Source organism: Triticum aestivum, chromosome 6D, assembly GCF_018294505.1.
Source record: "Triticum aestivum cultivar Chinese Spring chromosome 6D, IWGSC CS RefSeq v2.1, whole genome shotgun sequence".
NCBI lineage: Eukaryota > Viridiplantae > Streptophyta > Magnoliopsida > Poales > Poaceae > Triticum > Triticum aestivum.
Genome location: NC_057811.1, coordinates 108,565,375 through 108,637,463, shown reverse-complemented (window position 1 = coordinate 108,637,463; position 72,089 = coordinate 108,565,375). Strand labels below are relative to the sequence as shown.

Sequence of the window (72,089 nt, the reverse complement as noted above, 5' to 3'; positions counted from 1 at the left end):
TTCGTTCCATCTCTCAAGCCTCTAGAGAAGTTACCATATGAGATGACCGTGGAGGAAAACGCGAAGATCGTGGAAGCCGAAGTGAGGGACTTCTTTCAAGGGATGAAAGCAAAGAAACATCCACCTCCGGAGGAGAAGATAGATCTGGTGAAAGCAAAGCGCACTATCGATGCCCTGAAGAAACCACCACCGTCTCCACCGAAAAACAACGATGAGCGCATTACTGAAAAGGCATATATCGAAGCGGAGCGGTCGGGAAGTACTATCAGTGATCGAAGGTTAGCAGAACGGCGAGCTGGGAAAAAATTGCCTAGCTCGGTGAACAAGCGAACCAATCGTGCCGCCCGCTCAAGGTGTCTAATCATCCAGAGATTTTGCCCAATACCAATCTTGGAGATTACCTGCCCGACGATGTACATTATGATTTCTTGGAGGTGGACGAACACAAATACCATTACGGGAAGCCTCTCGCCAAAGATGAAAGATCTCTAACAACGATGATGCGAAGATTCCATGATTGGTACATGGAAACCTGCAGAGAGTCTAGGGGGACGAATACTTTGACGCTGAGAGTTAAAGAGGAGCATGACCTCGTTGGAATTGACCTGTTGTCTATTCCATGTGAGGAGTTCTTCCAGTTTTTCAATCAAAAGGCCCTCGATAAATTAACGGTCACTTGCTACTGTCTGTAAGTACTACTTCTGTCATTAAGTCTCTATATATTGCTCAGCTCTTTCATTGCATGTATTTATAATTATTCTCACTATATTATGCAGATTGAAGATCGTCGAATGCAGAAAAGCAGAAATGTATGATATTGGGTTTATTAACACAAATCTCATAGATGAATTTATGGTTAAATTTCAAGCCAAAGAAGCCGAGGCCAACTTGCTCAAATCGTTGGTAATAAATCAAAACAAAGATAAAATACTCTTTCCTTACAACTTCAAGTGAGTGTTACTGTCTTGTGCATATTCGGTTTCCCTTATTACTCGAGGTTATAGTAATGTAATTGATGAGTTATGCATGCGTGCGCAGCTTCCACTATATTCTCCTGGAGATTAAGCTTGAGCAGGGACTAGTAATCGTCTTAGACTCGAGACGAAAAGATCCCGAGACCTATGCGGACATGACTAAAATGCTCAACAAGTAAGTTCAATCGATCATTATCGCACCATATCGGCAACTTTTCGTTCATTTCCTGATATCAAGTAATTGTTTTCTTTGTCTCGCAGGGTTTGGAAAGTATTCACCGCACAAGCTCCAGGACTGCCGGGGGAGCTGCGATTTACATACCCGAAAGTAAGTACTACTAGCTAGCTAGTTCCGCGCATCTCCCGTTGATTCTAGCTACTTTCATCAATGCCATTTATAATGCTTCATTATCAGTTTGATTGACCTCTGTTTCTCGTAAAGTGCTTGTGGCAGGAACAAGGGAATGATTACTGTGGATACTACGTGTGCGAGTTCATCTACAACGCGACTTGCAAAAATAAGCGGGGCTACTCTAAAAGACAATATGATGTGCGTAAGCAATAATATTCACAATTTCATTTTATTACACCATCATTTTTGTTGAGTTTCATTCATATATATATATTAACCCCCTTCTTCAAATTAGACGTGGCAGATGTGGAATGAACTCCTACCACAAGATCGCATCAAAGCAATTCAAGAGGAATTGGTGGGATTGTTTCTTGACCACGTCATCAATAAAGCCGGAGAATACCATGTGGAAGCTGAGTTCATATATAATTAGGGGATTATATTGTAAGAGATCTTAATATTGTATATATGTAGCCAGTACCGTTGGATAGATATACGAAAACTTATTGTTCGACCAATCTCTCGGAGAAGGAGAGGTCGATCACTTCTCTCTGTATATATATATGTTCATGACGATCTTCTGTACTTAATGGTTCCCTTCATTTGCTTACTAGCTAGCGTGTCGAGTCCTCTCTATACGTATAGTACGTAGCGTCGACCAAGCACGGAGATAAGAGAGGACACTTTTCTCTATTAGCTAGCTAACACAATATATGAAACCCCAAAATTAACCCTACAAAACCCCCAACACCCCCCCCCTTCAAAAAAAACAAAAAACCCAGCCCCTGAAATGCTGACGCGTGGACGCTTATTGGTCCTGATTGGTGCTACCAACCGGGACAAGAGGGCCCCCTGCCTGGGCTTGCCGCAGCGGCCACGTGGAGGCCCATCTGTCCCGGTTGGTGTAAGAACCGGGACTAAAGGTATAGGGTTTTAGTACCGACCCTTTAGTCCCGGTTCCCTAACCGGGACAAATGGCCCCTACGAACCGGGATAAATGGCCCTTTTTCTACTAATGTAGTGTTGTATTGGTTTATAGATAATCTGACTGAGCTAATACATTGGATGGAAGAATCTGGGCAGCTAATTCCTATGCTATCTACAGATGGAAAGGTTTGTTTGTACCTAATCTGCATGAGCAAATAATTGCACGGTGGAATCTGGTGAGCAAATTCCTATGCTCTTGATGTTATCTACACATGGAAATAAATAGAAGGTGCATGCTCATCCAGTGTAACTAATTGAACATATAAAGACTGCTAGAGTACCCGCCCTCCCAGAGCCATCCCTATTTCGAACGATTCCTGTACGCTCAATCTGCCTCGCTGGCTCATTTTTACGGCGCCGTAAAAAATCCAGCCACTCGTTCATCTGCACGTTGTGCTCTCCTGCTTAAATGACTGGCAGCACGCATGGTGCACCAGGGGGTAGTCACGGCTTTGGGAGTTGCGCATCGAGCGACAACGACCACATCTGCCTCCATCACCAAGGTGAGCTTCAACCCCCCCTCCCCCCTCTCTCTCTCTCTCTCTCCGTGACGGATTTGTTGGTGAGGTGTTCCACGGTGAGGTATGAAGAGACGATGTCCCATCTTGTGCATAAAAATAGTTTTTTCTTTCTTCATGTGATTATTTTGGGATCTAGCTCTATGCAGCCACTTTTCTAGATTAACTTCAGAAAATGGTGGCAGCAATTGATTGAATGGTTGAAGCATTAGTCAAATTGGTTCATATGCTTTGAATAAAATTGTGTTCATAGATCATGTTATGCACTTTGAATGAAATTGTGTTCAATATACTACGCGTGCAACTGCAGCAAGCTGAAGATGCGACCCTCCATCTGTGGCAGCGACGAGCAGCAGTCAGCACGAGGTCGGGGTGGAGGGTCATGAGCACCAGCAGGCGCGTCGAGGGGCACCAGGAGGCACCATGGTCACTGTGGGAGCACCCCAAACCCGAAGGCCATCACCAGCCGCTGCTTAGGTGAGCAAATCCATTCTCCTATCATATTCAGATATCTTTGGGTAGTCAAGGTAAATCCTTTATGCTTGAGGGTACCATAAACAGGCTATTGATTGAATGAAACTTGTGGTTGGCTGCTATTGTGTTGTTTGATGTTTGGTTCAGAGGAAAAATTGCATTTATTTATATAAAAGGTACTTAGTAAAATTCAGTCTGATTTAATCATCACTCAGCTTCAGGGTTATGTATCTCTGTACGTATAGATTTTCATGTTTAGAGAAAAACCTGTATGTTAAAACAAGATGCCACGGTGAATTAATCTACATCAAGATAGCATCATGTTCTCATCAAAAAAAGGAGTTAAAGTTTCAGCCATGATTGAGACCTGTTTAAAATGAAGTAATGCTAAAAGGAATAATTAATTGGATATATATATGCAACACACTGCGAGATCGGCGGTCAAGGCCACTTTCACGGCTTCGGGGGACCACCCACGGTCACCAAGGTGGCGGCGTCCGTGTAGGAGAGAGAGAAGATGAGGAGAGAGAGAAGGAAGGAGAGGAGGGCCAAAGAGAGGTCAGTGGAGAGGGAGGTGCAGTGCCGTGAGAAGAATACAATGGGGCGCAGTCTTCTGGAGGTGCATCAGGTCCATGCCAAGGGCCTCTCGGGCAGTGATTTCCTCCGTGAGTATTCCACTGCACCCATGCCTTCCGTTGAATCTGGGGAAGAGAATTCATCACCACCACCATGCATGTTCTTGGCTTGGCTTGGGTTCGTCTGCTGATGGAGATAGATTTGATTTTACCTGTACTTGCAGGGAAGATAGACTCGTACGTGGTCGTGCAGTCCCGGAGCCAGGAGCGCAAGGGCAACACGGCCCGAGGTCAGTGCTTCCACAGCTCTCTGGTTTTTTATTTCGTTACTCATCTATGTTCAAAGTGACTGAAATGTATGCCTTGGTGTGCACTGTTCAGTTCTGCAGGCAATTTCTTGCATTGGCGCCATTATGGCCATTATTTCCTATGCAAGCAGAATAATATGCCATGGAAGCATGTATTTGCCCCTCTAATTAAGCATTGCAACGGTGAAACGTTAGCTATTGCTGATTATAAACTTGGAAATGCTATAAAAGAGAAGCTGGTTAGTTAGGTTCCTTAGTTGCGTTGTTCATGTAGAATTCTTGATGCATTTGAGACGGTGGAAATGAGAGAAGCTGGAGCGTAGCACTGACCGTGACTGTGATTGCTACAGGTAATATGTTAGGAGTTTCTCATGTTTATTCGCCACTTTTCAGTTTTCTAAATCTTTGTTTGTGCTGTCGGAGAGCTATTGTGTGTCAGACTATTGTCATTAACATGGGACAAGCTTATTATTTATTATGTTTGGGTCTAAAGTTCTATAAACAGATCGGATCGACGGGTGTACCAAATTCCTCTTAATCAAAGCACCACATTGAACTCAATGAACTAGGCAACAGTACGTCCCTGTGTTGCGGTCTCTGATGCAAGATGAACCATAGATTGTAGCCAAGGCATCAACCATGTCTACTGTGTTTGCTTTTCTCTAATACAATTTCACATTTGATTCGATGGTTTTACATCATGGTGCAGGCGTCCTTCCCAAATCATTACCATGTTTATCGACAATTTGTTATTTGCGTTATTTGTCTGAACCGGTAAAAAGCTAGAAATATCTTTCCATTACCATAAATGCATCCTTCCTTTTTATGTACTGGAGTTTTCTTTAGGCCATTGTACAAAATAGGCGCCAATGCAGTTATGGACAGTACACTCGCGATGATGATTCTATCTTCTTTAATATCTACTTGACGATTTTGAAAGTTCAATTAGATATGTTCTGTGCACTGATTTTTGTAGACTGTTTAGATATATACCAAAACACAACTTCTAGAATTCGAAGTTAATTGTATTTGCTCTGTTTTGGCAGATCTAAGCGATAGACGGAGGTCTCAACTGGCTGGGAAGATTTGACAAGAGATGTGGAGATGGGGCACGGGGAGGGGAGGGTGAGTCGGCCTGGAGGCCGCGGTTGTGGCGCAGCGCGACGAGGCAGGCGTGGGACTCGCGGTGGCGGGCGGCCTCGTGCTGGAGCTGGTCCTAGCGGGCGGCCTCGGCCTTGTCGACACGGACATCTCCTGGTTGTCGAACTGGTTGAGGTTGCAGCTCTTCTTCTCCGTATCAGTGTCACTGTCATTTTTTCTTTTGCATGCGTCGCTTCAGCCGGCTTTGCTTTCCATGTCCTCGTGCTCTTCGATTTTCTTGTTCTCACTTCTCTTTATCTTGTTGCTGCAGGGTCATCCAACTTCTTGTTTATCAGGCTACTGTTTGATAAAATGTAAGATATTTCTTGCTCGTCTACTGTTTGATAAAATGTCTCTGAGCTGAAATGTTTGTTTGTTGCTTCTTTCTCTTCCTGTCCAGGTTTCCTGACGTCCGGACCAGTCATACTTATGCAAGGTTAGATGTGTTCTTATTGATGCACTTCATTGCTTCTTGCTACATGCTCTGTTTGCTTTGTTTCATGGCCTACCACTTGTTCTTGTCTGGTGAGATTATGGTGCGCCTTGTCTTTTTCTAATGCTGTCAGCCTTTGTCTCCTTATTAGCCTGTTAAATTATGTATATGGGTTCAGTATAAGCAAGCTAAGTGGGTTATGCAGGCTACTGTGTAAAATGTGCATGCATAACCGCCTGTAAAGGGGTCCAATATATCATCCAAAGAGCAGCAGCAAATGCTTATTATATTCCATTAAAGCAAATTAGAAGATTGTTTAGTTTGGGTAATTTTATTAATTGCTTTTTTTCTCCTAACTGACCGAACTGGATTTATCCAAAAAAAAAACGAGCAGGCTTGATTAGCTTAGAGAAGATATTTTTTTAAACGATGTGGTTATAGAGTTGTGCTCGGTTTGCTTCTTTTGGTCATTCTTGATATAAGCAATTGGGTAGCTTTGTTGTTTACTCATATAAGGAATGGATTGCTGGGAATGAGTTTATCAGAGCCTACTGGAATGCACGCCCTATGTCCCGGTTTTCGTCTCTGTAGCTAAACTTGAGAATTATACACTTTGGTACATAAAGTTAGTTGCTGAGTTTACATGCAGTTATGAAAGTTAGAGCACATACATGCTTGATTTTACTTCCTTTAATACAGGGCATTCTATAATTACTAAGAACTGATTTGTTGAAGTGTGCCTCCCTATTTTGTCCAGATAACTACTTCAGGTTAGGCGGGAGAAATAAAAAGGGTAACCATAGATATATGGTCTAGCATCACGAGGTTCAGGTTCCTGCTGTTGATCAACCGTTGCTTCGGTCGAGGTGGCTTATGCTTGATTATGTTCTTCTTTGTATTTTTGTTCATGGCCTACATTGGTGTTACCATCTATTCTGTTACAAAAATTTCAATGGCTTAGTTTCATGTCCCAGTACCACTTGAAGTACAACTAAGTACCTTCGGACAGGACAATAATGTATGTATTTACCTATGGTTATTGTTTCCTATAAGAAACATGAGCATCTCACCTTGGTTTCCCATGTATCTGACTTGGGACAATTTTATGTGAGATTTGTTTTGCATTTTCTGTGTGTGTGGATGCTTAAGCTTAAGCTTTTGTTATTTGGTTCAGTTAGAGATTAAAAAAGACTGAAATTATGGGCTCGCAGCGAGGATTGCTGTGTCCAACCTGCACAAGAATGCCAAGAAGTCCTTCTTGGAGACGTAAGCCACAACACATGTTTCTGCGATGATTTCCTTCGGTCGGATTTCATGGATTTAGGTGTTGAAAAATTATGGGCAGTGGATGCAGGATTAAGGACATGTACCTGCACTACAACGAGAGATCTGGGCTGCTTCTTTGTGGCTTCCAAACTTGAAATGTTTGTTTGGAAGTTAGTTTAGTTTTTTATTATGGATTCACAGCTTCTCACATGTACCATCCTCTTAGACCTTTAGATTTCCAAAGAAACTAAATGAAGATATCGTGGTATGGTCTCAATAATACAACTTAAAGCTTTCCATGCTTTATATTTTCTGTGAAATTTGCTCTTGAAGAATCATGTATCTATGTTAGATCCTGTGAGAAAAGGCGGCTTCCAACAGAGGATGCGGGAGTGTTGGTCACATTTTCGACTTGAGTGTCTAAATATTCTCACCATACTTGGCTCCCTCTCGGCCTTTGCGCCATTGACACAACGAGTCATGTAGTTAAATTTAAAGATAGAAGCTTCCTCCAAACATCAAAAGTACTCCCTCCATTCCTAAATATAAGTCTTTTAAGAGATTTAAATATGGACTACATACGGATGTATATAGACATATTTTAGAGTATATATTTACTCATTTTACTCCATATGTAGTCCATATTGGAATCTCTGAAAAGACTTATATTTAGGAACGGAGGGACTAGAATAATAGAAGATGCATGTGCTCATCCAACTTCAATAAGATAACTAAGAGATGAAAGCTTGTTTACCATGGGAGTAGCAAGAAATCTGAAGAAACGAATCAATGAAGATAACTAAGAGATGAAAGTTTGTTTACCATGGGAGTAGCAAGAAATCTGAAGAAACGAATCAACGAAGATAACTAAGAGATGAAAGTTTGTTTACCATGGGAGTAGCAAGAAATCTGAAGAAACGAATCAACGGTGGCCCTTTCCATCAAAACTTCAAGCACCTTTTGAGCTGGAGCACAATCTGACAAATTGATAAGTGATAAGGTCAGGGATAAGCGTAATAAGGGCGTAATAAGGGGAGATTGAAACAGGAAGCAGTAACCTTTAGCACAGTGGACGCCCATGGATGGGATGACAACGCGAGCAGGCGGGCGCATTCGATTATGATTGAAAAACAGACATGTTTATAACCGTGAATTGGCAGCAAGGGGCGAGGTACAGGCGTCCCTAAGAATTGCAGCTTCTACGTCTCGTGAATCAGTTTAAGGGGGAGGTTGAAACAGAAGCTGAAACGAAGGAGTTGGAGAGGATTGATACTGGTGGACAACAGTTTCAGAATTCAGATCAAGGTGGGACATAAACGTGGGAAAAGATTTCTGACCTATTTGATGTCTGCAGTTCCCTGTTCCTTCCAGTTCCTCTATGTACTTGTGCCTTCGTTAGCAGCCATAATGAGAAGTCATCTTTTTGTTGATCAAGTCGGATTCCCCGCCACTCGTCGCCGCTCACAATGGTCGCGGAGCAAAGCAACGACGTGTAGAGGGATCCTCAGTTGTGCCATCCTCTATGATTTGCGATTCTGTGTGGCTGGCAACGGAATGGCTCTCGGAAAGACGTCGGAGGAGACGGTCTTGCGGGCGCGCCGAAGGAGGTCCAGAGTAGTCGAGCAGAGCAACGACTTGCACTGGCTGATTTGGATGCCCTGGGTGATCTGAGTGGGCAGCAACAGAACCACGTCCCTGCCCACGTCCAAGTGCCCTGAAGAGGTGCCAGAGGTGAGGAAGACATGGATGTGCGGGGGAGCGGGCTTGACGCCATGACTGCCTGTCGGTTACTATAAAATTCGAGGGAGAGAAGCTGGCTTTTATCGATCGGAGGGGAAGGTCGAAGGGCACTTTGGTGGACCAATGCCTGTTCGGTCGCTCGTATCGTAACTGAACTTTGGCAGGGGAAGGAGACGGGACGGAAAAGCGTGGGCATGTAGATATGAAGAGATGGACTGGCAGGCTTCTTTTATCAGTTTTTACACCGGTTCATCGATAATGGAAGACTGAACATGCCCGCTTCAATTAATTACCGGACTTTAATCACATGATTCGTGGAAATAATGCTGAGGTGGCATGCTGCTGATGTGGTGAGGCTGCAAACTAAATGATGATGTGGATGTTGGATTATGGATGGGCTTAGGCGCATATAAGACACTAATCCCTGGTTAATCTTGAGGCCCATGTATGAGATGGCATGTGGTTGGAAGTTTAGTCCCACCTTGCTAGTTGAGGAGAGTTGAGACCCCTTTATAAGGGTTGCTCTACCATTTGCCATTGGGAGCTTGGGAAGAGGAGTGATACACGCGCGCTCCTTTGCCGGGGGTGCAACCCTTGCCGGGACCCGCGTTGCTAGGATTCGTTTTTGGGGAGCGTCTCGACGCGACTGCTCCCAATCCGTCCCCAACTCCGTTCGCCTCTGCTTCCTCTTTATCGACACCATGGCCGACGACGCTGCCGCCAAGAAGAAGGCCACGGACGACGCCGAGGCTGCTGCTGCCGCCGCCGCGTTGGCCTGGCCAACCGGAGGGTATGATCTGTTCATCCCTCGTTTACTCGTACTTACGCTAGCCGTATATGTGCTACTCATAGAAGGTTCGATTCTATGTTCTGTACGTGCTAGTATGCTTAGGTATCGCTATGAGATGCATACCTTTTATGCCATGCTTACTGTTTACTCATGGATAAGTCCAATCGGAAAAGTGCTAATATTTCCAACAATCCAAAAACCTTATTTTAGGCACTTTTCGATTCAAGGCGTTGCTGCTACTCTGAAACCGGAAAAGTTTACCGGGACGCATTTTAAGCGTTGGCAGACTAGGACCACCTTGTGGCTCACAGCGATGAACGTGTTCTGGGTTGGTGGTGTGTCCCTCACAGAAATGATTGCTCCTGAACAGGAGAAGGCGTTTAGGGAGGCAACCACAATCTTTCTGGGAGCAGTTCTGAGTGTGATTGGAGACAAGTTGGTTGACGCCTATATTCATATGGGGTTGCCAAAAACTTGTGGGATGCGCTCGAAGTCAAATTCGGCGCAACTGATGCTGGCAGTGAGCTGTATGCCATGGAGCAGTTCCATGATTACAGGATGGTTGATAACCGTTCTGTATTGGACCAGGCTCATGAGATACAGTGCATTGCTAAGGAGCTGGAGCTCCTGAAGTGTGAGTTACCGGACAAGTTTGTCGCGGGTTGCATTATTGCAAAACTCCCTCCTAGTTGGAGGAACTTTGCTACTTCTCTCAAGCACTTGAGACGTGAATTCTCTGTTGAGGATGTCATTGGTCATCTCAGTGTTGAGCAGAACTCGAGAGCAAAGGACTCACACGTGAAAGGGGCAGAGGGTTCTTCTAGCGCCAATGTGGTGCAGAAGAACTTCCACAAGTTCAAGGGAAAGAACTCTGTCCAGCAGAATACTACCTTTAAGAAGAAGGGTAAGAAGAAAGACAAAAAGAGAGATGGCTGCTTTACTTGTGGTTCAGATGAACATTGGGCAAACAAGTGCCCAAACAAGTACAAGAAGCCAGCACAGGACTCCAAGTCTGTGAATGTCACTCTGAGCAACAATGATGCGGCATCTGGGTATGGTAATCTGTTTACCATACTTTCAGTTTGTCAGTCCACCGATTGGTGGGTTGACACTGGGGCCAATATTCATGTGTGTGCTGATGTGTCTTTGTTTTCTTCCTACCAGGTCGCACGAGATTGTTCCGTCCTGATGGGGAATGGCTCGCATGCTTCTGTTCATGGTGTTGGCACGGTAGATCTGAAGTTTACTTCGGGAAAGATCGTGCAACTGAAGAACGTGCAGCATGTCCCCGCCATAAAGAAGAATCTCGTTAGTGGCTCCCTTCTATGTAAAGAAGGGTTTAAGTTAGTATTTGAGTCTAACAAAGTAGTCGTATCTCGGTATGGACTATTTGTTGGAAAAGGATATGATTGTGGTGGTTTGTTCCGCCTTTCCCTGGAGGATTTCTGTAATAAAGTCGTGAACCAAATTCATTCTAATGTGAACGAATCTGAGGTTTGGCATTCACGTCTTTGTCACATAAATTTCGGTTGTATGACGCGGCTAGCTAAGATGGATTTAATCCCGAGTTTCACTTTAGCCAAAGGCTCTAAGTGCCATGCGTGTGTGCAAGCTAAGCAACCTCGTAAGCCTCACAAGCCTGCGAAGGAGAGACACCTGGCACCTCTAGAGCTCATACATTCAGATCTCTGTGAGATGAATGGTGTGTTGACTAAAGGTGGAAAGAAATACTTCATGACTCTGATTGATGATTCCACTAGATTCTGCTATGTGTATTTGTTAAATACTAAGGATGAGGCTCTACACTACTTTAAAGTCTATAAGGCTGAAGTTGAGAACCAACTTGAGAAGAAAATAAAACGAGTCCGGTCTGATCGTGGTGGAGAGTACTTTTCTAATGAGTTTGATTTATTCTGTGCGGAACATGGTATTATTCATGAGAGGACGCCTCCCTACTCACCCCAGTCAAACGGGGTTGCCGAACGGAAAAACCGTACTCTAACTGATTTGGTTAACGCCATGTTAGATACATCGGGTTTATCCAAGGCATGGTGGGGGGAGGCTGTATTGACATCTTGTCATGTCCTGAATAAAGTTCCCACAAAGGATAATGAGACTACTCCCTATGAGCAATGGGAAAAGAAAAGAACTACACTCTCTTACTTGCGCACTTGGGGCTGTTTGGCGAAAGTCAACGTGCCGATAATCAAAAAGCGCAAGTTGGGACCAAAGACCGTGGACTGTGTTTTTCTTGGCTATGCCAAGCATAGCGTTGGCTATAGATTTCTAGTGGTGAAATCTGAGGTACCTGACCAGAAGGTCGGTACAATTATAGAGTCTAGGGATGCTACATTCTTTGAGGATATTTTCCCCATGAGAGATATGCAAAGCAATTCTAGACTGGAATCTGATGAGACTCCTGAACCTGCTATTCCGATGGAATATTATGAACATAAAAGTGATAAGAGTTCCACGGAGGATGACGAGGAAGCTCCTGTTAGGAGCAAGAGACAGAGGACTGCAAAGTCCTTTGGTGATGATTTCCTCGTGTACCTCGTGGATGATGATACTCCCAGCTCCATTTCAGAAGCTTATGCATCTCCGGATGCTGACTACTGGAAGGATGCGGTCCGTAGTGAGATGGATTCCATCTTGGCTAACGGGACATGGGAGATCACTGATCGTCCTTATGGTTGTCGACCATTAGGATGTAAGTGGGTGTTCAAAAGGAAGCTTAGGCCCGATGGTACTGTTGAGAAGTACAAGGCTAGGCTTGTGGCCAAGGGTTATACCCAGAAAGAAGAAGAGGATTTCTTTGACACTTATTCACCTGTGGCTAGACTGACAACCATTCGAGTGTTACTCGCTTTGGCTGCCTCGCATGGTCTTCTCGTTCATCAGATGGACGTTAAGACGGCTTTCCTTAACGGAGAGCTAGACGAGGAAATTTACATGCAACAGCCGGATGGCTTTGTAGTAAATGGTCAGGAAAGAAAGGTGTGTAAGCTAGTGAAATCTTTGTATGGCCTGAAACAAGCGCCTAAGCAATGGCATGAGAAGTTCAACACTACTCTGACATCTGCTGGCTTTGTTGTGAACGAAGCTGACAAATGTGTATACTATCGCTATGGTGGGGGCGAAGGAGTTATACTGTGTCTGTATGTCGATGACATACTGATATTTGGGACCCACCTCAAGGTCATTGAGGAGGTCAAGTCTTTTCTATCTCACAACTTTGAGATGAAGGACCTGGGTGTGGCTGATGTTATCCTGAACATCAAGCTACTGAGAAATTCTGAGGGTGGAATTACACTTTTGCAATCCCACTATGTTGAGAAGATTTTGAGCCGTTTTGGATATTCGGACTGCAAACCTTCTGCAACACCATATGATCCTAGCGTGCGGATTCGAAAGTTCGAAGGCACGGCTGTAGATCAATTGAGATATTCTCAAGTGGTTGGTTCACTGATGTACCTAGCATGTGCTACTCGTCCTGACATCTCATTTGCTGTGTGCAAACTGAGCCGGTTTGTTTCCAATCCGGGAGATGTGCATTGGCATGCTGTTGAGCGAGTGATGCGTTATTTGCAAGGTACTATGAACTATGGAATTCACTATTCTGGGTACCCGACGGTACTTGAGGGGTATAGTGATTCGAATTGGATATCTGATGCTGATGAGATGAAAGCCACAAGTGGACATGTCTTCACACTTGGTGGTGGTGCTGTTTCCTGGAAGTCTTGCAAGCAGACGATCTTAACCAGATCGACTATGGAAGCAGAACTCACAGCATTAGACACATCATGCGTCGAAGCAGAATGGCTTCGAGAGCTTTTGATGGATTTGCCGGTGGTTGATAAACCAGTGCCAGCTGTCCTTATGAACTGTGACAATCAAACAGTGATTGCCAAGGCTAAGAGTTCAAAGGACAACATGAAATCCACAAAGCACATAAGAAGAAGATTGAAATCTGTCAGAAAATCAAGAAACTCCGGAGTAATAGCGTTGGATTATATCCAGACGGCTAAGAATCTGGCAGACCCTTTTACGAAAGGGCTATCACGGATTGTGATAGAAAATGCATCGAGGGAGATGGGTATGAGACCCACGTAAGTTGCCATGGGGGTAACCCAACCTATGTGATCGGAGATCCCGTGAATTAGGACCTGGGAAAACAATCCAGCGGTCAACTGAGGAGAGTATCCTTAATTAACCCACTCCGTTGGAGATGCACAATACTCTCAATTCTGTAAGGCAGGCTGACTTTTGTCTTAATGTGTTCCAAAGCTTGTGTAAGCAAGATGCTAACCTACAGAGCATTCTTTGGAGGAACACACCTATGTGAGCCCGACTGCTGGTCACAGTCTATGAGATTGGGTAATCTCTAGTAAGCTCATGAGAAGGTACGGAGTATGACTAATAAGCTCCACCCGTGGGGTTTAGCCTTCGGCAGCCATGTATCAGCTGACAATAGGCGAAACTTCTGCACGCCAAACTGACAATTCAAGGCATAGTCCATTGTTCAGTTGTGAAGAAGTCTAATCCTATTGCTCTAGGTGGAAGTTCAACTTAACAGTCTCCACTGAAATTTCTGAGATATCAAACATTGTTTGGAACAGTTGACAAACTTATGTGCCTCGAGATCTGGTGGGGGATTGTTGGATTATGGATGGGCTTAGGCCCATATAAGACACTAATCCCTGGTTAATCTTGAGGCCCATGTATGAGATGGCAGGTGGTGGGAAGTTTAGTCCCACCTTGCTAGTTGAGGAGAGTTGAGACCCCTTTATAAGGGCTGCTCTACCACTTGCCATTGGGGCTTGGGAAGAGGAGTGGTACACGCGCGCTCCTCCTCCTCCGCCGCCCGCCTCGCCACGCCTCGTCACGACGCGCGCGCGCCGCGGGTTGCGGGAATGAGCCGAGCCGAAGCTTATTTTTGCCGCTCAGGAATGAATTAATTAATCGGGGATTAATTAACGAGTCGCTAACAGGTGGGCCACTGTCCAAGACGTTGGACTGTGGGCTGACTTGCGTTGTCGGGATTCGTCGACTCCCTTGCCGGGGGTGCGACCCTTGCCGGGACCCGGGTTGCCAGGATTCGTCGACTCCCTTGCCGGGAGTGGGTCGACTCGGTCGTGGGCCTCGGCAAGGCCCACGACTTTCTCCCTTACGGACTATATAAGAAGGCTCTGGCCAGTGAAGTAACCTAGTTCGGTTCACTCACTCCCTCTCGCGTGACCTAGCCGTCATCTACTGTTCCTCACTCTGTGCTGCCTCCGGCGATCCCATCCCGACGACCGCGTGCACGGCTGGTCGGGAGAGCAGGTGCCTCCGGAACCCTGTCGTTCGAGATCCTTCCCGGGAGAACGGCAATAAGGTTTTTGGGGAGCGTCTCGACGCGACTGCTCCCGATCCGTCCCCAACTCCGTTCGCCTATGCTTCCTCTTCATCGACACCATGGCCGACGACGCCACCGCCAAGAAGAAGGCCACGGACGACGCCGAGGCTGCTGCTGCCGCCGCCGCATTGGCCTGGCCAACCGGAGGGTATGATCTGTTCATCCCTCGTTTACTCGTACTTACGCTAGCCGTATATGTGCTGCTCATAGAAGGTTCGATTCTATGTTCTGTACGTGCTAGTATCCTTAGGTATCGCTATGAGATGCATACCTTTTATGCCATGCTTACTGTTTACTCGTGGATAAGTCAATCGGAGAAGTGCTAATATTTTCAACAGTGGATAGTGTGCATGTTGAGAGAATTGATAGTAGTGGGGATCAACTTCTTAAGAATGTAAGATATCATCTAAATTGAAATATAGATGCTTCTGACCTCTATACAATTTGCTTCTATAGTTTATAAAAATTCGATCAATTTTTATTTTGGTGACACAAAACATCCATCCCTCTGTTGGCCAAAATACTAGTTTGCTTCAACTTCCAACATCACACTTCATGTGTATACATGGTTTCTGATCCAAGCTTCCTTGATTTTTGCTACTTTTTACTTCTTGTTTTATTTTTGCTTCTCCTAGTTATAACCATCAAAACAGTTCATGCTCCCACATAGTACTACATAGTTGAATTCGTTGTAGGTGCTTCGCTATGTACGGATGGAATGCTAATTATTTGCCATGCTTCCTAGGAGCTTCATATGTACATATACTTCAAGCTATTTCTTTCTAGTTTGTGATGCATATATATGCAGCTGTGTAATTAGCATTTTCATTCGAAGATTCGCTTCAGTGCATCCATGCTTCCAATTCACATGTAAAGATCACTGCTTAGCATTCATGCTTCGTAGGTTTCTTCTATTCTTCTCACGGAAGATAATTATAGTCATGTCCTGATTGTAGTATATTCCATCCTACTTTATTGTTGTTTCAAAATGCCAAATTATATGCTCCAGCAATATTGTTGTTCTTTCACACTAGTTCGCCAAACATACCTCTTACATGCTTCCAATCAAACCTTCTATTGCTTCGGTTTGAACAATGAATTGCTTCAAGCAATTCAGGGGTGATTTGGACAGCGCTGGAAGCACCACCTCGTTGGAAGCCAAATTTACTTATGTTTGAAGCACCACCGCATGGATGAGTGACTTCTTCAAGCCTATGTGTTGCTCGTGCGCCAAAATAATCCGTGCCTCGAGGAGCTATGCCAAATGCAGCGACTTGAGGGCCGCGTTGTCACATCCCGTACAACAAGTAGGAGCAATTACCAGTTTGTTTGAGCATGTATTCAATGTAAATTGTATGTCCACATGGAACTATGGAAGCATAATTTTCTGTCCATCTATGCAAACTGAGCACATTTGTATAATTGTGTTCCCAGGAAACACAACGCTGATATGTTTAAAGCATACATACTCATGATAATGTTTCTCCTCTACCAAAAGGTCTTATTGTACAGAAACAACTATCTGGTAGACAAAAGTAATTTTTTTTATGTTTCTGAAGTAAAACATCACACAAGTATAAATTTTTACCAAATCACAACAAGTTTGATTCTCCATGGAAGCCAATTCAGTAGTCGATGGAAGCAATTTTTAACTTTGGGAGCAAAATATTTAAATAACACATTGAAAAGAAGAGGCAAATTTGGATAATAATGGAAATAATATTCGGAATTGCCAAGTAACATTTAGATGTTTTTTTAAGAATGTCACATCTAAGTTTGTAACCATTGGATCTATTACACTGTAAATCTTGTGCAGAGTTAAATTTGCACTGTGCGTGTCCCTCGGCGCTAATCGTGCACGTCGCTTTCGCTCGCTCGGGAGTTGCTTGGTCCAGCCTCTCGTGCATGGGCCGGCTGTCTTTTTCTTTTTGTCTTTTCTACGCTGTGTTGTAAGAATTAGAAGAGGCTATCTGTTTTTGGCCCATATAATGTGTATGATACTAATCGGTTATGTTTATGTTTTTCTCTCCCGTTCATGATTTATTTTTAGTACGGAAAACACTTTTTGAACTATGCAAAACTATTAAAATTCGGATGTTTTATTTTTGTGAACACTTATTGTAACTTTTTTTTAAATCCATGAACATTTATTTATTTTTTGAATATTTTCCAAATAGGACTTGTTAAATCTCATGAAGATTTTAACAATGTCTTATCTAAGGTGTGGTTTGTCCGATATATTTTATTGTAATCATAGCTCAAACTTGAATTTGTTTCATTTGCCGTGTGCATCCCGCATTGCCGCAATGTCCAGTTGTTGGCCGGTTTTCGTTAGGACTTCTTTTGCTTAGCCTCTTTTTTTTATAATTTTCATGGGCTATTTTTGTTGTTTTTGTTATTGGCATGTATGTAGAAGCAGAAGAGACATGCTGCTCTATTCGTTGCTTCTTTGATCACCTCCATTCCACCGTTATTTTTGCCTCTCCCCATTCATCCTCTTCATTTTTCCTTTTTCTTTTATTATAGCTGACACCTTTTTGTGTGCGATGTTTTTTTTCCCTAGTTGCAACTTCACTCTTAAGTTGCAACTAGGACCAACTATTTTTTGACTCAGTTGCAAGTCCACTATTACCTTGCAGTTTGGCTCGACTTTTTTTATCTCTAGTTTGGCTCGACTTTTTTATGCCAATTGTAAGTCAACCATCGACTCACAACTAGGGGGGCATATGTTTGTAGGGGCTCAGTTGCAAGTCAACCATCGACTCGCAACTAAGGGCCCAATTGCAAGTCAACCATCGACTCGCAACTAAGGGGGCGTATATTTGTAGGGGCCCAACTGCAAGTCAACCATCGACTCGCAACTCGGACGCGCCGTATTTTTTGTAGTTGTCCCAGTTGCAAGTCAACCATCGACTCGCAACTAGGGGGCGTATGTTTGTAGCAGCCCGTAGTTGCAGGTAAGCCATCGACTCGACACGTTGTACTTTTTTGTAGTGGCCCCAGTTGCATGTCAACCATCGAATTGCAACTAGGGGGACATATGTTTGTAGGGGCCCAATTGCAAGTCAACCATCGACTCGCAACTAGGGGGCGTATGTTTGTAGGGGTCAGTTGCAAGTCAATCGTCGACTCGCAATTAGGAGGTGCATATGTTTGTAGGGGCAGTTGCAAGTCAACCATTGACTCGCAACCAGGGCCGTATGTTTGTAGGGGGCTAATTGCAAGTCAAGCATCGACTCTCAACTAGGATGCGTCGTACTTTTTTGTAGTGGCCCCAGTTGCATGTCAACCATCGACTCACAACTGGGGGGGCATATGTTTGTATGAACCCAGTTGAAAGTCAACCATCGATTCGCAACTAAAGGGGGTATATGTTTGTAGGGGCCCAATTGCAAGTCAATCATCGACTCGCAACTGAGACGAGCCGTACTTTTTTGTAGTTGCCCCAGTTGCAAGTCAACCATCGACTCACAACTAGGGAGGCGTATGTTTGTAGCGGCCCCAGTTGCAGGTCAGCCATCGACTGGCAACTGGGACATGTCGTACTTTTTTGTAGTGGCCCCATTTGCATGTCAACATCGAATCGCAACTAGGGGGGACATATGTTTTTGGGTTTTTAGGGGCCCAGTTGCAACTCAACCATTGACTCGCAACTAGGGGGCTTATGTTTGTAGGGGCCCAGTTACAAGTAAACCAACGACTCGCAACTAGGGTGTGTGTATGTTTATAGGGGGGCAGTACAAGTCAACCATCAACTCGCAACTAGGGGGGCGTATGTTTGTTGGGGGCAAGTTGCAAGTCAACCATCGACTCTCAACTAGGACGTGTCGTACTTTTTTGTAGTGGCCCCAGTTGCATGTCAGCCATCAACTCGCAATCAGGGGGTGTATGTTTGTAGAGGGGCAATTGCATGTTAACCATCGACTCGCAACTAGGCGGGGCGTATGTTTGTAGGGCTCCAGTTGCAAGTCAACCATTGGCATGCAACTAGGGGACAATATGTTTGTAGGGGGCCAAGTCACAAGCCAACCATCTAATCGCAACTTGGGGGGGGGCGTTTGTTTGTAGGGGCCCAGTTGCAAGTCAACCATCGACTCGCACTAGGGGGCGTATGTTTGTAGGGGAGCAGTTGCAAGTCAACCATTGACTCTCAACTAGGACGTGTCGTATTTTTTTGTAGTGGCCCCAGTTGCATGTCAACCATCGACTCGCAACTAGGGGGGTGTATGTTTATGGGGGCCAATTGCATGTCAACCATCGACTCACAACTAGGGGGCGTATGTTTGTTGGGCCCTAGTTGCAAGTCAACCATTGACTCGCAACCAGTGGGCAATATGTTTGTAGGGGTCCGAGTTGCAAGTCAACCATCAACTCGCAACTTGGGGGACGTATGTTTGTAGGGGGGCTAGTTGCAAGTCAATCATCGGCTCGCAACTAGGGGTCGTATGTTTGTAGGGGCCAGTTGCAAGTCAACCATCAATTCACAACTAGGACGAATTATACTTTTTTGTAGTGTCCCCGGTTGCATGTCAACCATCGACTCGCAACTATGGAGGGCGTATGTTTGTAGGGGGCCCAGTTGCAAGTCAACCATCAATTCGCAACTAGGGGAGTGTAGGTTTGTAGGGCCCCCAGTTGCAAGTCAACCATCGACTCGCAACTAGGACGCATCGTACTTTTTGTAGTGGCCCTAGTTGCATGTTAACCATCGATTCACATCTAGGGGCGTATGTTTGTTTGTTTGTTCTCTTCATGGTTTTCCTGATTTATTCCTTTTCCCTTTTTTCTTCACATGATTTCATTTCCTTTTTACTTTTTTCATTTAGAAAACAAATTTGTAATTTTCTTTTTCTTATTCGTTTTTTCTGTTTCAAAAGGTATTTGGAATTTGAAAATTTCTTTTGTTTTTTCAAAAGCTATTTTGGTCAAAAATATCAAAATAAGTACACGTCTTTCAAAAAATGCTCGCAAGTTTAGAAAAAATGATCGTGTTTTAAAAAAAATTCAAATGTTTTAAAGAAAGTTCCCTTTTTAAAAATTGTTCACAAATGCTAATCATCTCTTGAGCTTTACACGTACTGGACTAAAGTACAAACTCTCACCTTGACTACATTCGTTTCTAAACCCAGGCATCTCACGTACGTTTCTTAGTTTGTCGTGTTCGATGCTAACAAAAGAAAGTGGCACGCAGGGTTCGCATCCTCAAACACAACGCTCTTGGGTGCGTACAATGGGCCGGCTCAGTGGCGAAGCCCTCCGCTGTATGCGGCAAGCTGGACAATCAAATAAAAAAATGAAAGAAGAAACAACGAAACAGCTAGAGGAAGTTGTCAATGAAAGGGCAACAAACATGGATGACATCATCTTAGATGTGACATAATTATGTCACATCCAGATGTGTCCTAGTGGCACCCAATAATATTTGCCTCAGAAGCAACCCTGTATGCATGGACCAAGTGCGATGGGCTTAATTTGAGGGTTAATTCTATGCATGTACTCCCTCCGTCCGGAAATACTTGTCATCAAAATGGACAAAAAATGATGTATCTAGAACTACAATACGTCTAGATACATCTTCTTTTATCCATTTTGATGACAAGTATTTTCGGACGGAGGGAGTACGATCAAAATAAGAATATAGGATAGATGTGATTTACGGAAGCATTATGAAAATAAATCGCAGTTAATTCATATCCAAACTAACCACCTAGACACGCTCCTCTATGCGTGGGTCTAGCTAGCAGATCGGACGCTTATCTTGCTTCTAATCCAATAGCCCACGACTAGTCTGATGGAATGCAAACAATCAACATTCTAATGCCTAGTGCTGCCCACCTTTAATTCATTTTGTCTCGTGTGCTTGGGGTGAGGCCATGCTCCCTGTCCAGCCTTAGGAGACATGCCTCAAATGGTCGAGTTCATCTATTTGCTTGTTGATAAGTTTGTCAACACATTTTGCATATTTATCAGCCAACTCAAAACAAGTGCCCTCTTCGTCCCATAATATAGGAAAGTTTTTCAATCTACGGAGGGAGTAACAAATAAGCCATCTCAATGTATAGAGCCAACATAGCACCAACACAAGCCAGCCTAATGTAGAGAGCCAACATGGCAACACAAAGGAACACGCAGGAGGCCCACATTGGTGGCCCCAACCACTAGTAACACATATAAAAATAACTTAAAGAACATGCAGACATTCCAACAGCTAAATAGAATGGGGGTTAAGGTAAACAATACTCTTCATTCCAGCACAAAATCAGTATGTAATAAAGGGCACATCCGTCCAGTGCTATATACTCCCTCCGTTCCAAAATAAGTGTCGCCAACTGGTCATCTTCCCCGGGATAGAAGCAAGCTCCGGACTGTAGTTTACCTGGATTCTTTTCATTTCACTTTCCCCATGACAGAAGCTAGCTCCATGTTGTCTGTCAGACTAGCACGACCATATAGCTTTAGCAAGGGGTGTTAACGCTTCAACAGCACCAAGCGGCCAGCTTGGCAAGCTACCAACAAAAAAGAAAGAACTTCAATAGCATCAAAGTTCCCCACGTTAACAGCAACCATAGATCTTCGCATGGAACGTGACTAATCAACATTGCCATGAGCCTAGAAAGCTGAATTTGTGGACCAATTCACCTTGACTGAGATGTTAGCAAGCTCATGCTTTATCTGTCGACTAGAACATCCGTAGAGCTCAGCTTTAAAAGAACGTCGGCGTTCAACATTACTGTTACCAAACCTGAACTTCAATATCATCATGTCACCGTGCGAGACAGCAAGCACAAACCTTCTCAAGCCACACGATTGATCAATAGAGCCATGGAAAAGCTGAATTTCTTCGTAGTCTTCCAAAACATAAACAAAGGACCGCAGAGATAAACTGAAACTACTATGCACCTCTGATATGACTACTTCTATTGTTGCTTCCACTGCTTGATCAACACATGCGAAAGACATGTCAACAGCACCACAATTGCCCTTAATGCGATGTTTGACTGGTTTCCATGATCTGCGGTCATGGCATGATATTGCTCCATCTATCAACTGCAGATCCTCCTCCTCTTGCCCTCCATTCTTGATCCTCATATCAAACTCTATTAAAACAGGGGAAACCAATTCGATGTTTCTCTTAGGTCCAGTCATTTGAATGGAAGAACCCTATAAAATTATTGTTGTTGTTAATTTATAGCTGTACATAGTAAACTAAGAAATATCCAAACTGGAAACTATCCTTACTAGCCATGTACGAACAATTGCAATAAATGCACGAATCCTAAACTCCTAGAAAGCAAACTAATTTGAGTTCTACAAACGAACATTAGTCAAGTACCAACCGTTAAAATAGATGGTCACATAAATCATAAACTCACATAAAAAAATGAGTTCTACAAATGAACGTTAGCCAATAACTCAGATAAATGATAGCATAAATCCTGAACTCTTGAAAAACCTACAAGTCTTGCCAAAAACTTGGCATGTGTACATGGCTATAATTCAAACAACAACACCTTACCAAAATAACGGGCATGCCCTTGATTTGGTCCTACAGCAAGCGATCACTTCTACCTCTTTTGACCATGGCCCACTTGTTATTCTCTGAAGCCAAATTCTCGTTGCAGCGGATTCATAGACTACAAAGTTGTATACTGTCCTAGGGCTTGTAATCTCCCAACGTACACCTTGGCTGCCTATGATTGCCAGAGGTATCCTGATAGCCAGCATGTTTGTTATTCAGATCTCCGCCTGATGTAATCCGTGCCATGGCCGCCAATTTGGTCGGTTCCTCATAATTAGAATGGAAGGTGTTCCGGCTAAAAAAAATGGCCATGCCCTTGATTTGGTCATGCTAAATGTTGGTTTGGCTAGTTGGGGCTCAGACCAAACACACCCTATGGAACTTAGGGTCAGCCACCTCTTTGGACACAATCGCCCATCTCACGACAAGGAGTCCCCATGACAACGTGATTGGAATCTCTAGAAACTAGTTGGGCGCCTAGGTCCAACTATCCAGGGCAACAAGTTAGAGATGTGCAAAACTTGGGGTCTTGTCCTATTAAACTTTGTCGGGCTGAAATAATGGCCAGAGCGTTGTGCTCGGCAGCGTCCCAAGGAAGCCATTGCCATCTGGGCGAAGATAGCGAGGCGAAGGATCAACTTGGGCGCCATGTGGAATACCTGTATTCCAAAGAACTCAAGGACCTAGAGCAGGAACAATGAATGCTTCAACCAATGATCACAAGGGATAACCGTCTCTAATTTGGTCAAGCTTCTCTAATGGCCTTGGTATTTTTACCTCTCTTTGGATGCATTTCAACCTAGATGACATCGTCCACCATATCAATGGGCAGTCGTACTAGCGTATCCTAGCGGCGTGTGTACAATATAAGCCGTATCGACTAGGTATGCGCAGGCCTTGAAGGCCCACAAGGATCATTACCGACCAAGGTGGCAAGGTGGTGTGCTAAGGATGTCTAGTAGTTATTTTTAGGGGAAAAGATGCCTTGTGGGTTACTTGTGATAGTTATGTGAGTTTTGCTTGTGAGTTATATGAGGAAAGGATGCCTTGTGGACAACCATTGATCCCGCGAGCCTGTGGACCTCCTTGATGTTTGTAGGTGAGACGTCATATTGAGGATCACTTTGATGTTCTTCGGGTTGGGTCGATCCCTTGTTATGAGACTAGGAAGCCAAAGATCTTACTTGCCTCCACACTGAAGATGCACTTGTCGGGGTTCAGCATAATTTTAAATTATGTAAGGTGTCGAAAGTTTGGACGATGTCTATAATTAGGTCTTCGCTCTTTTTTCATTTGTATTGTCTTCGATCTGAGTGTGTAAGGCTTCCTACACGGCGAACTCATACAAGCAAACAATGTTCTCCAACCCGAAGGGCCTTGTTTTGTAACAAAATGTGCCAAAGAGTGTGATAATGCTAATGTTGGGTACATCTTTCCTCTCAAACGAACCTAGTGATATCCAGAGTAAGCGTCCAAGAGGCATAAGTACTTACAGCAGAGCCAACGAACCGGTCTATGCAGGTGCTAAGAAGGAATCCTTATTGCGTCGTTTGGTGAGGCTAGTATAATCAAGCACATATGTAGTAAGCCACTCTCCTTCGGCACTAACACCGAATTGGATAGCCAGGCGGGTATAGGATAGGCTCAATGAGGTTAGGTGAAGGATAGGCTCAATGAAGTTTGGTGAAGGATAGGCTCGACGAAGTTTGCCTCGGCTTCTCAATTTCTCGATGTACCACCTTCTTTTGTTGGAGTTAAAATGCCTCGACTTCTGCTTGACGGGCCTAATGGGTTCGTCAAGGTCTAGCCCATATTCGGGCACTTTCCCAAGAATTCCGGGCATATCAACAGGTTGCTAGGCGAAAATATTCGCATTGTCCAGAAAAAGCTTTGAGCCCTTATCTTTTCGCTTTGGAGATGGATGAGGTACCAGGGATATACAAGGAGATATCCCATGGTGTATGCTCTTTGCGAATGATGTGGTGCTAGTCAATGATAGTCAGGCGGAGATTAATAGGAAGTTAGCTATGGAGACAAACCTTGGAATCGAAAGGTTTTAGACTAAGTAGAACTAAAACTGAGTACATGAGGTGCGGTTTCAGTACTACCAGGCACGAGGTTAGCCTTGATGGGCAAGTGGCACCTTAGAAGGACACCTTTTGATAACTGGGGTCAATGATGCAGAAGGATGGTGATATCGATGAAGATGTGAGCCATCGAGCCAAAGCCGGATGGATGAAGTGGCGCCAAGCTTCTGGCGTTCGCTGTGACAAGGGTGCCACAAAAGCTAAAAGGCAGGTTCTATAGGATGGCAATTCAATCCACGATGTTGTACGGCGTTTAGTGTTGGCCGACTAAAAGGCGACATGTTCAACGGTTAGGTGTAGTGGAGGTTGCATGTTTAGATGGATGTGTGGCCACACAAGGAAGGATCGGGTCCGAAATGATGATATACGGGATAGAGTTGGGGTAGCACCGATTGAAGAGAAGCCTGTCCAACATCGTATGAGATGGTTTGGACATATTCAACGCAAGCCTCCAGAAGCTCCAATGCACAGTGGGCAGCTAAAGCATGTTGAGAATGTCAAGAGAGGTCAGGGTAGACCGAACTTGACATGGGAGGAGTCCATAAAGAGAGATGTGAAGGACTGGAATATCACCAAGAACTAGTCATGGACAAGGGTGCGTGGAAGCTAGCTATCCATGTGATAGAACCATGAATTGGTTGCGAGATCTTATGGGTTTCAACTCTATCCTGCCCCAACTTGTTTGGGACTAAATGCTTTGTTGTTGTCCAGACAGAAGCTGATGAGCCGAATCACATTTAGGGGGGGGGGGGGTGGATCCAATTGTGGCAACCTCCTCAGGGTTGTCAACGCAAGTGTATCTCCTTGACTTCGTCTTGAGGGAGGACCGAGAGTTTAGGCTTGTAGCGGGATGGGGCTAACTCGTCGACTGGGCATGTGTGGTTGTCGATATGCCCGAACCGTCAGGTTTGCACAGTCGATGGTCCCGCTGGATGACCGGGGAACCAACTTCAAGCTTTGTCTATCACAATCCACCGCATGCACAAGGAACTATGGACTACGATGACGCCTTTTGGTCGCTAGCTTGGAACGACAAAAACGTAAGCGAGATGTGGCCAGCCTAGGAGGGCATTGTAAGGCATCTTAAAGTCAACAACTTCAAGAGAGCACTACTCCCTATGATAATTGACCCTGTTCCGGTCTATCTGAAATATAAGCTTATAAAGCAATGGTTATGTATCTATTAACTCTTTTAAGTGGATTCCTTCACATGTCACCTTATAGCGTCATAAAGAACTGCACCACTCATCTGTGGCTTGTGAATCGCCCCTGACACAAGTCTGTGGAACTATTCTAGGCCAGTTTGTCACGGATCGTCGGACTATCATCTGCTTGAGGTCCTTTTTTGATCATATTAGCCTTAAGGGAGCTCTCGCCACCGATCAAGACGTGATGAATGCTAAGCTGATCATAGACAATACAACCAAATGGTAGCGTCACAGGTAGGATTTGATATTAGAATAATTGAACTCGTCGAACAGAATATGCGCTTCGACCAATATGATCTAGGGGTCAAGGACTGCGGGTGAGCAACATGATGTTCCTGGTCACGACCTTAGTGGTTGTTTGGATAGCAAATGCGTTTGGTTATAGAAACGAGTTTTTACTTGATATTTAGCAAAACCAATTTTAATAATTTTTCTGTTAATAATCAATGTATAGAAGGCTATATTTGGGTTGGGAAGTGTGTTTGTCATTTAGATAATGATTCAGACTATTCTTGTTCTTCCGTGATCTTCTCATTCTCCCGTCAAATTTTGTTGGGGTACAAGTACAAGATAGTTGGTTGATCGATCTCATCGGACGGTCACATACACGCGCATATAGTCGAGCAAGCTGTTGGATTGATTCGATCCGCCATCTACCAAACGCACAAAATGACAGGCGCATACATGTACGCACATGTAGAGCCTAGCTATCGAGGGCAAGCAGTTGGATCAATTCAATCTGTCAGCTACAGAATGTCGCATACATGCACATGTAGAAGCTAGCTATCTAGGGCAACCAACTAGATCGATTTGATCTGCCGACTGTTGAACGCACGTGCGCAAATGCTCAAGGAGCTAACCTTGACGGTGGGAACGACTAGGACATACGGTGCAGAGGAAACTTCGACTAGAGGAGGGCGGCCTCGAGGTGCGGCACACCAGTGGGCCCGTCACCACTGTTGTCGGTCACCGGGACCTGCAGATTCTATTCTTTGGCTGATGAATGTGCCCAACAGGATCGGCGAGAGAGATATACCATGTTCTTAGAAATTATGGGTTTCAGATAATCCAGTTTTGCATATCTAAGAATTGGTTAGAGTAGCCAAATGTGATTTTAGTTTGTTAAACCGTCATTCCATTTTATAATTGGATTCTCTACATTCTAACCAAACAACCCCTTGGCATCCCTCCCTGTCTCACAACTCTCAACTGGACAAACCACCCCACAAGTGGTTAACATGCGGCAGACAAACCACCCCACAAGTGGTTAACATTTGGCGATCTGGGAGATTCGTCTTTCAATTCTTCAAGCTCCATATCGATGAGTCGCGAGAACTCTTGATAGTTAGCTCTTGCGTGGGAACAATTATCGTGGAGTTTGCATGAATTATCACAAGTTTGTTGCTTCCTTGGGATTCACTTCTGCATAAGTTGGATCCGACAATGCAATGCACCCGCGGTCGATGCCAACTGTAGTGTAATTTTGGTCGCTTCATAATGGTAAGGTAGTAGTACATGATTTATGTAATCATTGGAACATCACCTCATGTCAATAGGGGTGCCAGGACACAATTTAGCCAGGTTCCGTCCCCCTAGTCGGGAGTAATAGCACTACTCCCGCCTTGACTAATATGTGGAGAAGAGTACAAAAATGGTTACGAAGTGAATCCGACGAGTTCGTAAGCAACTCAGCGCTATGATCGTCGATCTAGGTGAGATGTGCCAGATCTGCTTGGTCCTTCTTGCGGGGGGTCTTGGACAACACAATATAGTCGTTAGATGGCGATGAGCTTCTCCTACATGTAGATGTCCTCGTCATATATGGGTAGGAGTCTAGACCGAGTACGAGCGAACTTCTAGCCCCTTTGCCAAGTAACCCGCAAAGGCTTCCCCATCCTAAACCTAAAGCATACACCTCCTTGACCGGTGATGCTCCGTTTGGGCCTCCATACTTCCACATGACGCGTGCATACGACAGTACGGCTACCCATTTGTCATCATCCTCCGACTCAACGGCGATTGTACCTTCCCCTCAAGGAAATCAGTATGGGGTTGTACCACACTCTTTCTCATAAGTTGCAGCAAGGAATGAGACCTCGGGTCAGAGTAACAAGCAAACACGCCCTCGGGTTGTACCACACTCTTCCTCATAAGTCTTGACAAGGAAATTTTGTGGTGATGAAGTAAACTAACAAGTAGCGACAATAAGTAGCGATATTGAGGGGAATGCAAACTCAAGTTGTTTCACGAGGGAAGGAGGAGAAGAAAAAATATGGAAGTAACACTATGGGTCGATGCTCTAGCTGGTAGGAACGCTAGAGTGATGACGAGTGGACGAACGTTGCAACACTCATTAAATAGTAGTATGCAGAATGAAAGGACATGACCACACAATACTGGTTGGACAAGTGGAAAACGGAAAGGACCAATTTACACGAAAGAGTATCTTTCACGATATGGCCATATGGGTAGGAAAGAAGAGATGCAAACCGAAGGAAATGAACCAAAGAGGTGCACGATGGTAGATAGAGACGAGGACGTTGACTCTTGTCATGAGGTAGTAAATAAATTAGCTCACTTAAGCTCATAAAAAATGCCTCTAGATTGATGTCTCAAGATATATTTAGCTAGTAAGATGATAACAACAGAACATTTTGGGAAGCAAGTAGGAATTAAACCGACCTATCAGTTGTTTAGTCTCCCTAGTAAGTAAACAGGCTATCACCCCTTGCCACTTCCATTGACCAAACGAGCCATATCATTATGGTACATTATGGTTATTTAAGTATGGTCATAATTACTGCGTCGAACCGTAAATTCATCATAATTTGGGATCACATGGGGCAAATAATAATTCTATTAGAAAAACTAAGGCGACAATTAATACAACATTTCCATTCTCTATCTTGCATACTAAATCCTCTATCCCAAGCTTTTACGATTTCAAATATATATATTTGTAACAAGCATCAAGAGTTGTATGTAGGTTGAACCTCATTTCTTCTATGCATGTAATAGGATTAAGCTTATAATATAAAATAACAATTATCAATGATTAAAGATAAGTTTAGAATTGTACCTTTTGTGTGATGATGGGATCATCCCTGCTATAATTAAGAACATAGTTACGCATGCCATCCCTATCATCCCGCACAGCTATATACCCATACAATTCTATGGGGTCATGGTTGATGGAACACTCGGCCAACGTCACTGAGAAAAATTGCAACATGTTGCATGGAAAATAAAGTTTTTTGATTGCCTTCGAGAAAATCATCGGCTCCAACCGAGCGTCACCAAAGATTACACAACATATAACAATTATTAGTTCATAGACTAGAGAAATTACATACAAAAAGAGTACACAATTAGTTGCCCCAAGTATTGTGCTAAGTTGCAGAGAACGGCTGCCTAAAGAATATAAGAACATTGTTGGTTAGCTCAATGTACGAGTGACAAAAATTACCAATGTGCTTCAAAAGACTCATCTAAGCAAGTTTATGATCCAAGAGTTTTCCAACAACAACAACAAAGCCTTTAGTCCCAAACAAGTTGGGGCAGGCTAGAGGTGAAACCCATAAGATCTCGCGGCCAACTCATGGCTCTGGCACCTGGATAGCAAGCTTCCATGCACCCCTGTCCATAGCTAGTTCTTTGGTGATACTCCAATCCTTCAGGTCTCTCTTAACGGACTCTTCCCATATCAAATTCGGTCTACCCCGGCCTCTCTTGACATTCTCCGCACGCTTTAGCCGTCCGCTATGCACTGGAGCTTCTGGAGGCCTGCGCTGAATATGCCCAAACCATCTCAGACGATGTTGGACAAGCTTCTCTTCAATTGATGCTACCCCAACTCTATCTCGTATATCATCATTCCGGACTCGACCCTTCCTCATGTGGCCACACATCCATCTCAACATACGCATCTCCGCCACACCTAACTGTTGAACATGTCGCCTTTTAGTCGGTCAACACTCAGCGCCATACAACATTGTGGGTCGAACCGACGTCCTGTAGAACTTGCCTTCTAGCTTTTGTGGCACTCTCTTGTCAGAGAGAATGCCAGAAGCTTGGCGCCACTTCATCCATCCGGCTTTGATTCGATGGTTCACATCTTCATCAATACCCCCATCCTCCTGCAGCATTCACCCCAAATATCGAAAGGTGTCCTTCTGAGGTACCACCTGCCCATCAAGGCTAACCTCCTCCTCCTCACACCTAGTAGTACTGAAACCGCACATCATGTATTCGGTTTTAGTTCTACTAAGCCTAAACCCTTTCGATTCCAAGGTTTGTCTCCATAACTCTAACTTCCTATTTACCCCCGTCCGACTATCATCAACTAGCACCACATCATCCGCAAAGAGCATACACCATGGGATATCTCCCTGTATATCCCTTGTGACCTCATCCATCACCAAGGCAAAAAGATAAGGGCTCAAAGCTGACCCCTGATGCAATCCTATCTTTCCGACAAGTTTTTGCAAAATTGGACAAAAAAAGGTTAGGCCAGGTATAATACTCCCTTCGTCCACAAGTGTAAGCATTCCTGACGTTTTGTCCATAAAGTATCCCAAGAGTCTTCAACCTCCATCAAAGCAACCCTCATCAAATTATCTCCCAACCTCTCTCACGCTGGCCATTCAGGAGCTACTCTGGCTACTTCAGTGAGGGGCATCATAGTATTTTCCCTTACTCCTTTATCTGTCCTAAAATCCTAGAAATGCTTACATTTGTGGACGGGCAGAATAGTGTTATATAAATAAAGAAGATGGCACAATTATATCCGCAAAGCCCTAGCAGGAAATATATCAATTAATCACATGAATTGTCAAATGCCCTAGGAATAATGTAAAAGTATTGAGTGCAAACCCATGCTGTGAAACATATGCACAAAACAAATTCTTCAACTTGATCTAATTTGGATGGCCCAAGCCTGAGGTTGGAGTTTGCCGCCAACATGAGCTGACTTTGGGCCATCTAACTTGGCAAAGTAAGTCCAATCATGAAATACAGTAACCAATAGACTAGAGCTGTCTAGAACTCTAGATTAATTCCATGTTTACACCCTAAAGTCGTTCAGATGTTCACCAATATGGACTTGTGCAGCAAATACTCATTCGAGAATATGGATAAAATGGGGAAGCTGATTTAGTAATCTGGATACATACTCTCGTTGTGGTCAGTAATGTCGATATCAAACCAGTTTTCCGTGAAAAGCTTGTTCTTGTATATGGCTCCATCACGGTGGCTGCTATTTGAGAAGATACGCGGGATGAATATATCAGCAACCTTCGTGGGATTGCTATCTGTGACCTCATTGGTTAACTTCTTCACACTGGTTACTTTCTCCCTCGTATTTGCAGTGTCTAAGCATTTGATAGTGGCACAACCTTCGGGTTTGTACGAGTGTGGCTTATTCTGCTTCTCCTTGTTGCAGCTAGTTGTGCAAACATAAAAGCAAATCTTAACATCCGGCTCAAATAAGATGTATACTATCGCACTTTTATCTAGAAAAAAATGCATACTATCACAGAACCGCCAGGAACCCTAATTAGTGAAATAATCAAACTCTATATTTCCAATTCTGATTCGACGTAATAGCAATTTTAATCCAACAAATACCAATTTCTTTAATTTAATTTGGTCAGAATCCAGATCCAAAAGTTCATTACAAGGCACAGGATTATCACGGTACATGTTCTGAAGTAAGAGATGAAAGGAGGCCATAACAGACCTGGAAAGAAGATCCAGATGCCGATTCGAATGGGCTGATGATGACAGAAGGAGTGAAGCATCTCGTCCCTCACGCGCTATTGGCCACCAGCGAGGCGGAGCGGAGACCACTCTGCCGACGCAAGAGCGCCAGCGCCCAAGCGCTGGAGGCCATGATCGAGGTGGAGCGGAACCAATTGTGCCGGCGCAGAGACCAATAATCGATCGTGAGACGCTTTGCATCTCCGCCGCCTCAGGTCCTCACGGATTTGGCGGCGGCAGGCGACCCTATGGGCGTGTTTGGTTGGCGCAGTGAATAGTAGTTGCATCTACTACCAGTATATAAAAGGAAGAGAGGGCGAAGAACCAGATCATCCTATCATTGAAACCTGCAATCTGATGGTCTACATCCCTTCAGCAGACAAAACGCGTTTTACGCTTTAATTACCCACCATGCCATTACTTAATTAATTATCAATCACTATCGTTAACGAAACCCCTCGCTAACCACGACCCGGTACGGTACCCCACTACGGGCCTGTTCTGAACCTCTCCGAGCTTCCCAAACTCCACCAAAATCAGCTTCTGGAGCTAGCTTCAAACTCCACCTGGCGATTAGCAAACCGTTCATCACGCTCGTAGCTTCTTCCAGAGATTTGGCCCAGTTGGGGAGGTTGTAGGCCTGTTCCGCGCTGGTATAGGCCCGCTGGAAACAGCCCAGCTCGGGAGCAGCCCAATGGAGGACCTTGTTTGACGCTGGTATAGGCCCGCTGAAAACAGCCTAGATCGGGAGCAGCTGCCATGGGTGGACCTTGGGAAGAAGAAAGGGAGCTCGGGGTGGTCTTCTGGATGGGAACCGGCCGGGATGGCCCTGTATATGCCGGATCCGGCAGTGGAGCGGAGCGCCGGCCGACTAAGGGGTGGATCCGGCTGTGGCGGCGGGGGTGGCGGCGGTGGAAGGTTAGGTCGAGGGAGGGAGACGAGCGCAACGATTCAAACGCGAGCGTGGCCTGTCGACTTGGGAAGCTGGCTCTCCGAAGCGTTTTCTTTAGCGGTGGCAGTCTCGTTGTAAATATGGGCAACTCCAGTTTCTTGTTTTTCTGGAGCTGGGCTTTCCGGGCTTCATGATTTTACACATGAGCGGGGCTGAGCTTCTCAAATCCAGCTTCTTCTCAAATAAACGTTCGGGACAGCCTCACACAAGAAGTTTTCTACACTACTATTAAACGAGAGAACTTGACGACGGCGGACGAAAACTCTGCCCGTACAAACAACCCACGCCCGCACGAGTCTACATCTACAGGTAAACCCACGTCCTTTTCTCAAGAAAGAAAAAGTAACAACCCACGTCCAAATACACGGAGAGTCATACACGGAAACAACTGAGCTAAATTAGCGGGAATCAATCCAGGCTCGACGTCCAGATTACATGCCCCGTCGCTGCCCTGCGCAGCCGCTGAGGCACCCGACGACGGCCGCGACGTCGCTGCCCTGCGCAGCCGCCGAGGCACCCGACGACGAGGTCGCCGAGTCACTCGACGACGGCCACGACGACGTGTTGTTCCCCAACACAGGTGCAGCCGCACAGACGCCCTGCCACGGCCGCGACGAGGAGCTCCTCGCCGACATAGGTGCATGCTCTTCTCTGACCTGAAGTTCGAAAGGCTTTTACATGCCGCTGCCGCCAAGGCTTCGTTAGGCTAGAAGACGCCTCCGCCCTGCTCCTTTGTCAACCTGTTCATGTGATCCATCAATTGTTTTGATTGAATGAAATTATGAAAAACAACGAAAGTGTATGAACTGCTGAATTATGGCATGAAAATGCCTCATCAAGCTGCATATGAACAGGTTCAATTCTCAGTTCCAAATATGAACACACATAAAGTCACTCTGAGATACACCTACATGAATAGCATTACAAACTACTACATCCTGAATCATTGTTGCAGGTATATATATTAATGCAAAAGGAATTCAATTGGCGACTGAGTATTAACAAAGCTTTCATGTTATACAGTAGGATGGAGTTGAACATAAAACACTACTCTGTCTGAGTTGTGGTAATAGTATTCCTTCAGTTACAATTGTGTGATACCATTCTTGACATTCACAGGGTTGAAGGACTTCGTATGGCCCCAACCAGTCCCAACAGGGCGCGCACCCCGTTCCAGGATATAAGCAACAACCAATCCTTGGGTGATGAGCATTACACAACCACCCAATTTCAGTTTTTGTACCCCAACTGCTGAATTGTGACATTGATTGCAGACCCTAAAGAAGTAAAAAGGCAGAGGGATAGAGAGCGGTATGCACAAAATAAGGATGAGATTAATAAGAGACGACGTGAGGCCTACAAACAGAAGAAAATTGCGTCTGCTGAGATCAGTGGGGCACAAACACAGCTGGGTGTATCACAAGGTAATAAAGATGAACTTCATTCTTCATTATATATATTGCTATATATAATGATCTATTCTTCATCTACTCAGGTAGTAATGAGATTAACAAAGATGAAATTCATTCTCCATTATATATATTGCTATATATAATGATCTATTCTTCATCTACACAGGCAGTAATGAGATTAAGAATCGTATGAAAAGGGAGCGGTATGCACGAAATAGAGAGGAAATATTAAAGCGACAGCGACAAACCCGCGAGCAAAATAAGCATATTGCTGCCGTCCTTGATGGCAGTAACATTGTAACGCAAGTGCCGGCTACCGGACAATCTGCAGTCACACAACTGCAGAACATAACAAGTGCAGGGGGTGCGGTACCAAATTCCGTTCATTTGACCAGAGAAGACAATGTGGACGATGAGTCTGATTGGTTGCACAGAAATGATGCGTACCAGATGCAACGGAATTCAAGACGACTGATACCCACACTTATGTCACTAGATGAGAACCCCCAACTCAGTACAATCGACAACCTACATATGCCAGAAAAGTCTTCTAAAAAAAAGGGTTAGTTGTCTGATTTATTAATGGTGCTAAATTATCCGGTGTTTATTTCTTCTCTAATTTGCCATTCTATTTTTGTTTCAGGTACAGATCCTTCTTATGGCAAGAAACCTCTACCGATCCAACGTAATGATATTACTCCAGGGATGGAACCGTCCCCAGATGCAGGTCAAACCCCTCATAATCAAATTGGTACGGTCTTGTGGTACCATCCTGTGCATAAAAAGGGTCCATCTCTTTTGCTTACTCTTTTGTGCCAAATAAATGTTTTCAGCCAACGACCATGCCGAAGATGCTTACGGACTACTGGAGCCCGATGTCCACACCATAAACATTGATGGTCTGCATAATGTCATTTTTAGTTTCATCTCCCCAGTATGCATAACATCAAATGAGCATCATTTACTACTCCTAACGCACTACTATTCAATACTCACAAATAGAATGCTTGGGAGACGGGAACCTAGGAGAAAAAACTGGAGACATGGACCATGATGAAGAAGCTAGGATCTTCGCCCAACCAGGTTTATTGTTGTTGACATGAGTTGCCAGTACAATATAGTATTAGTAATATGGTTTCTGGGTGAACTTTAATTAATGCATTCTGCTCCAGATGTTTATTTTCAATCCTACCGAGTGGAGCAAAAGTATGTTGATGGAGCTCCCAATAATGATGCTCACAACCGAGTTTACATGAACCTGCCCAAAAAGCATCATGTGCTTAGAAAAGTTACTGATTGCCACCATTGTGGAGCTTTGCGCTTTCAATACGAGGGGCCTGCATTCTGCTGCAGAAAGGGAAAAGTGGATGTATTTACTCCAGATGTTTGTGAGGAGTTGAAACGGTTGTTTACAAGTCAAGATGATGGGGATGCTAGATATTTCAGAGAAAATATACGGTATTTCAACTCCCACTTCTCATTCACAAGTCTGGGAGTCACCCTTGATCGCCGAGTCAGCACCGCAGCAGGAACCGGCGTATATACATTTCGTGCGTGTGGAGGGTTGTACCACGCTCTTGATGATCTCGAGTCTGGTGATAATGGCCCTCGACATTTGCAGCTATATATTTATGATACAGATGAAAACTTGTTTCACAGGGTTAAGAGGTCTCCAAATCTTAGGTTAGATCTCATACGGAAGATTCTGGCAATACTAGAGCATAACCCTTATGCTCAAGTATTTAAAAGCCTTGGTGTTGTTCCAAATCTAGATGAATACAGGATCTCATTAAATACCGATATCAAGCTTGATCAACGAAGGTACAATGCGCCAACAACTTCTCAGGTAGCAGCAATATGGGTTGAAGGGAGCGACCCACAAAAAACCTTTGATAGAAGTGTTATCGTGTACGGGAAAGGAGAGCGTCCCCTGTATATTAGAGCATACTATGGGTGCTACTACCCTTTGTCATATCCACTATTCTTCCCACGTGGGGAGATCGGTTGGAATCGTTTGATGCCATATATTGGGGCCGCCGATGACACAAACCAAGATTTAGTGGATGATACTGCACGACAACAGTACCCAGCCTATGTTCTTCCTTCAGGTATAATGTTCATAATTGATCTATAAATTTTAATCAAAGTTAAACTTATTCAGTAATCCATCTTGCAGACGATAACATGATTAGTGAACAACTTGGTCATGACGCAAGAGATGAAGACCAGGCCACTGATTTAGCTGCAGGTATTGGACGTGATTGCTGTTTTTGTATTCTTATGGTTCTATTATACCAGATTTATGTTCATTGTTGATTTATACATATTAATCAAAGTTAGCCTTATTTAGTATTTCATCTTTCAGACAATAACATGATTATAGACCAAATTGATCATGGCCGCCGACATGACGACCAGGCCAGTCAAAGTTAACCTTATTTGGTATCCATCTTTCAGACGATAACATGATTAGAGAAGAACTTGGTCATGGCGCAGGGCATGAAGACCAAGCCACTGATTTAGCTGCAGGCATTGGACACGATTCCTGTTTTTATATTCTTATTATGATTCTATTATACCAACTTTAATGTTGTTAAACAATTTTTAGATGACTACGAGGATAACCCGGATGAGGATTTTGGTGACAATGAGATGAATGCCACAAAATCAAGGAAATATGTTAGCGCGAGGGAGTACTATGCCTTCAAGCTGCAGGTCCGGAAAAAGCTTTTTAACATCATCTTGTTTGGGGGGCGCCTTTTCCAACAGTGGGCGGTTGGCATGTACATCAAGATTGAGACAATGAGGCTTGACTGGTACTCAAAGCCAGCAAATCAAAAGGTCATACGCGCTGACCTCTACCAGGTAACGTGCTTGTGTTTATACTATTAAATTGTATTACAGATGCCACTCTTTGCTTCAACATGGTATACTAATTGGCGTCAAATATTGATTTATTATAGGGCCTTGTTGACACCGTCATCGCTGGCGAGTCACGCGGTGATCGTATTGGCAAGAGAATCGTGCTTCCACGTACCTTCCCTGGTGGTGACCGTGACATGCAACGCAGGTTCCTGGATGCAATGGCAATAGTTCAACGATGGGGTAAACCGGATTATTTTGTCACGATGACATGCAATCCCTACTGGGAGGAGATAACTATTGAATTGTTGCTTGGACAGCTGCCACAAGACCGTCCAGACCTTGTGGCAAGAGTATACAGAGCTAAACAACGATCCATGATGGACTTACTGATTAAGGGTAAGCATTTTGGAGAAGTTGCGGCTTATGTACATGTCACTGAGTTTCAGAAACGAGGCCTCCCTCATGAGCATATACTTCTGATCATGAAAGCTAAAAGTAAGTTAAGGACCCCGGATGACTATGATCGGGTGATATCGGCAGAAATACCTGACAAAAATAAATATCCTGTTCTCCATGATCTGGTGGTCAAACACATGTTGCATGGTCCATGTGGCGCGCTCAAGAAAAGTTGCCCTTGCATGATAGATGGACAATGTCGGTTTCATTACCCGCGAGATTTCTGTGATGCTACATTACAAGGGAAAGACTCATATCCCATCTATAGAAGGAGGGATGATGGGGTGAGAGTTAGGATCAGAGGAGCAGATTTGGACAATAGATGGGTGGTCCCTTACAACCCATTTCTGCTGATGACATACAACTGTCACATTAATGTCGAAGCATGCTCGAGCATCAAGGCAGTGAAGTACTTATTCAAATACATCTACAAAGGGCATGATAAGGCATCATTTGCGTTCGAGCAGGATATTATCAATGACGGGGGAATCATTGATGAAATTCGACAATATAGGGATGCACGCTATATATCTCCTCCCGAAGCTATCTACAGGATTTTCGGCTTTAAAATGTTTGGTGTCAGCCCAGCTGTGTTGCAGCTCCAGCTTCATTTGCCAAACATGCATACAGTCGCATTTCAGGCTTATGAAAATCTGGAAGATGTTGTTGCTCGACCATCTTCTTCCAAATCCATGCTTACCGAGTACTTTGGGATGAACCAAAAGTATCCAGAGGCACGAAAATTGTTGTACAGAGAGTTCCCAGAACATTATAGGTGGATAGCCGGTAATAAGAAGTGGCAACCGAGAAAAAATAAGAGATCACAGATTGGAAGATTGGTGCATGCACACCCTGCTGAAGGAGAGAGGTACTACTTGCGGGTGCTCCTAAACCATGTCCGAGGTGCCACTTCATTTGATGATTTAAAAACAGTAAATGGCAAGGCATGCGGGTCCTTCAGAGAGGCGTGTGAGCAATTAGGCCTCATTGAGCACGACAGGACACTTGATGATTGCATGACGGAGGCTGGGACATTTCAAATGCCTACTGCTCTTAGACGGTTGTTTGCGACTATATTGGTATTCTGTGAGGCAACACAAATCCGTCAATTATGGGACAAACATCTAGCATCCATGTCTGAAGATTATCGCCGTACTCAATCGAATGAGGCAGCACTTGAGCAAATGGTCCTTAGGGATATCAGGGATCTGCTGCAATCCATGGGAAAGGATATTAAACTCTATGGACTTCCGGATCTGGTTGACGCAGATGGTTCTTCTAACTTTGACAATACAGAGGTAACAGAGGAGAGACAGGTCAAAGTGGACCAAGAACATCTAGATCTATTCAGCTGTTTGAACAATGAGCAACTAGCTGGTTTCAATGACATAATGGATCATGTGACAAACCAAAAAAGCCAGATATTCTTTGTTGACGGTCCAGGAGGCACTGGGAAGACGTACCTGTACAAGGCGTTGCTTGCAAAGGTCCGTTCGATGGGTCTAATAGCGATCGCAACTGCTACATCAGGTATCGCAGCGTCGATAATGCCTGGAGGCCGGACTGCACACTCCAGGTTCAAAATTCCAATCAAGCTCACTGACAACAGCATGTGTAGCTTCACAAAGCAAAGTGGTACGACAGAGTTGCTTAAACAGGCGTCCTTGATAATTTGGGATGAAGTTGCTATGACAAAGCGTCAAGCAGTTGAGACACTTGATAGATCGCTGCAGGATATAATGGAATGTTCTTTACCATTTGGTGGAAAGGTTGTCGTCTTTGATGGCGATTTCAGGCAGGTCCTCCCCGTTGTGACCCGAGGGACAAGAGCACAGATCACTGATGCTACACTGTTGAGATCCTATCTGTGGCAGAAGATCCGCAAGATACGCCTCACACGCAATATGCGGGCACAGACAGACCCTTGGTTCTCGGAATACCTCCTACGGATCGGCAATGGGACGGAAGAAACAATTGGCGACGACTATGTGCATCTCCCTGAAGACATTGTGATTGCTTATACCGACGATGATGAACCTATTAACAAGCTTATCGAAGATGTCTTCCCATCCCTGCACACCAATGCTAGGTCGAGAGAGTACATGAGCACACGTGCAATTCTCTCGACCAAAAATGAGCATGTAGATGACCTGAATGACAAGATGATCTCCAGGTTTCCGGGCGAAGAAAAGGTGTACCATAGCTTTGACTATATCGAGGATGACTTCCAGAATAATTACACAATTGACTTCCTGAACTCGATCACACCAAATGGGTTGCCCCCGCATGTCTTGAGAGTAAAAATCAACTGCCCGGTCATTTTGCTACGGAACCTCGACCCTCATAATGGGCTATGTAATGGAACACGGCTTATGATCAGGGCCTTCCAGGATAATGCAATCGATGCAGAGATTGTTGGTGGCCAGCATGCTGGAAAGAGGGTGTTCATACCTAGGATCCCTATGTCGCCCTCGGAGGACACCTCACTTCCCTTCAAGCTTAAGAGAAAACAGTTCCCCATCCGCCTGAGTTTTGCGATGACCATTAACAAGGCACAGGGTCAAACCATCCCAAATGTCGGTATTTACCTTCCAGAACCTGTTTTCTCACATGGCCAACTATATGTTGCATTGTCAAGGGGTGTCTCAAGAAAGACGACACGGATTTTAGCCAAGCCTAACAAGGAGGTTGATAAATCTGGGAGAAGCACCAAAAACATTGTCTACAGAGATGTTTTAGAGGGGTGAGGTACGTGCAATAGTTCGTGTTTTCTTTGCACCTTCGATTTTGTACCTATATAACTAACTCTGAATATAACACTTTTCTCTTGTTTTATTTGCAGGTTTCATAACAGCGCACTACATAATAGGCATGAAACACAAATGATGTCGATGTGACCTCCGACTCTTTATGTCAGAGTCGTTTATTAGTGTGATTTATTTGTAAAAATCGTTGACATATTAACTGTCCCGAAATGAAAAAGTACAGACTTTAAATGTGTCACACTTGTTATTCCGTTTATGTTCTGATTACTTACAGCATTCATTTGGGAACGTAGAAATTTCAATTTATTCTGTAAATTCCAGAACATAAGATTGCTATACCAGCAAAATGTAAGCTGTTGGGATCATTGACAGAAATAATGAAATATTGCAATCTTATGATGGCTGTTTTTCTCTGAAGTGCATATGTGATTGTTCGACCTCAGTCTCAAATATAACTGGTTGAATTGCCAAGCGCACGTGAACTAACTAAATTGAAACGATCCATCTAACATATAAATGGAAGAAAGAAGTGTCAACTTCAGTCTTGACTGGACGTGGTCATCATGGAGTACTAAGTATTCTCAGTCCCTAACACTAACAACCGTCGATAATAATGTGTAAACACAACACTGAAGACAGCATAAGCAACAATGAACAAAAAGAGATAAAGGGCCAAGAAAGCAATCAATTTTTCTGAACACACGTGAGCAGCAATAATAATAAAACATAAGTACGGAACTCACCTTGATGGTTTCTTCATAACATGGAAACCTATGATGTCACCAGTCCCAATAGCTTTGGGCTGTAGTACAATATTTGCAAGGTTGCATGGTTTGATCTCAGGAATAGTGGATTATGCCGTTTTAGCAAGCTCAGTCTTGAAACAATCGAAAGCACTTCCTTGGCCCCTCCTGTCAAACACGGCCATTGAGGGCACATAATTAACTAACTGCCAAGACAAAGGATACAAGAATTATATTTCTGTAGAGAATGATGAACTTTCTGTACATAATAAAAAGGTATAAGAGAAAGCACACAAAAAATAGATAAACGTTCTGATGAGCCGAGCAATATTTCTGCATAAACATGTATTACGAAAATAACTCAATTAATTCTATGTGCGTAGGGTATAAAAAAAGCAAAAAAAAAAACATGCGTCCTGAGATAAATCAAAGGAGTTGCCAAAAAAAAGATAGATCAAAGGAAAGCGTGGGGCTTGAGATAACAATCACGATTCCCTTGCCTCCTCATGCTATGAAAGTCCTTCCCCTGATTTCCGCCTTACATATTGCCTACAGCGAACGATCTTTCAATCAGGAGCCCACAGAAGCAACGGGTTTTGCACCGTAGGGTTTCCTTCATCCTCTCTCGCGAAGGATTGCCGCAGCCTCACACCCCTCCGCCGCGCCGGCCTCCTCCACCGCAAGTCTGTCCAGCTTGCCGTACACATGTGTCCGTGGTGAACTACCATCGTCCCCCCCATGTCTGCGTCACAATCCTCGGTGGCCTCTACGGATCAATCTGATATCATCGTGGTAATAATGATATCTCTCGATAATTACATCCTATTCACGATTTCACATCTACAAGGCAACATAGTCGCTAGAGGTGATCCAACGAAGTGAATCAACATGCCTTGTGTTATCCCGCAAAGTTACAGAGATTTCATTATGTGACTTAGGAAATTCTTTGGGCAAGATCCACCTGATTACTAGAGAGAATAGTCACGCAAGTTAGTCTCGAAAAGTTTACTGAACAATTAAAAAAAGAAATAGATACTGAAATTTAGTTGGAAAGGATGTCCTGATACCACTATGTTAAGTAAACATGAGCAGATATGTGCATACAGTTTTGATGTACTCCCTACGACCCAACATATAAGATCGATTTTCAAGCTAACAAAACATAGGGGCTGAATGTGTATGACGTGATAATAATATATGCTTTGATTTTCAGGAAAACATCAACAAAGGAGAGAAGGACGAGCATACACAAAATATGCAGATTGAATGCATGATAACCAAAGATGAAGATATGAACACCGACTCAACAAATGCAATAGAAGAACAAGGCATCATGGAAGATACAGAAAATATGCAGATTGATGAGGTGATATCCTAACACAAGCATACAAAACCCAAGCCGACAAAGGCGGTTTTTAATTTCACATGCCATTATTATTCTTCTTATTCAGGGGGGACAAAACAATATGTAATCTATAGTATCATAATATCATACCTACGATTCTTTATTCATCTTCATAATATTTGCTCTTCTATACGTACTGAAGAATATTATATTATTATGTGTTTCAGTTACTAAGCGATGAAGAACCAGTAAGTACCGGGTAATATTATATTATGTGTGTTTCAGGTACGAAGCAAGGAAGAAACAAATGGAATAGACGACGATGAAGTACAGAAAAAAAGCACACAGGCCACAGATTGCGAAGTGGCAAAGGCATGCTTCCGTTTCAACTATCCCAAATAATTCTAATTCTCATTATATTATAATACTACATAGGGATTATTCTTTGTAATGTTGCTCTCAGGGATTAACCGTCAAGGAAACAAGTGAAGAAATGCAGCCAGCTCAAGACAATGAATTAGCACAAACATTCGACACCGAAGGGGCAGAAACTGTAGGGGACAAACTTGCAGAATTAAATGGAATAGCCAACAAAGATGAAGTGGAGAAAAAGAAGAGCACGCGGTCCATAGATTCCGAGGTGACAGAGGCATATTTTCTTTTCCAAGTATATGTCCCAAATAGTTCTAATTCTAATTATATTAAACCCTGCATACTGATTGTTCTTTGTAATCTTGCTCTCAGGAATTAACCTTGAACGAAACAAGTGAACAAATGCAGTCAGCTCGGGATGAGGAATTAGCACAAACATTTGGCACCGAAGGGGCAGACACTATAGGGGACACAATGAGAGAATCAAATGGAACAGCCGACAAAGAAGTGGAGAAAAAGCAGAGCACGCAGTCCAGTGATTCCGAAGACTCTGAAGTGACAGAGGTATCTTTTCTTTTCCAACTATTTTCCAAATAGGTCTAATTGTAAGTATATTATATCCTGCATACCCATTATTCTTTGCAATGTTGCCTCCAGGAATTAACCTTCAATGAAACAAGTGAACAAATGGATGCAACTGAGGACAGAGAATTAGAACTAACGTCTCGCATGGAAGGGGCACATACAGGGAAGCCTATCCGACTGCATAACAAACCTAAGAAGGCACAAGACTACGTGGTGGCTCCAGAAGGCACGGACAAATCCTTCTATGCCCTGCTTTTGCTACATTTATTTTCTTTGTCATTAATAAATGTTGTTACTTACATCATGATAGATTACGCCTGCACTGGCGATGATTGGTTTGTGATTGAAAATATCATGTCTGAACCAAACGATAAAAGAAATTTAGTGAGCATCGACGACTCACATCTCCAAAGAAAACAGTTAGAACGTCTATTACTCCCCGAAGAATTCCTTGGCGACGAAGTAAGTATATGTGTCTTTCAGACAAGACTGCTGTTTTAACATGAGTTTCTATTCACTCCTCTGACTAAGGTGTGCACTTCATATTGCAGATCATAGACGCATACATACATTGCATAAGTGCTAAAGAGCATCTACAGATGAGGTCAGGTGGAAGTGTGTTCTTAGAGAGTGCATGCATCTCTAAGATGATAAAGGAATTTAGCTCTATACGGGATGACGCACCAAGATGGGTATTAAACAGAGCTACAACTTATTTGGAACATGATATGGTGAGTCTTAGTTCCATATAAATGTTTGTATAGATGGGACCTAAACTAACAAAAACCCTATTTTCAGATATTCATTCCAGTTAACATTGAACACTTCCATTGGTACCTAGCAGTTATAAATGCCGGGCAGCGATGCATCCAGGTGCTCGACTCGCTAGGCCCAAGAATGAGCCGCAAAGACCTCACCGCTATGGTTAGTCATTAGTCCCACTGCACCATCTTTTGATAAGACGATTTCTGTTATTGTTCGGTTGTGATGCTAATACTTTGTCATTTATTCATGCAACAGCTCAAAGGACTAGAAAATGTATTCGAATATGCATCGCTTCAAGTGGAACTAAAAACTGATAAGTGGAAAGACTTAAACATCTCATCATGGCCAAGGGAAGAGTGTATTAAGAGCAAACTGCAAAGAGACTGGTATACCTTCTATATCTGAATTAAACTTTAGTCTCAATATCTGAATTTCTATCTCTGGACCATGTGGCGGCAAGCAAGCAAATTAAATTGGTAAACAGTACAGTGACCAACTGATTCAGCACTAGAGGCCGACAGTGATAGCACCAAGCGAAATTCAGTAATTATGACCAGCAAATCATTAAACTTAGTCTGAATATCTCAATTCTATCTCTAGACCATGTGGCTGTAGGCAAGCAAATTAAATTGGTAAACAGTGCAATGCCTATCTCATTGAACACTAGGGCCTGAGAGCAACTAGATTCAGTCAAGCATGCAAGTGAATCTAGAGCAGCAGAAAAATCAGGGAACCAGACCTATGAAATCAAAACGAGAGAGAGGTAGAGGGAGGCTTTACCTTGGGTTGCTGCTGCCCCATGGCTGGGCGTCATCCCGTGAGAGAAGCCTCACTCCTCCTCTCCCTGCATCAAGTTGGTGCAGGTGCGTGGTGAGTTGGAGGCTGGCTGCATCCATTGGCGTGTTGAAGTCTCCTGCAGCCAAGCACGAACACCATCTCAGGGAAGGGAAGAAGAAGAAATCCAAGAGGAGAGGAGAAGGGGGCGGACTTGTATGTCGTCGGGGTAGCCTTCCTGTCCCGGAGCCACAGGGTAAGGTCGCCGGAGCCACGACGGAGCAGATCAAGCGCCGGCGCACGCGGATCCAGCGCCGGCAAACGCAAATCAAGTGCCTCCTCGCCCAGCAGCACCTCCTCGCCCAGAAGCCTCACTCCTCCTCTCCCTACGGGGTGTGAGAGAACTAGGGTTGGGGGCTGCCAGAGTGGGCGTAGGTGATGGGGAGCAAGGCGGCCATGGGGAGGAAGAGGAGAGCGCACGCGATGGATGGCCCCGACGTCGCCAGGAGGAGTGAGGGGCGGCGCAGAGCAGATTGCCGGGCTGCCGCCTGTGGATGGGGATGTCGTGGCCACGAATGAGGGAAGAATGGGGAGGAAAGGAGAAATGAGGGGGCGGTGGGAGTTTGACTGAGCTTTGAGTGAGTGTGGCGTTGTCCGAACAAAAATACACTGTACTGTATTAGATCATCTAAATACACATTATATTTCATAGGGCATGTCCGGTTCACTAAGTTTGTGAAAATTTTGTTTTCATCACGGCTTGTTTCAGTCATGATCATTTGATGATTCTAAAAGTTGTTTTATACAAATATCTATAAATTTGATTAAAAATGATTGAGTTTATTTAAGTTTTATATTTGTAATCATGCAGGTCATCTTGTGGTCTGTGGATGGTAAATTTTATGGAGTACTTCACTGGAGATATGTTGTCTGACATTCCTACACAGGTATTTTTTACTGTGTATCATTATATTTATTCTATGTTGTATCACTATTTAACTCTTATTACTGTTTTAATAGGAACATATGACAGATTTTAGAACAAAACTAGCTGTCATTTTAGTGGACTCAGAATTGAATGATGATAATATAAGAAATCGAGACATGGAAGAGGACGATAACAACACAGATCCCACAGAATGTATGATTCTGGATAGACCCCCTGAGAATTTCAAAATATCAAATACATCAACATAAGTTGAGCTCATCTCGCGGTCATTTATTCTTTCACCGTCTGTCAACCCAACAAACGATGATTTAATAGATGAACTTTGCTTGTTCATCAGTATGGTTGATGATGTCGCTCTACTAGAGTAAGCCATATTTTTTATTTCATTTTCTATTCCAACAAATTACTCTGATGTCATTATAATTTACAGAATTTTGATTTTACAGGAGAGAATGGGTGAAAAGCTCTGATCCGTACCCTATTAGCTTAAATTTGAGACAAATTAAAAACATATTAAGCAATGATGAATACATGGATATTCATTGCTTTAATATGGCTGTGCGAATACTAGCGCGCCACGAAGTCCAGCTTCTCAGAGACATTCCATCTCACTATATGGATCTGAACTTTTGTGTAAGTTACTATAATCACGTACTACATTTTTTTCTCATTGCACTAATATTTTCTCATTCGTACTTTAGTCCATGTTCCATTATGCACGAGACTCAAGTCATCGTGAACATATGGAAATTGCTACATTGAAACGGTTGTTCCATAGCTGGCCTGACAGTAATGACTATCATATCTCTCAATGTGATATGGTAAGATTTTTTTTCATTTGTAACAGTGCTTTACTTGGTCTTAATTAATATTCTATGTATTTCTAAACTATTTCATCATTGCAGATTTTATTGCCTTGGTATATGTTTGGGTTATTTCTATTATTTGTCTTGGATCAAAATAGAAAAGTTGTCTCAGTTTTCGATCCGATACCAATACCTACTTTCGGAAAGAATGTACTTAAAACCGTGGCCGACAATCTAAACCTTGCGCTTGAAGTTGCAAACCCTACATTCAAGGATGATATCTCTAAATGGGAATGCATAGTTCATGATGCTCCAACAAACTCACACTGGTATGATTCTTTTAAACGCATTACAATATTAGTTGATTCATTCAACGCACATTATGTGTTTATTTCATATATGCAGTGCCTTGTCTGGTTATTTGGTTTTTAATTACATGCACTCATTGTGCGATGGAAAGCTATATTTTCCCATACCCCAGGTGACTATTTACACCATGCTTATTTGTATACACATTGCACATACAACTTGTTATAACAATGTTGTATAATGCCAATGTAGGATGGTTTTCAACTGAGGAAGCAATTTTTGGTGCATATTTTAAAGTACGAAGAGAATGAAGCTCAAAACAATATCCCATACATTGAACGAAGCATCATTGATCGCATCTATAGATGGACCTTCATTGCTTCAAAAGATGGACCTTCAAAACATGCTTAGTTGCGGTTTTTAGAATATGTTCTTGTAGCAATTATAATATAATTATTATGTGACAGTGAATTTTATGTGAAGACATGTTTATGATATGTGTGTTGGATCATAAATAGGTCGCACTTTTTGAAAAAACAATTTAAGTGACATGATAACATTTAGTAGCGATCTGAATTTTCTGTAAAAATCATTTTAGTATTATATCATGTAAACATATTTTGTTTGAGACGTGCGTTGCACGTGCATGCTTACTGGTAGGAGTTAGAAGCCGGAGGAGATCAGAACAGGCCCTACCTCTCACACGCCTCTCCGCACGTCCCTCTCTCGCCCCAACCGCTCGCCCCGCCGCCGCTCGCCCCTTCACGGCCCCGCCGCCGCCCCTTCTCGCCTTCACGCCCCGCCGCCCCTTTGCCTCGCTGCCGAGTGCCGACCACGCTGCCGCACGCACCCGGCAACCCCTCGCCTCTCCGGTGCCTGCCTCGCCTCCCTCACGCGAACCTGCTCTACGCGCCGCCCCTCATCCTCGGCGGCGAGAGGTACGCGGGAGCTGCCGCCGCCGCCGCTGCCAGGGGCGTGGACGCGTGTGGGCCTACTGCCGGCGTACGAGGTCGCGCCTGAGCCTGCGGCACGGTGGCGCGGGGCCCTCCGCCGCCAGTTCCCTGTCGGTTCGAGATCCCCCATTGCTCTCCTGCCTGCCGTCGTTGGTCTTCCTGCTACCAGCCCCGCCCTATCTCCAAGACAACGTTCTGCTCCATCCGTTGGTAAGTAGCGACCATGCCATCTCTCCCCCTTTCAATCCCTATAGTACTTTTCCCATGGTGTTTCTTTTCAATGGTGATGAAACTCAGGCGCCCATGACCACCGTGTTTCTTTTCCTTTTATTCCTTGGCCATAGTTTTCATGAATCGCAATGGTTTTCATTAGCTGTAAGCATGTAACTGATAGAGTGAGGCATGGCCGTTTGCTTTGATCAAATCCAACCCCATTATCAAATGAAATGCTAGGAGAAAATAAGTTGGTAGCACTTCTCTTTTTCCAAAAGAGCTGGCATGCTGGGCAGCAGTGCTCTTTTGGTTTTGCTTAGCTGCAGGATAAAATGATCACCCAGTTAGTCATGGGCTCATGGCTGGGTTAAATGTATTCAGAAGAAGAAGTCTCTGACCGCCACACACCTGCCGTCGACCAGCACATCAGGTAACCCACCCGCTGTCCACCACTGGATTCCGTTTCGCCTTCAAACTGCGTTTATGCATAAATTCAGAGTCACGGAATAAAAATGCTTCTTTGCTGTGATAATCTAAAATTTCCAAAGATTTATTCCAAGTGATTCTCCAGATTTGTCCCCTCGGAGTAGTCAATTCTTTTTTGTAGTCAATTCTTTGCTGTAGACAAGATGGTGCTCCTCGGAGTAGAAGCTGATGTACTGTAGTCATCTTCAAGTGCTGGTAGAAGCTGATGTAGTCGATTCTTTGGAATAAATTGCAGCAAATTACAGTACGGTGCTGTTCAGTACGAATTGGATTTGTTGTAAATTTTACAGGTTGACTAAGGTGCTGTTGAGATGACTACGCTGCTGTCAATTTAAATAAACCTGAATTGACTTTGGAGTAAAACAGGGCAGACTTCAACTTCAAACAATAGCAGTAAGACAATAATAGTGGCTTTTAAGGCTTTTTTTAGAGTGTGTTTCATGCTGGCCTACAATGATGAACTAGGGCTGGCTTATATTCTGTTTCTGAATTCAGTTGATGTGCAGATTTAACAAAGTGCAGTAGGGCTGGACTTTTCATAGGTAGCAGCCTCAGTTTATCTCCAAGGGATTATTGTTTGCAGACACTATTGTAGGCATTTTGGGATATAGGGCTGGCCTTTTTCAACTGTAGGTTTTCACAAACAGTAGACATCTCAATACTTGCTTCTTGGAACAGCAACACACCAAGAATAAATTAACAGATCAACAAATGGTCCAGGAAACATAGCTGCTTGCTGGTATCTCCTGAATTTTGAACCAAAACAAGATCCAATTCATAAATGAACAAAAACATGGCGCTTGCTGGTATCTCCTGGTAACACACCAAATTATTCAAATAAAATACTCCATGTAATTCAAATAAATACTCCTGTACAGGAGCCACCATACAAACCTCTCTGTAATATGTTGTGAGTACAACTTGAGAGAGTTTCAAAGAAATAAAAGAAAACAACTAACACTTCAGAGAATATATTGTTGTTTATATAAACTGAACCCATTTTGGTTGTGATAAACAGAGAAAATAATGTAGAACTGTGGTCTAACATTTTTGTCGTGATTCTTCTAATTTGAATTTGAATGCATCAAGGTATTGTCAATTTCTGTAACAGGATTTTGTTGTGAATTTCAGATTTTAGAAGAAGAGATTGGTGGTGTTAAAGGACATTTTGGACCAATCAATGAATTAGCATTTAATCCTGATGGGAGGAGGTTAGTTCATACTCTAAATTGTATTTCTATTTCTTTGTTTGTATTTTGCCTCTGATCAAGATTAGCATTTAATCCTAAACATTTTAACAATCTCCGAGTCCAACTTTCAGGTCTTGAAAGTAGCATATACATCAAATATTTGTGGACATCATGCATGGATGAAAATCTGGGAACAGTTAGTTTGTTGGCTATGTCTTGTCATAGCTGGGTGCTCCTGATTCAAAAGATTTAAAGGTGACCTCGTCAAAGCATTGCTTAGCAAAAAGAACACTGCAGGTAAAAACACAAGCAGGAAACACTGTGATGTTTGTCTGAATTTATTTCCTACATACCAGTTTTTTGTCTCAAAGTCTGTAGAGGTTATGCTTGTGCTACTGAATTTAAAATTGAATAGAGCTATCATTTAGATGCGCTTTTGATAGCCTACAGTTGGTTATTTGGTTGTCCCAAACTCAAGATCAATGCAATCACCTACTGTTAGTTCCATTACAATTCCATTTTATAACAGAAAAAGAGCACACTGCTTTGTTTGTTAAAGATAAACACCTCCTTTAGTGTTCACTGTTCAGTGTTCCCATCAGTTCACTGTTTTGACGTCTAGGAGGAACTGGAGCAAAACTCTGCTTGCCAAATGAGATTTGAGCTCGAAGCTCCTTAACCCGAAGGCCGAAGTGAACAAACATCCCATTTCAGCAACCGCAGCAATCTTGTCCGATTTTTATTTCTCCAAAATTAACAGTGAATTTGGTTCAATTTACTCTGTATCTTCACAGTGCAGAGGAGGAGCAGCAGCAGCACGGGCATGGGAGAAGCATGTGAGACAGCAGAGCTCAACCAACGGGAGCTCGAGGAGAAGCAAGAGCCGGAGCTCAAGGAGAAGCAGTAGCCGGAGCATGAGGAGAAGCAGCAGCGGGAGCTAGAGGCACGCGGGAGAGCAGTTTTGGGCGGCGGCGATGGCGACGGCGCAGGTTTGGGCGCTGGGAGGGGATCTCGGCGGGGTAGGTCTGGGCGGCTGTGTCGGAGCAGTTCTTGGCGGCGGCGGTGATGCCTGTAGGCAATCGCAGCTGGCCGGCGCCGGCACCTGGCAACGTGCGGGTGACGAGCGGAGGAAGAAGACGGGGCGGATTGGTATGTTTGAGACACTTTTGAAATTGCGAGGGCTTTTTTGCAAATTTGCCAATGAACTGGGCATGCGACAAGAATTTCGGGACTGAGAGAGTATTGTTTTGTTATTCTCATTTATGAGCACGGATATGTCAACCATCAAACATATTAGAGTTGACAGCCAAGAAATACCTACTTAAGCATTAACATTGTATATAGACAAGAAATACCTACTTAAGCACGGATATGTCAACCATCGAACCATGGCGACTGCGGTGGATAGTGGTCATGGCGCCGTGTCCGACATGACGAGCATGGAGTCGTGGACGAGCGACCCCGTCGGCGGCATGGCGAGCAACACCATTGACGAACTAGTCGCGGTGCTCGCGCAAAGACAGTGCGCCGAGGAGGAGAATGCAGTGCTCACGCCATGGTATGGTCCGTGCAGTAGGACGAGAGAGGAGACCGAGATGATCGACGCCGGAACGACTCCAGTGTAGTGGGACGAGAGAGAGGAGGCCGAGATGACCGACCCCGTCGGTGGCAAAGAACAGAGGAGAAGAACTCCGTCAGTGTGCGCGCCATGACGGCTGAACTGCAGTAGGATCATGGAGAGAAGGCCGAGATGAACGACGGCAACGATAACGCTACCGTAGCAAGATGCGAGAGAGGAGACCGAGAGAAACCACGACGACTAGAGGAATAATTAAGCAGTGTCTTAAATCACAGTACACACTAGATCGTGAATGGCGTGCGCTGCTGCGCCCGTGTATTATGAATTTTGGATGAAATAGGTTTGCAGTGTTTTTATAAAAAATGTGTTTTTTCGAGGGTTGTTATGGGTCACATAATAGAATTTTTTTTATTTTACTTGGGTTATGGGCCTTTTTTTTGTGAAATGCACATGCAGTCACATCAATAGATCATGGTTTTCTCAACAAACAAAAAAGACCATAGTGAGGCTCCTGTCGTCTTAATTCTCCCGTAGAAGCTATATGAAGTTAGTGAATATTATATGCTAATTAATGGGTGGGCAATAATAAAATGCTTATGGCTTTTCAGTTTTCATTCTTGATTGCGTATTTGTAACTTCTCTAGGTGTGGTTAATGGCACGCGTTGCGGCGCCTGTTTATTAGGATTGTTGAATGAATGAGGGTTGCAATGCTTTGTAAAAGCGTGTAGTTGGTTTTATTTTTGAGTAATTACAAATCATAGAATAGAAGTTCCATTGTTTCAGTTTGGCTCGCATGGGTCTTCTTTGTGTGTACTGCACATGCAGTCAGCCCAATTGAAAGCAGTGCCTCAAATTGAATAAATTCTTTCTGGATAAGTGAATTGATAACCCTTGATCTACAGGCAAATTTCAGTAGACAAATTATTTGTTTATTCCTTTTGCACTATCTCTCAGGGTGCCTACAGGTACTTGGCTATACTGAATCTATCCACATGATCGATTGTCAATTAATCTGGGACTTTATTTTATCTGCCCTATTGATGGACATTGCCCAAACAAAGAGAGCACTTGACATGGCCAGCTGATGCATGAAACAAAAATAACAAAGGTGAGTGTACGTTGAAGATCCTGACATGTGCACGTGGGTACATCAACAATTCAATTACAGATTCCACTTCACAGTTTATTGGAGAACGAAAACATTTAGAATACACATGATCCGATAATAAATGAAAAAAGAAGAAGGGAAAGGTAGCTAGGTAAAACATACGACCATCTTGACTACCACATTATATGCACGATGCCGAGCGTTTTTGTTGGATAAACAAACTTGGATTTTTTTTTCTATACCTGAAGCAAGTGAAATATACATAAAGTTAGTGAGAAAATACTTTGAAGCGATGTTGGTGAACGCCCACATAATTTCTAATCAAATGAAGACAATAAAACTGAAACACACACACACACACAAAGAGAGAAATTGCCTGCAGACTCACATATATAGTCATTGATCCAACAAAAGGAAATCATGATGTGCCAGCGCTGCTGACAGATAGCAACCAAAGTTGAGGATCCGACAATAGCATGGTGTGAACCACACATAAATGATAGCATCAAATTTAATTAACTAATTGCATGCACGCACCGAGAGATCTTGAAGTAGGAAGATGAGCTATTGATATGGATACATACACTAACCTGGTTCGACAGCCATTGTAATTCCCCAAATCAGGCTCCAGCACCATAGACGAGGTCTGTGGATTACCACGAACATGAACAAAGGGGAAATGAGGTTGTACAAATTTACCAACATAAATACCATTAACAGGTGCTTTGCTCTATGGTTTTTCTGTTCCATCATTTTGAACAATGGGCTTATAATTTAGTTGTGATGAATAATTCAATTTTGAAAATCACTCGCTACAATCAATCAAAATACATGCACCAAATGAGAACTAAGAAAAGTATCATACCTTCACATTTGCATTCCTAGAAAGTGAGGCATGCCCAAATACAGCGGGGACTTGAAAATTATAGGACAAACAAGAATTGATCTGTGATGAAAGAAATACCTTCAAAAGATGACTCTGATATGCACGCCTCGTCCTCACGTCGTTCATTTAGAATAGAAAAGCTGAATAGATGATGGTTACTCTAAGTAGTCAACTCTGCACTGTGTGAAAGAATATTAGACCCGAGTAAATAATCTCACACTGTAACAATTAGAACTATGAGCAATTCGAAGATGTTGTGTTTAAGCATATTAATCTCAGCTAAGAAATCATTGAAGGTGAAAGCAGTGACTCACCTTGCAATGTAGCAGAATCAGCCAACCAATTGGAACTAAGGTCTAATTGATCAAGCTAGAGAACTTGCGTTTATTTGAGAGCACAAAGAACAATATCAATAGAAATATAATCTATAATGCAGAATTGGGGGGGATGGTGGAGGGACCATTGACAGAAGAGCGAAGACGAGCGACCTGAGTGTCAACCATGGCTGCCGTTTAAGGTTTTGCGGAAGCGAGGAGCAAAGAGGGTAGACAGTGGACATTATATTTATATGGAGGCGAGATTAAAGGAGGAGCGTGAACCGATAGTGTAACTGACCCGAACACATCGATTGCCATTACTGGCCTCTTATAACCGTGATTCAATTACTGAAACGACGGAGTCGAATCGACAACGGACGGTCTGCTGCCCTGGGAACTGCCTCGTGGCATCGCCCGGAAGGCCTCATGGAATCGCGAGCCTCTCGGCTGGATCTGGGAGACCATGGGATGGTTTTCTTCACCCGCATCCCGCGTCTCCGCCGATCCCCTCGCGCAGCTCACCCGGCTGGGCCCGGAACCCGGCCCGCTCCTCCGGTCGATCCCCTTCACGAAGCGCATGGGCGCCTTGCCTCGATCCCGCATCTCCTCCGGTCGATCCAATCGACCTCCACGCATCGCATCGGTGGTGGATGGATGAACGCTCATCGGTCGCTCCTCTCTATCCCTCCCTAGTCGATGCGATGGACCCCTTTAGCGAAGCACACCATTGGACCTCATTCCTCGAAGGCCATGGCTCGAATGGGCCGGCCTAGGCCCAGTTAACCATAGGACGACGTTTTGGCCTGTGGAGCAGCTGCCCATAGGACAGTAGGCACTCCCCAGTTTACCATATATGCGGGACAGATCGCTTTACATGGAGATCCAACGACCAGAAACATCCAGATCACGAAAACGGACGGCCAAAAACTCAAATCGATGTGAGGGCTCGCTTTAGGTGCGGTTATACTGTCCTTAATAATATCCATATGTACAGCCATGAGAAATATATAGATCTTCTCATCTACGATCATCGAAACAGGAAACTTGCAACACGAATGTTGTGCAGAACGGCGAGATTAGGCTGTTGGTCAAAGGAAATTTCAAACAATCGATCGTGTGCGATGAGCCTGACAAAATTCGTCCAAAACAGCTCCAAACGGGAACAAGAGATTGAGCATGTACGGTCGAGAAACTACAAATCGATCGCCTAAATGGAACCGTAGCATCGATGTGCATCTTTTTCATGTAGAGCTTACCTCGAATCGAAGCACCGTTGTGTAGATTAGAGGGATATGGAAGAGAGGAGATTAGAGAGGAGCTTACTGGAGGTGGTTGAAGAAGACACCAAGTAAACAGCTCGCATCCCTCCGGTTTCTCCTCGTGCAGGCCCGCTTGTTGGAAATATGCCCTAGAGGCAATAATAAAATGGTTATTATTATATTTCCTTGTTCATGATAATTGTCTGTTGTTCATGTTGTAATTGTATTGACCGAAAACCGTAATACATGTGTGAATACATAGACCACAACAAGTCCCTAGTGAGCCTCTAGTTAACTAGCTCGTTGATCAACAGATGGTCATGGTTTCTTGACTATGGACATTGGATGTCATTGATAACGGGATCACATCATTAGGAGAATGATGTGAAGGACAAGACCCAATCCTAAGCATAGCACAAGATCGTGTAGTTCGTTTGCTAAAACTTTTCTAATGTCAAGTATCATTTCCTTAGACCATGAGAACGTGCAACTCCCGGATACCGTAGGAATGCTTTGGGTGTACCAAACGTCATAACGTAACTGGGTGGCTATAAAGGTGCACTACAGGTATCTCCGAAAGTGTCTGTTGGGTTGGCACGAATCGAGACTGGAATTTGTCACTCCGTATGACGGAGAGGTATCTCTGGGCCCACTCGGTAATGCATCATCATAATGAGCTCAATGTGACTAAGTAGTTAGTCACGGGATCATGCATTACGGAACGAGTAAAGTGACTTGCCGGTAACGAGATTGAACGAGGTATTGGGATACCGACGATCGAATCTCGGGCAAGTAACATACCGATTGACAAAGGGAATTGTATACGGGATTGCTTGAATCTTCGACATCGTGGTTCATCCGATGAGATCATCGTGGAACATGTGGGAGCCAACATGGGTATCCAGATCCCGCTGTTGGTTATTGGCTAGAGAGCTGTCTCGGTCATGTCTGCATGATTCCCGAACCCGTAGGGTCTACACACTTAAGGTTCGATGACGCTAGGGTTATAAGGAAGATCTGTATGTGATTACCGAATGTTGTTCGGAGTCCCGGATGAGATCCTGGACGTCACGAGGAGTTCCGGAATGGTCCGGAGGTGAAGATTTATATATGGGAAGTCATCATACGGTCACCGGAAATATTCGGGGGTATACCAGTATTGTACCGGGACCACTGGAGGGGTTCCGGGGGTCCACCGGGAGGGTCCACCTGCCCCGGAGGGCCTTATGGGCTGTAGGTGGAAGGGAACCAGCCCCTGAGTGGGCTGGGCGCCATCCCCCCTAGGGCCCATGCGCCTAGGGTTGGGGGGAACCCTAAAGGGGGCGCCCCCTTGCTTGGGGGGCAAGCCCCCTCCCCCTTGGCCGCCGCCCCCCTCTAGATCTCATCTAGAGGGGCCGGCCCCCTTCCCCCTTCTCCCTATAAATAGAGGGGTGGAGGGAGGGCTGCAGACCACATCCAAGGCGCAGCCCCTCCCCTCCCCAACACCTCTCCTCCTCCGCGTGAGCTTGGCGAAGCCCTGCCGGAGAACTGCTACTCCATCACCACCACGCCGTCGTGCTGCTGTTGGAGCCTTCTTCCTCAACATCTCCCTCCTCCTTGTTGGATCAAGGCGCGGGAGACGTCACCGGGCTGCACGTGTGTTGAATGCGGAGGTGCTGTTGTTCGGCGCTTAGATCGGAATCCACCGCGATCTGAATCACTACGAGTACGACCCCTTCATCCGCGTTCTTGCAACGCTTCCGACTCGCGATCTTCAAGGGTACGAAGATGCTCTCTCCCCTCTCTCGTTGCTGGTTACTCCATAAATTGATCTTGGTGATGCGTAGAATTTTTTTTAATTTCTGCAACGATCCCCAACACCGCTCGCTGCGCTTTCGCTCGGCCTGGCTCCAGAGAAACTGCCGATATTTGGGTTTCCAGCGAGCCAGGCCCAGAGGTGCTTTAAGAAGCGTGCGATGCAGGCCCAATAGTATATGCAGACTACCAAACATGCCGGATCCTTCCCGCGCGGGCCTGGTTGGACCTTATACGGGCAACCAAACACGCCCTATACATCGGCCCCCATAGCCTTTTTGTTTTTGAGGCGTGCCCCCCATAGCTCATGGTCGGGGAACGTATCCTGTGCACCCGGCGTCGCTCCAACTGGGCTGCCTGTACAAGCGCTTGCCTGAAGCGCGCGAGAATGGGCAGCCCAGCGAGGACACAGACCTTAAACGCTTTTTTTGTCCTTTTTTCGCATTTTTGGATTTTTTTTGCGAGGGTCATTTTTGGATTCTTTTTTCTTTATTTTTTATTTTGCTTGTATTTTTGAAATATTCTGAATATATCTATTATAAAATCACTTTATACAAAAAACTGAAACATGTTAATCATGTATTGAAACAATATTAAACATGTATGTACAATTGTTTCTAATGTATAAAAAACTATACAATGTATATGCAAAATTATACATCAAAACATATACTCCCTCCGTCCGGAAATACTTGTCGGGGGAATGGATGTATCTAAACGTATTTTAGTTCTAGATACATCCATTTTTATGCATTTCTCCGACAAGTATTTCCGGACGGAGGGAGTATATGATTAAAGTGTTAATCATGTATTTTAAAAATGTTAAATGTGTGCATACAAAATGATACTGATGTATACAAAAATGTACAATGTTGTACAAAAAGTAGAAATAAAAAGTATATGGTTTCAAAAATGTTAATCATGTATTTGGAAAATATTAAATGTGTATATAAAAATGTTCCTAGTGTATACCAAAATGTACGATGTTTACATGAAAGGTAGACGCAAAAAGTATGTGATTTCAAGAATATTAATCATGCATTTGGAAATTATTAAACGTGCATATAAAAATGTTTACCATGTATACAAAAAAGGTACAATGTGCGTGGAAAAAAGTATACGCCCAAACTATACTCCTGTCGATCCAAAATAAGTGTCAAGGTTATGTTTGAAGAAATAATAATCATGTATTTGAAAAAAATTAAACATATACATAAAAAATCTGACGTATACAAAAGATGTAGAATCTGCATAGAAAAAGGTATGCATAAAAAATATACATTTTCAAAAATGTTAATCATGTATTTAAAAAATATTAAACGTGTATATTAAAAATGTTCCTGATGTGTAAAAAAATGTTGAATGTGTACGTAAAAAGTTGACATCAAAATATATGTTTGAGAAAAATGTTAATCATGTATTTGAAAAAATGTTCAACATGTCCAGGAAAACTGTTCAAATGCATATGGGTTTTTCATGTATTTGAAAAAAAAGTGTAGAAAAAAACATTATTGTTCTACACGAAAAGAGAAAGAAAAAACCAAAGAAAACCAACAAAAGAAACAAAAAAAGGAAACCAAAGAACCAATGCAAAAGAATGAAAAGGTGAAAACCGAGAAATAAAACAAAAAATAATGAAGAAAACCGATGAAAACCAAGAAAATAAAGAAAACCGGAAGAAAAACAAAGAAAATAGGGAACAAAGAAAATGTTATTGAAAGCGGAGAAAAGAAACAAATAAAATCAAAGAAAATGAAAGAAAAGAAAAAAAAAGTGAAAATCATGAAAAGAGCGAAGAAAACCGGTGAAAAAACAAAGAATACAGAAAAACCAAAGAAAACCATTAAGAGACAAAAAAAAGATGAAAATTAGAAAGAAAAAGAAAAAAGTAGACGATCGGACCAAAACCAACGAACAACTCGATGGAGCGATGAGAGAACTAGCGACCGGGAAAAACACAGAGAACGGGCGGGCCCAGAAACGATGAGAAAGGGGATTTCTTCGCGCGAGAGCTGCTTCCGTCTCGCTATAAGCGAGACTAGATCATTAATGGCGCGTGTTGCTGCGTCCGTCTATTTTTTCAATAGAAGGATATGATTTTTAAATATGTAGATACATGAAATAAATAAAGTAGTATAGGATAGTAGGGAAAGACTGTTTTCTTGGGTCTGATGGGCTTAGAAATAAACATTAAAGCCCAAATTGCATGCTAGGTATGATTGTTTGGAGTGCTAGGTTCGATAATAGTTGTGGTTGCAATATGAATCATAGACAATATAAATCCACATGCACATATCCAGGAGATGACTTTTAAAGGCAAGAAATTGATCCCTTGTCAGGGTCGTCCAAGAAATTGTTGCAAATATATCAATACCATTTGATATATTTAGATATGGGAATGTTGCGATAAAATAGCATGGCAGAAATTTAAACCAAGTTATAAGTAAAAAACATGGGGAGGAATGAACATGAAGTCACTGAAAAGTAGCACATAGCCGAATTGTGAGAATATCACGGAAACCAATATTCAAGCAGTTAGAAATAAACAATTAATCCACAGAAATAGTTAGGAATGTGTTCATGGTAAAGTTGTTTGGGCGCTCTATTTTTATTTCCATGCATTATGGAGAGTTATGCCCTCTGATGCACATGGTTTCCTAAACAAAACTAACAGTGAACTTGGATCTGTCTTGAGACATCGAAACTGAACTTGTACTTAAATGAGAGAGACAAAATAAAAAGGACAAAGAAGTGAACATGAGGATATTAGATGCTCTCCAAGTTTCAACTTAGATGTCTAGTAGATGAATTTTGGGTAGTGAGGAGATTCGGGGACTAAACACCGCCAGCATCCTGATAGCACAACACAGGGAGTCATGGGCGCAAAGGTGAGGGCAGCGGCGAGCCGCCGGTCTCAAAAAATCCCAGTACCAATCTTCAAGATCTCAATCGACCACAACCAATATGAACATCACCTATATGTACAATTTTTGCAATGAGAGGATATCAGGACAATGTAATTGCTTGGTGCAAGAATGAATCATACATAAACTGAAACGAAATATAGGGAAATCTACATGAGCATCATGTTAAAGGATGTTGTGCGGTACATCCCAACGAGAGTGCTAGTAGTAGACCATGTCTTCGGCCATGAGGTACTGCAGTAGGGACAAATCCGTACTGTTTTGCAAAAATGGTTGAAAACCATCACATTTTTATACTGTTGTACATGGCTTCAGGCAACATTTTTTTGAGCGGTGGCTTCCGGCAACTACTTTACTTGATTTAAGAACATGTGTGGCTTTTCTGGTCTTTGCTTGCCAGAGACAACATCTTATCTTCTTCAATTCTCTTGAAACAGTATGTCACAATACACTATCTTTTCCCAAGTAGTTACCCGAGGTGGAACTTTACCCATGTGAAGAGCACAAAATGCTTACATATAGTATCGAGATGTGTATCTTTCTTAAGCTTCACAATCATCTTAAAATGCGAAGTGCTATATGCATACACTCAACCCCTGTATTTTAAGACTGTCTTGATGCACCACAGAAGTTTAGAGGGAGGGAATCCCTATTGTGTACTGTCACAAGATACATTGTCAAATAAAAATCTTGGACCAAGTCAGTGTTTGTTTTTCAAGTACTCTGCCGTTCAACCTAATTACCAAGCATTTGAAAGAATATTGGTTCGTGGTCAGGATGGGTATTACACTCTGCAAGAGCGAACCTCTGGGCAGCCTCTCGAGCATGCCACGTAGGATTTGTACAGCGCACGCGTATAGGACAGAGAGAAAAAAGTGTATTGGCTAGGACAAACTATCCCAGGTCTTCCTTTCCCAGATGCTGCTGTCCCTGACTCAAGCCAGCGACTGAATGCTTGATTTTATCTACCCACAAAGCCAATCCATGATCCCCTCTCTCTCTCTCTTCCACTCTTCTTGCCTTCATCACGAAGGCTGCTCTCATCAACGACCATGGGTAAGCCAAGGAGCTCACGTATTGCTCTCGCGACCGGTGCTGGCGGGGCTACGCGCTTCGATTGGGCGACGGACGGCCCCGTCTTGGTCTCGCGCCGCCATCGATCCGCCCTTCTCGTTCGCCGCGCGCCCGCGCCCTATGCTAGCAGGTGGGTGGGGGAGGACGAGGTCGCTGCGGTTGTCGGCGCCTCCTCTGTCGCCGGAGGCCATGGACTCTCCGTCTCTCCCCATCAACCGCATAATCCGCCTCTGCTGTTGTTTTCATCGGGTGTGAGGTGAGTCTCAGTTTCTATTTCTGTCGATTAGTATTTTTTTTGTTAGATATTCACAGAAATTAAGGGAGTATCTGTGGTCAAAAGATTTTAGGTATCTACACTCCAATGCTTATTTCAGGATCGTGTGAAGGTGAGAAGCCTATTCAAACTGGCATATCATGGCCAACCTGTTTTGTTTAGCGCAATCCCCTAGGCTGCACACGAGCTTGCCTTGGCTATCTGTGGTTGGTTCCGTAGTGTATTTGAGGTTATGCCCATGTTTAGAGTCGAAGATTCCAATACACGTAGGCATCTGTGTGAGTTTGTATGGGTCACTATTTTGGGGTGAAGAAGATTGATAGGGTATAGTTCATCTGCAAAACAGTGACTATGAATTTGTTTCTCTATAAAGGTTTGCGATATTATAGATGGATTATTCATTGAATTATTTAGACCGTTTACTGGAAATTGCAAGAACGAACTTGAGACAATTAATAAAGCAGTATCCATTTGAGCAACTGAAGGTAAAATATTCCTGCTTGGTTATTCCAGTTATGTTACAATATTTGAGTTTTGTGGCTCAAGATGTTGATTCACATTGTCTTAATTCCTGCATATTGGTTTCTTTATACCCCTTGACATGGAGATCCAGGAAGGAGGGAAGGAGGCGAGTCTCTCCCACGGCGTCGCTGTCAAGGAGCAGTAAGGGACCTCCCTGTCTATAAGCATCGTCGCGAGGAGGACAAAAGTGAGCACGGTACCTTCGACAAATCAATCTCATTTCCCTCCTTTGCGACGCAGAGTCACACTGATTCAACAAGTATCTGCGATTCGTTGTGCACAAATTAAACATTTATGCAATTAGGATCTGGATCTAGATTTTCAGCTTTGTATGTTCATTAGGGGTTTGTTGTTAGTGAAAGAGAGAGCCAAATAGAGGGAACATTCCTTTTTCAAAAAAAAGTTCAGATATTGAGCTGTACGCCTGTACTTTAGAATGTAATCTTGGTGTTCAAACTGCATAACACCGTCACTAAAAAGATTTGGAATTTATCTTGTATGTCTTTGGTTTGTAGGGCTGTAGGCTGGTGAGATACATACTGGTTAAGGTTATGTGATTTGTGTGCGGTATCGGATCCAGGTAGCACAATGCTTCAGACTCACATCAAAGGAAAAAGCTGATCAATAGGTTTCAGCCATGGTTATCCTCTCTTGCAATTTTGTGATGTCAGGTTTTAGCCATACTTTTTTTGTCAACGAATGCAGATTAGGTTGGTAGCACGCATCTGTATTTCTTTGCAGTTTTTTTGTGTTGCTTGGCTAATAGTTCTGCTCTGTATCATCTCCAAACAAGGGTTAGTTAGCTCTTTTTTTGGCACTTGCAGCAGAAACACTGCATATATTTGCACATATAGCAGGATTTAAATCCTTTTTGTATTTACATGGCAGAACTACCGCTTAAATTAGGGTCTTTTATTTCTTCATTAAAAAATGGTTTGTTCTTTCAGTTTCCTCCACATCCAAGTTCAGTTTGAACTATCTAAATAGGGATTTACTGATTGTTTATCTTATTTTGATTAATTGGAATAACAAGGAAAGAAAAAATTGAAGGCTATAAATTATAGAGTACTTTGTGAATTAACCGCTCTTGGAGGCTATTGCAAAGTAGAGCATTGCCAACATTCCTAACTATTACGGTGATGCTGGTTTCCTCAGGTGTGATTAACTAACATATCCTTGGATGTCTTAGTAAGCTCAAAGACTATGTGGGAGCTGACCTAAAGATTTTTACAGTGTCACAATAAAGATTTCGCTAAACCTAGCGGGCCGTTTCTGAACCTGCAAGTTCATTTTGTTTTCTGTAGTTCTATATATTCCGGCATCATTAAAACTTATGTAGCAGCTACAGCTATGTGTAGGTAAGGTGGAACATGGAACTTTCTTGTCTCCCCTTCCCAGTAGTTCCATGTTTATTTCTCATAGATGATGCCTATTACTCCCTCCGTTCCAAAATAGATGACTCAACTTTGTACTAATATTATACTAAAGTTAGTACAAAGTTGAGTCATCTATTTTGGAACGGAGGGAGTATATAATACCAGGCCGTACAGTGTTCGTATGCTAAATTCTACCAGAGTTAGTGGTACAACTAATGCATTTGTTCTACTGACTAAATACATTCACAAAAGCTACTATTTCCTCTAGGCATTGCATTTTGTAAATAAAAAAAACGAGTAGCATCGAGATATACGTATTAATTGGTTCGTCAACGATTACAGGAACATGCCCGTGGTCATCTACCTAGCATTTGATCAAGCGAATGAAACTGTGAGACTCAGTATGCCAATGTTGAAGTGACCAAACACCTGACCGTAAAATGGCACATGTACATCTAGCTCTTTATTCTATCACTTTGATTTGTGGAAGCCACTAAGTTGCTGCTGTAGGGATGCATAATCAGATGAAGGGAGAGGAGGAAGAGCTCAAGAAGATTAATATATTTCTATATTATTCCACATATATGAGTTTGTGTGACGTTACTTTCAATTACTAAAGATGGTCTTCTTTGATGGTTTATATCTGCTTCATACTTTCTGTTATGTTTCTGTGTCAATAAATACACCACCTGTTTGTATCAAAATAGAGGGATATTTGCAGGCTTCAATGGAAGGGTGTTGTAAGAGATCAGAAACTTATTTAGTTAATCATATTATGTGGTACATTTGTGACTAGTTGCTAGAAGTGAGAAGAGGCCAAATGAATCTTTATAAGATTTTAAGCTACGCTGTAAGCAAAATTCAGATAGTACATATGACTGATCAGGCATGGTATGAACTCTTATAACATACGCACATGATCTTATCATTGTTTCTGGGTTGATCCATCTAAGCTATAATGCCATATATCTAAACTAACATTTTTAACTCAAATTGCTGACTGAGGACCAAACAAGACAGCCCAATGTGCTGAGAAAAGATAGGGGCACACATGAACGTCTCAAGAGGCGCGCACAGGCGCGCCCCAACCACTAGTGGAACATATAAATGATGCTATGCTACCCGCCCATATGGAGCACTTGCATCGCGCGGTCAATCAGGTTCACACGATCTGCCATGGTAAGTACTTTTTACGTCGTTGTCAAAATTCTGGCCGTTAGTTTTTCTTCTAGTTTGACTGGATGAGAGGTGGGCCTCCTTTGCCCGCAGTCCCAGGCTTGCAGCGTGGGTCGTGTTTGTGTGGTGAGAAAAAAGGTGGACTGCAGCTATCGTGGGCTTCAGGGGATCGAACGTGGGGGTGGGTGGATTGACGAATATCTCCCTCGACAGCCCTTCTCTCCCGTGAAAATATCTCCTCTCTCTCTCTGATCTCTTCTCATCGGATAATTCATCCTGGAGCCCGGGCTCATCTGCACCTGATCAGCAAAAAATTCAAAAAAAATACTAGAAAAATTCAAAAAAATCCAAAAAAAATTCGGGTGGTAGATAAGTTGATGCGTGAGGCCCGCTCCAAAATTCAACTCATTTGGATATCTGAGCAGGCCTCGGCAAAAAAGACAAATCGGGTCAAAACAGTTTGTGAACAGTAAACTTTTTCACAGACCCCGATTTTGTCTTTTTTGCACAGACTTGCTCAAATGTTCAAACGAGTTGCATTTTGGAGCGAACCTCACGCACCTAATTATCTATCACCCGAATTTTTTTTGGAATTTTTTGAATTTTTCTAGTATTTTTTTTGTTTTTTCCGTGAGCGCGGGTGCAGATGAGCCCGGGTGCAGATTCGCCGCACTCCCTTCTCATCCCGTTTCTCTTCTTTGTGCCGCCGCCTGCGCTTGCCCCCTTCATCTCCGCCGCCTCGTCTCCTCCTCCTTCACCACCACCCCCTCCCCTGCCTCCGCACCCCAAGGTGGAGGAGTTCCCCAAGGCCATTGTGTGGCTGCTGCTCAAGACAAGCTCGCCCGGGTCACCGTGGCCGGCGCCGGCGAAGGTGGAAGGCGGAGGTGTCATGAACAAGGACACCATGGCCGCCTTCACCGAAAGCGCCCACATCTTCATCCACTGCCTCTCCACCACGTACGTGCCTCCTGCCATGCATCTCCTTGTTCTCCTGTATTGCTTGAATATGAATTTTGATCCGTAAACAAGGTTTTCAGATTGGTTGATGCAAAAACTGCAACTAGAGGCCTTGTTGATTGTACCCAAATGACATCTCTAGGTGACTGTACACAAATGTGTCTTTAACTTTTACATCCATGTGGTTGCACAATTTAAAGATTTTGGCCTTTTTTATGTGTTGTTGATCTTTTTCAATGAGGTATTTATTTCTGCAGGTTTCATAATTTATCGAAGATTGCAGGGTAACTAATTGCACCTTATGGAGAAGGAGCAGGCCGTGGAGGAGTGCAAGCAGCAGGGTAAGCTCCAAGGATAATCCTTTTCGCTTATTTGTTTGTAACTATTTATTTTTTGTATAGACATTCGTCTGTTCTCTAAAGACCAGATTTTGGACTAAACAGTTCCCGGTGACTGCAAATCTGAAACTGAAGATAGGGCTGATTGCATTGGTTCTGATTGCTTGCAGAACTTGTGGCATGCTGGCCCTGGAGTAGTCGGACCCTGCCAAGAAAGGTGAGCCCGACTTTTTCTGCAACTTTTCTACCACAGTACGGATCTAGCAAAAATGTTCAGGAAGTTATGAGTTTTCTAATTCTAATGTAACTCATTTTTCCTTACTTGCTGATCTTGTTACTAATGTTGAAATTGCAGAGGAGCGGGAGATGAGGAGCGCAACATTTAGTGTACAATGGTGCATGATGTGGCAGTTAGGACCAGGACACGAGGAACACGACACTGGGTGTATGAAAGATTAGTAGGAAGAATGTTAATCACGGTGTGTGAAAAGGTATACGGTAACCTTTAGCTTGAATAAATGTTCACTGCTTGGTTCATATTTGATTCCAATGCCCTCGCTTTAATATCATTGGTTTGTCCCAAGTTTATGTTCAGAGATTATGATTCAAATATTCTATTCAGATTTCCTACAAACAAACAGTGTGATTATTGCCCAATTCTAGCTTCATCTACTATACCTTATAATTTATATATTAATTGTCGACAATTCTAATTTAGATCATGTTAATTCCAGGCAGCGAGTACTAGAAAGCATGATCATGTTTTAGGGCATTTTTCTACTTTGTGCAAGAAATTTAATTTGATGGATATGCGACCTGTTTTCCCTTGATTATGTGTGCATGTTAATACACAATCATTGTGTAGAAGGTAACTTGATTGACACTGTTTTGTTAATTCTATGTGTAGAAAATGCGAGCTCAGCTGATGGATTGCGTACTATTTGGCTGAGTTGTTTTGTCCTAAAGATACAATCAAGCTGAAGAGTTCTTTTTGTATGGAAATTCACTATGGAAATCGAAACAATGGTACTCTGCACAACCGTTTACTTTCTTGCATCGATTCTTCATTATGTAAGTGAAACCTTTTCTATTTGGTAAAATAAGAGTGAGCTCATGCTTGAACTTCCACCATGTATGTTAACACTTGGATACTGTATCAACCCAGTAATCCTCCGATCCTTCATTGTTTTCCCTTGCATTGCCTCCTTTAACTATTCAGCAGGACCTTTGAAAAGAATGATTTTGGTTATATAATTTATTATGTTTTGTTTCACCTTCGAGAGGTAGAATGTAAAGTAGGCTGGTATTTTCATTCTGTTCATATGCAGATATTTGATATAGGTGAATATATACCTTTCGATAGGTGAATGTGCTCTCCATTAATATCACTCATATATTTGAGCTTCAGAGAAGGATATCTATGCCATTTTTTTTTGTTTTTTGAACAAAAGAGTGTTCTATGTGTATCGTTAAGAGGACGAAGCAGCAAAATTATCTACGCAATTTAGCAGGATATGGCTGATACGTACAGAGTGGCTTTACTTAGGTCTGGTGTTACTACTATTTCTTTCATTGTAAAACTGCAGTGCAGCAGAGTTTATAGATAGATATATAATGGTATTTGATGTTTCCATGTAGTTTTAAAACAACCTCCTAGCACTGTTCATTTTAGATAGATATATAATGGTATGAGATCGACTATGTCCCCTCCATTGATGTGCTTCTCCAGATTTGAGGAATCGTTTGGGTTTTATCTACTTGTCCATGAAGGATGCTTCATGATGAAAATTCCTCATATAATGTTTTTTGAGAGGAAGAGTTTAGGGAGTACTATATCTCTCAAGATATGCCAGAGAATTGAATATGAACTCACATAAAAGAATTGAGATTACAAACGTAGAGGCTTCACTAGAAGAGAGGCCCTTGCTGTAGATCACAAGAGACATGTTTTTTGTAGGTACAAGAACCATATTGCTATTTACGATTATCTCCCAGCAATGAAAGTGTATGTGACAAACATGAATAAGCTAGGGGAAAAGTCAACTGCTCTCTTCCTTTTTGTTTGAGTGTTAACTTTTGTTTTCAATTTCCAACTTTGTGCAACTATTTTCTATATATGTATAGGTGCTTGCTATGTTAGAGATAAAAAAGGATCTTCATTGCAACAAGCCCCGTGGGGGTTACAGCAAGCCATGTGAGCACAGGGCATGGAGAAATGCCAGTATTCTTGAAATCCCTTGTTGCATTTGTTCTTTGTCCTCCTGGGATGTTAGTAAGACATCCTTTTCTTAGGTATTGAGTAGGATTTTAGATGCACAATTTGTTAAAAAAATCAATGCTTAAGCTGACGATAAGGTGATGTTTGGCCTTGGCCTTTTGTTCTAATCATTTGTTGTTATTATCACATATCATTTCATCAATTTTTTGGCTTCATTCTTCCCTTCCTACTTGCGGCAGGTAGAAGACTCGGGCAACAGTTAATGGACAAGCACTATATACACAATGCATCTCTGCTAATATAGCTTACTTTATAAAGCCATCAATGTATGCTATTATCAAGCGATTTGAATATTTTATTTTAAGCTATCATGTAATGGAATATAACTATCCTTAACTTGTTCTAAATCAGTCTAATATGCATGGTTTGAATCCTCGGCTCGCTCTTCCTTTTGGCTTGATATGAATATTTTCTTTCAAGCTATCATGTAATGGAATGTAAGTATTTATTAAGTTGGTTTAAATCAATCTCATATGCATGATTTTAATACTCGGCTTACTCTTGCTTTTTGCGCCATGGGCACAACGGGTCATCTAGCATGAACAAAGGACAAGCATATGCTTTCGCCTTCAAATGCACTTCCAAGGGACTGCGCCTGATCGTCTACTCAATATAAGCAAGTTGCAAGAGCCCTTTGTTATTATAACTTAGCATTAGTATAGATGCCTACCAAGACTTATGTAATCCCCTAAGACCATCATGTGCATTTAACTGTCGGTTATTTGCTACTTAGGCTGCTGTGTGGTATGATGAAAGAAATATATGCTTTCATTTTGTGTTTACATATTTTAGTGCAAACTCTTACAATACTTGGCTTGCACGCGGCCTTTGCGCCATTCGCGCAACGGGTCATCTAGTTGATCTAAAACATCAGGTAATCAACTTGCTTTGACGTTGCTACATCATATAAGCCTCTTGACAGTGACTTCGTAAACCTACCTGTACATGTACCTGCTTAAAAATTTCTTCAAATTCAGTAAGCATTGCTGATGCATGTCATATAAATGAATACCATCAGTTGGAGGCTTTGGACGCATATGTCAGTTTACTGTCTAATAACATGATAAACAGAAGGAGTGATTCCATATGCCATCACTGTATGAACTATGACGGATACTAACCTGACCTTTAGCAATTGGAGATGCAAGGGAGAACCCAACCCAGCAGAAAGTTCGAACCCGTCAACTCAGAGCACAGGTCTTCAGTTGGGAGTGGAAAAACATCAATAAATAAAAATTTATATACTTATGGACGAAGAATTGGGGGAAGAACAGAGATACCGGCAGATTTAACTGAAAGAACGAAAGAAACCAAGCAGCACATAGCTTAAATTCGTCCTTGTAGAGAACCTGCAATCATTGGAAATTCTAAATTAGACAGAGAACACATCTGTATATGCAGACAACAATTGAAAGTTGGAACGAGCGCATCACCTTCTAACCCAGCAGAAGTAGGCTGACCGGCGTTTTTTAATACAAAGAATAGTATCACTAAAAATAGAGGAAGAATTGGGGGAAGAGGAGATGCAGCAAAGAGGGAGAATTGGAACGACGGGAGACCTCCAATTCTTCCTCTATTTTTAGTGAAGCTACAAGGTTGTGCTTTGAGTTGGAGAATGGTTTGTGAAGCTACAAGGTTGGGATTATATGGGCTTCCATGAATTGAATGAAAAATATGAATCGCCCACGGAAACTGACCTGCCTGGAGCATTGACTGGCATTAATGGCTGATTAAACGCTCGATCAATTATCATTGGTGATTGAACTTCCCGGTTATTCGCCGCCACATACCATCCATCGCGCTGTGGAACCGAACGGATCGAGGAGCCGCTGTCTGTCGCGTCGGTGGAAACCCAGCGTGGCCGCCATGGCAGTCCAAGCCCCCGCATCGGTCGGTCGGCACCCAGGTCGGCCATGGAGAGGCGCCGCAACGCGAGGCTGCCAGCGAACGAAAGAAGGGTCGCCACTTGTGAGCGTCCAGTGTTTTAGGTTTTTCTGCAGGGAAAGCTGATACAGGCCCAGTAGGCCCAACCGAATCTCCGACGGCCAAAAAACCACTAGAGTAGCGGCCCGATAAGGTTAGCGTTTGTTAGGGTGGGACGAAGCCTGGAGGTGTGATTGATGCGCGATTAGGAGATAATCGGATGGCCAAGAAAGCCTGACAGTGAACATCCAACGGATAGAAATGCTGATGGCCTGAGAGGGCAGGAAAACTGCACAGTTATAATGTATCTAAATGTAGTATCTTTGTGTTTTACTCTGTTGGTCCCTACATCTAGCTTACCATTCACCTATTTAGAGTTCCCACCAGGAACCACCAAACTATCTGTTCATGAGCTAATGCCCATCATTGCCAGGAGTGATAAAAGATTATCACGTCTTCGTTGTGAACTATGCTGGCAGACTTATTTATGTCAACTATGTCATTGCATCCATGCCCATATTTTCTATGTGCTCCTTCAAAGTTCACATCACCATATTAGGTCATGTCAATAAGTCCAGCAGATATTTTTATGGCATGGTAATGATATCAACAAGAAGGGCATTTGCCTTGCCAGTTGGAAAATGTTATGCAAACCAAAAGATCAAGGAGGCTTGGGGTGCTTAATCTCATAGTATAGAACAATGCACTACTGATCAAGCACCTACATAAATTTTATGATCATGAGGATATCCCATGGGTCAAGCTTATATGGCAAGCCTATTACACAGACCGTGCCACATGCTAGCATTAACAAGGGCTCTTTCTGGTGGAGAGGTTGCCTAAGCTTAATTGATCTTTACATAAGAAAGGCTATATGTGAGGTCCATAAGAGGGACACTGCAAAGCTTTGGAATGATGTTTAGAAGGGTCACATTATGACGAGAAGAATACCTGAGCAACACTCCTTTTACTGAGCATGATATGATATACGTTGCAAAGCCAAAAAACATGGAGAGTTGTTATAATCTTTTCCAGCTTCCACTATCAAAGCCAAAAATAGTTTCATCAGCTTGCTGCTCAACTGGATGAGATCAAACATAGCAATGAAGCTGATATATGGAAATTCATGTGGGGTAATAGCAAAACAATCACCAAGAGGATCTTAAAATGCGTTGATTGGTAATTTTAACATATAAGGTTCCGGGGCGACCCGCCGTCCCGAGTGTCCCCCGATTTCACCTCGTTTCTTGCCGTTCGATCAGGCTTGGTCGGGTCAACGCGTGTGCACGATCGTTTGATTTTTACAGGCTGTTTTTGACCCAGACTTTTATCGTTGACGCACGATGACTGGTGGGCTCGGCGATGCCTTTCATTGGCTGGGTTAATTTTGCTCGGGTGAGCCAGTCCTGTTGTGTCCCGTGTCTCGTCACGCGGAGTCCGCGTCGTGCGGCATGGGCGAGCCAGAGGAACTGGCCGGAGCTGATGCGCCCGTTTTCTGCTCCTGCACCTGTGATGTATAGATAATGGGTGGGCCGGTGTTGCCCTTGGTCCCGCTCGTCGGTGCCACTGGCTGCATTTCCCACGGTGTAAGGTGTGATGGAAATATGCCCTAGAGGCAATAATAAAATGGTTATTATTGTATTTCCTAAATCATGATAAAGGTTTATTATTCATGCTAGAATTGTATTGACCGGAAACTTAAATACATGTGTGGATACATAAACAAATACCGTGTCTGTAGTGAGCCTCTACTAGACTACCTCGTTGATCAAAAGATGGTTAAGGTTTCCTAACCATAGACATGAGTTGTCATTTGATAACAGGATCACATCATTAGGAGAATGATGTGATGGGCAAGACCCATCCGTTAGCTTAGCATATGATCATTGAGTTTATTGCTACTGCTTTCTTAATGTCAAATACATGTTCCTTCAACAATGAGATCATGCAACTCCCGGATACTGGAGGAATGCCTTGTGTGCTATCAAACGTCACAACGTAACTGGATGATTATAAAGACGTTCTACAGGTATCTCTGAAGGTGTCTATTGAGTTGGCATGGATCGAGATTGTGATTTGTCACTCCGAGTATCGAAGAGGTATCTCTGGGCCCTCTCGGTAATACACATCATAATAAGCTTGCAAGCAAAATGACTAAGGAGTTAGTTACGAGATGATGTATTACAGAACGAGTAAAGAGACTTGCCAGTAACGAGATTGAACTATGTATGGAGATACCGACGATCGAATCTCGGGCAAGTAACATACCGACGGACAAAGGGAACTACGTATGTTGTCATAAAGGTTCGGCCGATAAAGATCTTTGTGGAATATGTAGGAACCAATATGGGCATCCAGGTCCCGCTATTGGTTATTGACCGGAGAAGCGTCTCGGTCATGTCTACATCATTATCTAACTCGTAGGGTCCGCATGCTTAACGTTCGTTGACGATATAGTATTATATGAGTTATGTATGTTGGTGATCGAATGTTGTTTGGAGTCCCGGATGAGAACACAGACACGACGAGGGGCTCCAGAATGGTCCGGAGGTAAAGATTGATATATAGAATGATATGGTTAGGCCAAGGGGTAAGGCCCATGTAGCTTTAGGTCGGTGCAAAAGGATGTTTTGCAGAGGTCAGGGTCCAAATGCCGGAGACCCTGGTGTCTGGCCCTGGGCCAGACGCCGAGGACCGTGGCATCTGGTCCTGGAAGTCCGAGAAGGACTCTTCCTTGCGGACAAAACCGACTTTGAGGAGGCTCTTTCTCCAAGTTTCGACCCCAGGGCTCAACATATAAACAGAGGGGCAGGGCTAGCACCCGGAACACATCAAGA

At 43.3% G+C, this 72,089-nt stretch overlaps 1 protein-coding gene and 4 long non-coding RNA genes across 10 annotated transcripts; 3 read left to right on the top strand and 2 right to left on the bottom strand.

Moving 5' to 3' along the window:
- Positions 1-20,969: 20,969 nt before the first annotated feature.
- Positions 20,970-29,455, bottom strand: LOC123143917 (uncharacterized). 2 transcript variants are annotated; one of them, XR_006471144.1, is made up of 3 exons: positions 28,849-29,454; positions 21,466-22,116; positions 20,973-21,242 (listed from the first exon to the last, which is right to left on the bottom strand). XR_006471144.1 is itself a non-coding variant. In XM_044562906.1 (2 exons), exons 1-2 carry the CDS (start codon positions 29,197-29,199, stop codon positions 21,565-21,567), a joined length of 903 nt encoding a protein of 300 aa, XP_044418841.1. In that variant the 5' UTR covers positions 29,200-29,455; the 3' UTR covers positions 20,970-21,564. The 2 variants fall into 2 exon arrangements, 1 of the variants encoding a protein (XP_044418841.1); XM_044562906.1 differs by having other exon boundaries at positions 20,970-22,116; positions 28,849-29,455.
- A 17,855-nt stretch (positions 29,456-47,310) lies between these two features.
- Positions 47,311-50,852, top strand: LOC123143916 (uncharacterized). Of its 3 annotated transcripts, none has more exons than XR_006471143.1 (5): positions 47,311-47,787; positions 48,069-48,669; positions 49,408-49,487; positions 49,598-49,763; positions 50,261-50,852. It is a non-coding gene; the product is annotated as an uncharacterized lncRNA (long non-coding RNA). The 3 variants fall into 3 exon arrangements; XR_006471142.1 differs by having other exon boundaries at positions 47,314-48,471; positions 48,567-48,669; XR_006471141.1 differs by having other exon boundaries at positions 47,315-48,669.
- A 7,861-nt stretch (positions 50,853-58,713) lies between these two features.
- Positions 58,714-68,808, bottom strand: LOC123143915 (uncharacterized). Its single transcript, XR_006471140.1, has 4 exons — positions 68,763-68,808; positions 68,610-68,678; positions 68,451-68,528; positions 58,714-59,385 (listed from the first exon to the last, which is right to left on the bottom strand). It is a non-coding gene; the product is annotated as an uncharacterized lncRNA (long non-coding RNA).
- Positions 59,714-63,365, top strand: LOC123143913 (uncharacterized). The gene is made up of 2 exons (XR_006471136.1): positions 59,714-61,391; positions 62,923-63,365. It is a non-coding gene; the product is annotated as an uncharacterized lncRNA (long non-coding RNA).
- Positions 64,403-68,012, top strand: LOC123143914 (uncharacterized). 3 transcript variants are annotated; one of them, XR_006471139.1, is made up of 6 exons: positions 64,403-64,713; positions 64,794-64,855; positions 64,971-65,054; positions 65,222-65,268; positions 65,407-65,542; positions 65,959-68,012. It is a non-coding gene; the product is annotated as an uncharacterized lncRNA (long non-coding RNA). The 3 variants fall into 3 exon arrangements; XR_006471137.1 differs by having other exon boundaries at positions 65,157-65,268; XR_006471138.1 differs by lacking the exon at positions 64,794-64,855 and having other exon boundaries at positions 65,157-65,268.
- Positions 68,809-72,089: the final 3,281 nt, after the last annotated feature.

Bases quoted from the DNA above. Each gene is read 5' to 3' on its own strand.
- LOC123143917 (XM_044562906.1), bottom strand. From the start codon at position 29,199: ATGTTCTTATATTCTTTAGGCAGCCGTTCTCTGCAACTTAGCACAATA. The intron at 22,117-28,848 runs GTACAATTCTAA...ATAATTTTATAG, and splicing joins ATCCCATCATCACACAAAAG to GGTTCTTCCATTCAAATGAC.